The sequence below is a fragment of the Cervus elaphus genome, chromosome 22, assembly GCF_910594005.1.
Source record: "Cervus elaphus chromosome 22, mCerEla1.1, whole genome shotgun sequence".
NCBI lineage: Eukaryota > Metazoa > Chordata > Mammalia > Artiodactyla > Cervidae > Cervus > Cervus elaphus.
The window spans coordinates 63,810,614-63,882,702 of NC_057836.1; positions in this window are offsets into that span (position 1 = coordinate 63,810,614).

Consider the following 72,089-nt stretch of genomic DNA (forward strand, 5'->3'; position numbering starts at 1 on the left):
TGGACACTGCGATGCCCTGACGCGAAATAAGGCCGGATATCCCTGCAGTGACTTGAATGCAGGCTCGTCTTGCATCTCCCAAGACGAAAGGATGTCTGAATCCCCTGTGGAGACCACAGAGAACGACCTAGTTCCCCACCTCATCGCGACCGGAGTCCTCACATCCTTTGAAAACTTCAGAGGTACGTGGAGATCAGTGCCTCCAAAGGAGACGATGTCTGACTCCTCGTGAAACTTCTTAGGAGTCCCAGGATTCCTGTGGCACGTGGAAAGGGACCCTTGGTCTCCCGCCTCAGCTGGAGAGGCATCCCAATTGCCCTGCCAAGCCTCGAGGAGAATCCCGAGTTGTCCCTCGCAACTTGGCAGGAGTCCTGACGTCGCTGAACAAACACGTGGGTGGAAGGGCCATCCCCGTCGTATCTCGAAAATATACCCCAGGTTCCCGCCGCAACTCGAGAAAAACCATGAGACTTCCCCCTCGCCGCGAGATGAGGCCCGATTCCCCTGCACTGCGTGCAGAGCAATTCCGTCTTGCACATCACAGATGAAAGGAGCCTTGATTTCCTTGATGGCACTCCAGAGAAAACCCAAGGACACTGTTTCAAGGCTAGAGGGATCCTGAGGCCAATGTAGCAACACGAAAGAGCTCCGTGGACCAAAAATCAACTCGAGATGAGAAGTTAATCCCTGGCTTCGACTCCAGAGGAATACCACCTTACCACAAGCACCTCAAGAGAAGGCTTCTCTCAGCTCTCAGCTCTAGGTATGTGAGAGGGACCCTGAGTTTGCGGCCTCAAGTGGAATGGACACCGCGATGCCCTGACTCGAAATAAGGCCGGATATCCCTGCAGTGACTTGAATGCAGGCTCGTCTTGCATCTCCCAAGACGAAAGGATGTCTGAATCCCCTGTGGAGACCACAGAGAAAGACCTAGTTCCCCACCTCATCGCGACCGGAGGCCTCACATCCTTTGAAAACTCCAGAGGTACGCGGAGATCAGTGCCTCCAAAGGAGACGATGTCTGACTCCTCGTGAAACTTGATAGGAGTCCCAGGATTCCTGTGGCACTTGGAAAGGGACTCTTGGTCTCCCGCCTCAGCTGGAGAGGCGTCCCAATTGCCCTGCCAAGCCTCGAGGAGAATCCCGAGTTGTCCCTCGCAACTAGGCAGGAGTCCTGACGTCGCTGAACAAACACGTGGGTGGAAGGGCCATCCCCGTCGTAACTCGAGAAGATACCCCAGGTTCCCGCTGCACCTCGAGAAAAACCATGAGACTTCCCCCTCACCGCGAGATGAGGACCGATTCCCCTGCACTGCGTGCAGAGCATTTCCGTGTTGCACATCACACATGAAAGGAGCCTTGATTTCCTTGATGGCACTCCAGAGAAACCCCAAGAACACTGTTTCAAGGCTAGAGGGAAACTGAGTTCACTGTAGCAACACAAAAGAGCTCCGTGGACCAAAAATCAACTCGAGATGAGAGGTTAGTCCCTGGCTTCGACTCCAGAGGAATACCACCTTACCACAAGCACCTCAAGAGGAGGCTTCTCTCAGATCTAGGTATGTGAGAGGGACCCTGAGTTTGCGGCCTCAAGTGGAATGGACACCGCGATGCCCTGACTCGAAATACGGCCGGATATCCCTGCAGTGACTTGAATGCAGGCTCGTCTTGCAGCTCCCAAGACGACAGGATGTCTGAATCCCTTGTGGAGACCACAGAGAAAGACCTAGTTCCCCACCTCATCGCGACCGGAGGCCTCACATTCTTTGAAAACTCCAGAGGTATGCGGAGATCAGTGCCTCCAAAGGAGACGATGCCTGACTCCTCGTGAAACTTGATAGGAGTCCCAGGATTCCTGTGGCACGTGGAAAGGGACCCTTGGTCTCCCGCCTCAGCTGGAGAGGCGTCCCAATTGCTCTGCCAAGCCTCGAGGAGAATCCCGAGTTGTAACTCGCAACTAGGCAGGAGTCCTGACGTCGCTGAACAAACACGTGGGTGGAAGGGCCATCCCCGTCGTAACTCGAGAATATACCCCAGGTTACCGCCGCAACTCGAGAAAAACCATGAGACTTCCCCCTCGCCGCGAGATGAGGCCCGATTCCCCTGCGCTGCGTGCAGAGCAATTCCGTGTTGCACATCACAAATGAAAGGAGCCTTGATTTCCTTGATGGCACTCCAGACAAACCCCAAGAACACTGTTTCAAGGCTAGAGGGATCCTGAGGTCACTGTAGCAACACGAAAGAGCTCCGTGGACCAAGAATCAACTCGAGATGAGAGGTTAGTCCCTGGCTTTGACTCCAGAGGAATACCACCTTACCACAAGCACCTCAAGAGGATGCTTCTCTCAGCTCTAGGTATGTGAGAGGGACCCTGATTTTGCGGCCTTAAGTGGAATTGACACTGCAATGCCCTGACGCGAAATAAGGCCGGATATCCCTGCAGTGACTTGAATGCAGGCTCGTCTTGCATCTCCCAAGAGGAAAGGATGTCTGAATCCCCTGTGGAGACCACAGAGAAAGACCTAGTTCCCCACCTCATCGCGACCGGAGGCCTCACATCCTTTGAAAACTCCAGAGGTACGCGGAGATCAGTGCCTCCAAAGGAGACGATGCCTGACTCCTCGTGAATCTTGATAGGAGTCCCAGGATTCCTGTGGCACGTGGAAAGGGACCCTTGGTCTCCCGCCTCAGCTGGAGAGGCGTCCCAATTGCCCTGCCAAGCCTCGAGGAGAATCCCGAGTTGTCCCTCGCAACTAGGCAGGAGTCCTGAAATCGCTGAACAAACACGTGGGTAGAAGGACATTCCCGTCGTAACTCGAGAATATACCCCAGGTTCCCGCCGCAACTCGAGAGAAACCATGAGACTTCCCCCTCGCCGCGAGATGAGGCCCAATTCCCCTGCACTGCGTGCAGAGCAATTCCGTGTTGCACATCACACATGAAAGGAGCCTTGATTTCCTTGATTGAACTCCAGAGAAACCTCAAGAACACTGTTTCAAGGCTAGAGGGATCCTGAGGTCACTGTAGCCACAAGAAAGAGCTCCGTGGACCAAAAATCAACTCGAGATGAAAGGTTAGTCCCTGGCTTTGACTCCAGAGGAATACCACCTAACCACAAGCACCTTAAGAGGAGCCTTCTCTCAGCTCTAGGTATGTGAGAGGGACCCTGAGTTTGCGGCCTCAAGTGGAATGGACACCGCGATGCCCTGACTCGAAATAAGGCCGGATATCCCTGCAGTGACTTGAATGCAGGCTCGTCTTGCATCTCCCAAGACGAAAGGATGTCTGAATCCCCTGTGGAGACCACAGAGAAAGACCTAGTTCCCCACCTCATCGCGACCGGAGGCCTCACATCCTTTGAAAACTCCAGAGGTACGCGGAGATCAGTGCCTCCAAAGGAGACGATGCCTGACTCCTCGTGAAACTTGATAGGAGTCCCAGGATTCCTGTGACACGTGGAAAGGGACCGTTGGTCTCCCGCCTCAGCTGGAGAGGCGTCCCAATTGCCCTGCCAAGCCTCGAGGAGAATCCCGAGTTGTCCCTCGCAACTAGGCAGGAGTCCTGTCGTCGCTGAACAAACACGTGGGTGGAAGGGACATCCCCGTCGTAACTCGAGAATATACCCCAGGTTTCCGCCGCAACTCGAGAAAAACCATGAGACTTCCCCCTCGCCGCGAGATGAGGCCCGATTCCCCTGCACTGCGTGCAGAGCAATTCCGTGTTGCACATCACACATGAAAGGAGCGTTGATTTCCTTGATGGCACTCCAGAGAAACCCCAAGAGCACTGTTTCAAGGCTAGAGGGATCCTGAGGTCTCTGTAGCAACATGAAAGAGCTCCGTGGACCAAAATTCAACTCGAGATGAGAGGTTAGTCCCTGGCTTCGACTCCAGAGGAATACCAACTTACCACAAGCACCTCAAGAGGAGGCTTCTCTCAGCTCTAGGTATGTGAGAGGGACCCTGATTTTGCGGCCTTAAGTGGAATTGACTCTGCGATGCCCTGACTCGAAATGAGGCCGGATATCCCTGCACTGACTTGAATGCAGGATCGTCTTGCATCTCCCAAGACGAAAGGATGTCTGAATCCCCTGTGGAGACCACAGAGAAAGACCTAGTGCCCCACCTCATCGCAACCGGAGGCCTCACATCCTTTGAAAACTCCAGAGGTACGCGGAGATCAGTGCCTCCAAAGGAGACGATGCCTGACTCCTCGTGAATCTTGATAGGAGTCCCAGGATTCCTGTGGCACGTGGAAAGGGACCCTTGGTCTCCCGCCTCAGCTAGAGAGGCGTCCCAATTGCCCTGCCAAGCCTCGAGGAGAATCCCGAGTTGTCCCTCGCAACTAGGCAGGAGTCCTGAAATCGCTGAACAAACACGTGGGTGGAAGGGACATCCCCGTCGTAACTCGAGAATATACCCCAGGTTCCCGCCGCAACTCGAGAGAAACCATGAGACTTCCCCCTCGCCGCGAGATGAGGCCTGATTCCCCTGCACTGCGTGCAGCGCAATTCCGTGTTGCACGTCACACATGAAAGGAGCCTTGATTTCCTTGATGGCACTCCAGAGAAACCCCAAGAACTCTGTTTCAAGGCTAGAGGGATCCTGAGGTCACTGTAGCAACATGAAAGAGCTCCGTGGACCAAAAATCAACTCGAAATGAGAGGTTAGTCCCTGGCTTCGACTCCAGAGGAATACCACCTTACCACAAGCACCTCAAGAGGAGGCTTCTCTCAGCTCTAGGTATGTGAGAGGGACCCTGAGTTTGCGGCCTCAAGTGGAATGGACACCGCGATGCCCTGACTCGAAATAAGGCCGGATATCCCTGCAGTGACTTGAATGCAGGCTCGTCTTGTATCTCCCAAGATGAAAGGATGTCTGAATCCCCTGTGGAGACCACAGAGAAAGACCTAGTTCCCCACCTCATCCCGACCGGAGGCCTCACATCCTTTGAAAATTCCAGAGGTACGCGGAGATCAGTGCCTCCAAAGGAGACGATGCCTGACTCCTCGTGAAACTTGATAGGAGTCCCAGGATTCCTGTGGCACGTGGAAAGGGACTCTTGGTCTCCCGCCTCAGCTGGAGAGGCATCCCAATTGCCCTGCCAAGCCTCGAGGAGAATCCCGAGTTGTCCCTCGCAACTAGGCAGGAGTCCTGCCATCGCTGAACAAACACGTGTGTAGAAGGGCCATCCCCGTTGTAACTCGAGAATATACCCCAGGTTCCCGCCGCAACTCGAGATAAACCATGAGACTTCCCCCTCGCCGCGAGATGAGGCCTGATTCCCCTGCACTGCGTGCAGAGCAATTCCGTGTTGCACATCACACATGAAAGGAGCCTTGATTTCCTTGATGGCACTCCAGAGAAACCCCAAGAACACTGTTTCATGGCTAGAGGGATCCTGAGGTCACTGTAGCAACACGAAAGAGCTCCGTGGACCAAGAATCAACTCGAGATGAGAGGTTAGTCCCTGGCTTCGACTCCAGAGGAATAGGACCTTACCACAAGCACCTCAAGAGGAGGCTTCTCTCAGCTCTAGGTATGTGAGAGGGACCCTGAGTTTGCGGCCTCAAGTGGAATGGACACCGCGATGCCCTGACTCGAAATAAGGCCGGATATCCCTGCAGTGACTTGAATGCAGGCTCGTCTTGCATCTCCCAAGACGAAAGGGTGTCTGAATTCCCTGTGGAGACCACAGAGAAAGACCTAGTTCCCCACCTCATCGCGACCAGAGGTCTCATATCCTTACAAAACTCCAGAGGTACGCGGAGATCAGTGCCTCCAAAGGAGACGATGCCTGACTCCTCGTGAAACTTCATAGGAGTCCCATGATTCCTGTGGCACGTGGACAGGGACCCTTGGTCTCCCGCCTCAGCTGGAGAGGCGTCCCAATTGCCCTACCAAGCCTCGAGGAGAATCCCGAGTTGTCCCTCGCAACTAGGCAGGAGTCCTGACGTCGCTGAACAAACACGTGTGTGGAAGGGCCATCCCCGTCGTAACTCGTGAATATACAGCAGGTTCCCGTGGCAACTCGAGAAAAACCATGAGACTTCCAACTCGCCGTGAGATGAGGCCCGATTCCCGTGCACTGCATGCAGAGCAATTCCGTGTTGCACATCACACATGAAAGGAGCCTTGATTTCCTTGGTGGCACTCCAGAGAAAGCCCAAGAACACTGCTTCAAGGCTAGAGGGATCCTGAGGTCAATGTAGCAACACAAAAGAGCTCCGTGGACCACAAATCAACTCGAGATGAGAGGTTAGTCCCTGGCTTCGACTCCAGAGGAATACCACGTTACCACAAGCACCTCAAGAGGAGGCTTCTCTCAGCTCTAGGTATGTGAGAGGGACCCTGAGTTTGCGGCCTCAAGTGGAATGGACACCGCGATGCCCTGACTCGAAATAAGGCCGGATATCCCTGCAGTGACTTGAATGCAGGCTCGTCTTGCATCTCCCAAGACGAAAGGATGTCTGAATCCCCTGTGGAGACCACAGAGAAAGACCTAGTTCCCCACCTCATGGCGAACGGAGGCCTCACATCCTTTGAAAACTCCAGAGGTACGCGGAGATCAGTGCCTCCAAAGGAGACGATGCCTGACTCCTCGTGAAACTTGATAGGAGTCCCAGGATTACTTTGGCACGTGGAAAGGGACACTTGATCTCCCGCCTTAGCTGGAGAGGCGTCCCAATTGCCCTGCTAAGCCTCGAGGAGAATCCCGAATTGTCCCTCGCAACTAGGCAGGAGTCCTGACGTCGCTGAACAAACACGTGTGTGGAAGGGCCATCCCCGTCGTAACTCGAGAAGATACCCAGGTTCCCGCCGCAACTCGAGAAAAACCATGAGACTTCCCACTCGCCGTGAGATGAGGCCCGATTCCCCTGCAGTGCATTGAGAGCAATTCCGTCTTGCACATCACACATGAAAGGAGCCTTGATTTCCTTGATGGCACTCCAGAGAAACCGTAAGAACACTGCTTCAATGCTAGAGGGATCCTGAGGTCACTGTAGCAACACGAAAGAACTCCGTGGACCACAAATCAACTCGAGATGAGAGGTTAGTCCCTGGCTTCGACTCCAGAGGAATACCACCTTACCACAAGCACCTCAAGAGGAGGCTTCTCTCAGCTCTAGGTATGTGAGAGGGACCCTGAGTTTGCGGCCTCAAGTGGAATGGACACCGCGATGCCCTGACTCGAAATAAGGCCGGATATCCCTGCAGTGACTTGAATGCAGGCTCGTCTTGCATCTCCCAAGACGAAAGGATGTCTGAATCCCCTGTGGAGACCACAGAGAAAGACCTAGTTCGCCACCTCATCGCGACCGGAGGCCTCACATCCTTTGAAAACTCCAGAGGTACGCGGAGATCAGTGCCTCCAAAGGAGACGATGCCTGACTCCTCGTGAAACTTGATAGGAGTCCCAGGATTCCTGTGGCACATGGAAAGGGACCCTTGGTCTCCCGCCTCAGCTGGAGAGGCGTCCCAATTGCCCTGCCAAGCCTCGTGGAGAATCCCGAGTTGTCCCTCGCAACTAGGCAGGAGTCCTGACGTCGGTGAACAAACAAGTGGGTGGAAGGGCCATCCCCGTCGTAACTCGAGAATATACCCCAGGTTCCCGCCGCAACTCGAGAAAAACCATGAGACTTCCCCCTCGCCGTGAGATGAGGCCCGATTCCCCTGCACTGCGTGCAGAGCAATTCCGTGTTGCACATCACACATGAAAGGAGCCTTGATTTCCTTGATGGCACTCCAGAGAAACCCCAAGAACACTGTTTCAAGGCTAGAGGGATCCTGAGGTCACTGTAGCAACACGAAAGAGCTCCGTGGACCAAAAATCAACTCGAGATGAGAGGTTAGTCCCTGGCTTCGACTCCAGAGGAATACCACCTTACCACAAGCACCTCAAGAGGAGGCTTCTCTCAGCTCTAGCTATATGAGAGGGACCCTGAGTTTGCGGCCTCAAGTGGAATGGACACTGCGATGCCATGACGCGAAATAAGGCCGGATATCCCTGCAGTGACTTGAATGCAGGCTCGTCTTGCATCTCCCAAGATGAAAGGATGTCTGAATTCCCTGTGGAGACCACAGAGAAAGACCTAGTTCCCCACCTCATCGCGACCGGAGGCCTCACATCTTTTGAAAACTCCAGAGGTATGCGGAGATCAGTGCCTCCAAAGGAGACGATGCCTGACTCCTCGTGAAACTTGATAGGAGTCCCAGGATTCCTGTGGCACGTGGAAAGGAACTCTTGGTCTCCCGCCTCAGCTGGAGAGGCATCCCAATTGCCCTGCCAAGCCTCGAGGAGAATCCCGAGTTGTCCCTCGCAACTAGGCAGGAGTCCTGCCATCGCTGAACAAACACTTGTGTAGAAGGGCCATCCCCGTTGTAACTCGAGAATATACCCCAGGTTCCCGCCGCAACTCGAGATAAACCATGAGACTTCCCCCTCGCCGCGAGATGAGGCCTGATTCCCCTGCACTGCGTGCAGAGCAATTCCGTGTTGCACATCACACATGAAAGGAGCCTTGATTTCCTTGATGGCACTCCAGAGAAACCCCAAGAACACTGTTTCATGGCTAGAGGGATCCTGAGGTCACTGTAGCAACACGAAAGAGCTCCGTGGACCAAAAATCAACTCGAGATGAGAGGTTAGTCCCTGGCTTCGACTCCAGAGGAATACCACCTTACCACAAGCACCTCAAGAGGAGGCTTCTCTCAGCTCTAGGTATGTGAGAGGGACCCTGAGTTTGCGGCCTCAAGTGGAATGGACACCGCGATGCCCTGGCTCGAAATCAGGCCGGATATCCCTGCAGTGACTTGAATGCAGACTCGTCTTGCATCTCCCAAGACGAAAGGATGTCTGAATCACCTGTGGAGACCACAGAGAAAGACCTAGTTCCCCACCTCATCGCGACCGGAGGCCTCACATCCTTTGAAAACTCCAGAGGTACGCGGAGATCAGTGCCTCCAAAGGAGACGATGCCTGACTCCTCGTGAAACTTGATAGGAGTCCCAGGATTCCTGTGGCAGGTGGAAAGGGACCCTTGGTCTCCCGCCTCAGCTGGAGAGGCCTCACAATTGCCCTGCCAAGCCTCGAGGAGAATCCCGAGTTTTCCCTCGCAACTAGGCAGGAGTCCTGACGTCGCTGAACAAACACGTGTGTGGAAGGGCCATCCCAGTCGTAACTCGAGAATATACCCCAGGTTCCCGCCGCAACTCGAGAAAAACCATGAGACCTCCCCCTCGCCGCGAGATGAGGCACGATTCCCCTGCACTGCGTGCAGAGCAATTCCGTGTTGCACATCACACATGAAAGGAGCCTTGATTTCCTTGATGGCACTCCAGAGAAACCCCAAGAACACTGTTTCAAGGCTAGAGGAAGCCTGAGGTCACTGGAGCAACACGAAAGAGCTCCGTGTACCAAAAATAACTCGAGATGAGAGGTTAGTCCCTGGCTTCGACTCCAGAGGAATAGGACCTTACCACAAGCACCTCAAGAGGAGGCTTCTCTCAGCTCTAGGTATGTGAGAGGGACCCTGAGTTTGCGGCCTCAAGTGGAATGGACACCGCGAAGCCCTGACTCGAAATAAGGCCGGATATCCCTGCAGTGACTTGAATGCAGGCTCGTCTTGCATCTCCCAAGACGAAAGGGTGTCTGAATTCCCTGTGGAGACCACAGAGAAAGACCTAGTTCCCCACCTCATCGCGACCGGAGGTCTCATATCCTTACAAAACTCCAGAGGTACGCGGAGATCAGTGCCTTCAAAGGAGACGATGCCTGACTCCTCGTGAAACTTGATAGGAGTCCCAGGATTCCTGTGGCACGTTGAAAGGGACCCTTGGTCTCCCGCCTCAGCTGGAGAGGCGTCCCAATTGCCCTGCCAAGCCTCGAGGAGAATCCCGAGTTGTCCCTCGCAACTAGGCAGGAGTCCTGCCATCGCTGAACAAACACGTGTGTGGAAGGGCCATCCCAGTCGTAACTCGAGAATATACCCCAGGTTCCCGCCGCAACTCGAGAAAAACTATGAGACCTCCCCCTCGCCGCGAGATGAGGCCTGATTCCCCTGCACTGCGTGCAGAGCAATTCCGTGTTACACATCACACATGAAAAGAGCCTTGATTTCCTTGGTGGCACTCCAGAGAAACCCCAAGAATACTGCTTCAAGGCTAGAGGGATCCTGAGGTCACTGTAGCAACACGAAAGAGCTCCGTGGACCACAAATCAACTCGAGATGAGAGGTTAGTCCCTGGCTTCGACTCCAGAGGAATACCACGTTACCACAAGCACCTCAAGAGGAGGCTTCTCTCAGCTCTAGGTATGTGAGAGGGACCCTGATTTAGCGGCTTCAAGTGGAATGGACACCGCGATGCCCTGACTCGAAATAAGGCCGGATATCCCTGCAGTGACTTGAATGCAGGCTCGTCTTGCATCTCCCAAGATGAAAGGATGTCTGAATCACCTGTGTAGACCACAGAGAAAGACCTAGTTCCCCACCTCATCGCGACCGGAGGCCTCACATCCTTTGAAAACTCCAGAGGTACGCGGAGATCAGTGCCTCCAAAGGAGACGATGCCTGACTCCTCGTGAAACTTGATAGGAGTCCCAGGATTCCTGTGGCACGTGGAAAGGGACCCTTGGTCTCCCGCCTCAGCTGGAGATTCGTCCCAATTGCCCTGCCAAGCCTCGAGGAGAATCCCGAGTTGTCCCTCGCAACTAGGCAGGAGTCCTGACGTCGCTGAACAAACACGTGGGTGGAAGGGCCATCCCCGTCGTAACTCGAGAATATACACCAGCTTCCCGCCGCAACTCGAGAAAAACAATGAGACTTCCCCCTCGCTGCGAGATGAAGCCCGATTCCCCTGCACTGCGTGCAGAGCAATTCCGTCTTGCACATCACACATGAAAGGAGACTTGATTTCCTTGGTGGCACTCCAGAGAAACCCCAAGAACACTGCTTCAATGCTAGAGGGATCCTGAGGTCACTGTAGCAACACGAAAGAACTCCGTGGACCACAAATCAACTCGAGATGAGAGGTTAGTCCCTGGCTTCCACTCCAGAGGAATACCACCTTACCACAAGCACCTCAAGAGGAGGCTTCTCTCAGCTCTAGGTATGTGAGAGGGACCCTGAGTTTGCGGCCTCAAGTGGAATGGACACCGCGATGCCCTGACTCGAAATAAGGCCGGATATCCCTGCAGTGTCTTGAATGCAGGCTCGTCTTGCATCTCCCAAGACGAAAGGATGTCTGAATCCCCTGTGGAGACCACAGAGAAAGACCTATTTCCCCACTTCATCGCGACCGGAGGCCTCACATCCTTTGAAAACTCCAGAGGTACGCGGAGATCAGTGCCTCCAAAGGAGACGATGCCTGACTCCTCGTGAAACTTGATAGGAGTTCCAGGATTCCTGTGCACGTGGAAAGGGACCCTTGGTCTCACGCCTCAGCTGGAGAGGCGTCCCAATTGCCCTGCCAAGCCTCGAGGAGAATCCCGAGTTGTCCCTCGCAACTAGGAAGGAGTCCTGACGTCGCTGAACAAACACGTGGTTAGAAGGGCCATCCCCGTCGTAACTCGAGAATATACCCCAGGTTCCCGCCGCAACTCGAGAAAAACCATGAGATTTCCCCCTCGCCGCGAAATGAGGCCCGATTCCCCTGCACTGCGTGCAGAGCAATTCCGTGTTGCACGTCACACATGAAAGGAGCCTTGATTTCCTTGGTGGCACTCCAGAGAAACCCCAAGGACACTGTTTCAAGGCTAGAGGGATCCTGAGGTCAATGTAGCAACACGAAAGAGCTCCGTGGACCAAAAATCAACTCGAGATGAGAGGTTAGTCCCTGGCTTCGACTCCAGAGGAATACCACCTTTCCACAAGCACCTCAAGAGGAGGCTTCTCTCAGCTCTAGGTATGTGAGAGGGCCCCTGAGTTTGCGGCCTCAAGTGGAATGGACACCGCGATGCCCTGACTCGAAATAAGGCTGGATATCCCTGCAGTGACTTGAATGCAGGCTCGTCTTGCATCTCCGAAGACGAAAGGATGTCTGAATCCCCTGTGGAGACCACAGAGAAAGACCTAGTTCCCCACCTCATCGCGACCGGAGGCCTCACATCCTTTGAAAATTCCAGAGGTACGCGGAGATCAGTGCCTCCAAAGGAGACGATGCCTGACTCCTCGTGAAACTTGATAGGAGTCCCAGGATTCCTGTGGCACGTGGAAAGGGACCCTTGGTCTTCCGCCTCAGCTGGAGAGGCGTCGCAATTGCCCTGCCAAGCCTCGAGGAGAATCCCGAGTTGTCCCTCGCAACTAGGCAGGAGTCCTGCCGTCGCTGAACAAACACGTGGGTGGAAGGGCCATCCCCGTCGGAACTCGAGAATATACCCCAGGTTCCCGCCGCAACTCGAGAAAAACCATGAGACTTCCCCCTCGCCGCGAGATGAGGCCCGATTCCCCTGCAATGCGTGCAGAGCAATTCCGTGTTGCACATCACACATGAAAGGAGCCTTGATTTCCTTGATGGCACTCCAGAGAAACCCCAAGAACACTGTTTCAAGGCTAGAGGGATCATGAGGTCACTGTAGCAACAAGAAAGAGCTCCATGGACCAAAAATCAACTCGAGATGAGAGGTTAGTCCCTGGCTTCGACTCCAGAGGAATACCACCTTACCACAAGCACCTCAAGAGGAGGCTTCTCTCAGCTCTAGGTATGTGAGAGGGACCCTGAGTTTGGGGCCTCAAGTGGAATGGACACCGCGATGCCCTGACTCGAAATAAGGCTGGATATCCCTGCAGTGACTTGAATGCAGGCTCGTCTTGCATCTCCCAAGACGAAAGGATGTCTGAATCCCCTGTGGAGACCACAGAGAAAGAACTAGTTCCCCACTTCATCGCGACCGGAGGCCTCATATCCTTTGAAAACTCCAGAGGTACGCGGAGGTCAGTGCCTCCAAAGGAGACGATGCCTGACTCCTCGTGAAACTAGATAGGAGTCCCAGGATTCCTGTGGCACGTGGAAAGGGACCCTTGGTCTCCCTCCTCAGCTGGAGAGGCGTCCCAATTGCCCTGCCAAGCCTTGAGGAGAATCCCGAGTTGTCCCTCGCAACTAGGCAGGAGTTGTGACGTCGCTGAACAAACACGTGGGTGGAAGGGCCATCTCCGTCGTAACTCGAGAATATACCCCAGGTTCCCGCCGCAACTCGAGAAAAACCATGAGACTTCCCCCTCGCCGCGATATGAGGTCCGATTCCCCTGCACTGCGTGAAGAGCAATTCCGTGTTGCACATCACACATGAAAGGAGCCTTGATTTCCTTGATGGAACTCCAGAGAAACCCCAAGAACACTGTTTCAATGCTAGAGGGATCCTGAGGTCACTGTAGCAACAAGAAAGAGCTCCATGGACCAAAAATCAACTCGAGATGAGAGGTTAGTCCCTGGCTTCGACTGCAGAGGAATACCACCTTAACACAAGCACCTCAAGAGGAGGCTTCTCTCAGCTCTAGGTATGTGAGAGGGACCCTGAGTTTGCGGCCTAAAGTGGAATGGATACCGCGATGCCCTGACTCGAAATAAGGCCGGATATCCCTGCAGTGACTTGAATGCAGGCTCGTCTTGCATCTCCCAAGACGAAAGGATGTCTGAATCCCCTGTGGAGACCACAGAGAAAGACCTACTTCCCCACCTCATCGCGAACGGAGGCCTCACATCCTTTGAAAACTCCAGAGGTACGCGGAGATCAGTGCCTCCAAAGGAGACGATGCCTGACTCCTTGTGGAACTTGATAGGAGTCCCAGGATTCCTGTGCACGTGGAAAGGGACCCTTGGTCTCCCGCCTCAGCTAGAGAGGCGTCCAAATTGCCCTGCCAAGCCTCGAGGAGAATCCCGAGTTGTCCCTCGCAAATAGGAAGGAGTCCTGACGTCGCTGAACAAACACGTGGTTGGAAGGGCCATCCCCGTTGTAACTCGAGAATATACCCCAGGTTCCCGCCGCAACTCGAGAAAAACCATGAGACTTCCCCCTCGCCGCGAGATGAGGCCCGATTCCCCTGCACTGCGTGCAGAGCAATTCCGTGTTGCACATCACACATGAAAGGAGCCTTGATTTCCTTGATGGCACTCCAGAGAAACCCGAAGAACACTGTTTCAAGGCTAGAGGGATCCTGAGGTCACTGTAGCAACACGAAAGAGCTCCGTGGACCAAAAATCAACTCGAGACGAGAGGATAGTCCCTGGCTTCGACTCCAGAGGAATACCACCTTACCACAAGCACCTCAAGAGGAGGCTTCTCTCAGCTCTAGGTATGTGAGAGGGACCCTGAGTTTGCGGCCTCAAGTGGAATGGACACCGCAATGCCCTGCCTCGAAATAAGGCTGGATATCACTGCAGTGACTTGAATGCAGGCTCGTCTTTCATCTCCCAAGACGAAAGGATGTCTGAATCCCCTGTGGAGACCACAGAGAAAGACCTAGTTCCCCACCTCATCGCGAACGGAGGCCTCACATCCTTTGAAAATTCCAGAGGTACGCGGAGATCAGTGCCTCCAAAGGAGACGATGCCTGACTCCTCGTGAAACTTGATAGGAGTCCCAGGATTCCTGTGGCACGTGGAAAGGGACCCTTGGTCTCCCGCCTCAGCTGGAGAGGCGTCCCAATTGCCCTGCCAAGCCTCGAGGAGAATCCCGAGTTGTCCCTCGCAACTAGGCAGGAGTCCTGACGTCGGTGAACAAACAAGTGGGTGGAAGGGCCATCCCCGTCGTAACTCGAGAATATACCCCACGTTCACGCCGCAACTCGAGAAAAACTATGAGACTTCCCCCTCGCCGCGAGATGATGCCCTATTCCCCTGCACTGCGTGCAGAGCAATACCGTGTTGCACATCACACATGAAAGGAGCCTTGATTTCCTTGATGACACTCCAGAGCAAACCCAAGAACACTGTTTCAAGGCTGGAGGGATCCTGAGGTTACTGTAGCAAAAAGAAAGAGCTCGGTGGACCAAAAATCAACTCGAGATGAGAGGTTAGTCCCTGGCTTCGACTCCAGAGGAATACCACCTTTCCACAAGCACCTCAAGAGGAGGCTTCTCTCAGCTCTAGGTATGTGAGAGGGACCCTGAGTTTGCGGCCTCAAGTGGAATGGACACCGCGATGCCCTGACTCGAAATAAGGCCGGATATCCCTGCAGTGACTGGAATGCAGGCTCGTCTTGCATCTCCCAAGACGAAAGGATGTCTGAATCCCCTGTGGAGACCACAGAGAAAGACCTACTTCCCCACCTCATCGCGAACGGAGGCCTCACATCCTTTGAAAACTCCAGAGGTACGCGGAGATCAGTGCCTCCAAAGGAGACGATGCCTGACTCCTCGTGAAACTTGATAGGAGTCCCAGGATTCCTGTGCACGTGGAAAGGGACCCTTGGTCTCCCGCCTCAGCTAGAGAGGCGTCCAAATTGCCCTGCCAAGCCTCGAGGACAATCCCGAGTTGTCCCTCGCAACTAGGAAGGAGTCCTGACGTCGCTGAACAAACACGTGGTTGGAAGGGCCATCCCCGTTGTAACTCGAGAATATACCCCAGGTTCCCGCCGCAACTCGAGAAAAACCATGAGACTTCCCCATCGCCGCGATATGAGGCCCGATTCCCCTGCACTGCGCGCAGAGCAATTCCGTGTTGCACATCACACATGAAAGGAGCCTTGATTTCCTTGATGGCACTCCAGAGAAACCCCAAGAACACTGTTTCAAGGCTAGAGGGATCCTGAGGTCACTGTAGCAACACGAAAGAGCTCCGAGGACCAAAAATCAACTCGAGATGAGAGGATAGTCAATGGCTTCGACTCCAGAGGAATACCACCTTACCACAAGCACCTCAAGAGGAGGCCTCTCTCAGCTCTAGGTATGTGAGAGGGACCCTGAGTTTGCGGCCTCAAGTGGAATAGACACCGCGATGCCCTGACTCAAAATAAGGCCGGATATCCCTGCAGTGACTTGAATGCAGGCTCGTCTTGCATCTCCCATGACGAAAGGATGTCTGAATCCCCTGTGGAGACCACAGAGAAAGACCTAGTTCCCCACCTCATCGCGACCGGAGGCCTCACATCCTTTGAAAACTCCAGAGGTACGCGGAGATCAGTGCCTCCAAAGGAGACGATGCCTGACTCCTCGTGAAACTTGATAGGAGTCCCAGGATTCCTGTGGCACGTGGAAAGGGACCCTTGGTCTCCCGCCTCAGCTGGAGAGGCGTCCCAATTGCCCTGCCAAGCCTCGAGGAGAATCCCGAGTTGTCCCTCACAACTAGGCAGGAGTCCTGACGTCGCTGAACAAACACGTGGGTGGAAGGGCCATCCCCGTCGTAACTCGAGAATATACCCCAGGTTCCCGCCGCAACTCGAGAAAAACCATGAGACTTCCCCCTCGCCGAGAGATGAGGCCCCATTCCCCTGCACTGCGAGCAGAGCAATTCCGTGTTGCACATCACACATGAAAGGAGCCTTGATTTCCTTCATGGCACTCCAGAGAAACCCCAAGAACACTGTTTCACGGCTAGAGGGATCATGAGGTCACTGTAGCAACACGAAAGAGCTCCATGGACCAAAAATCAACTCGAGATGAGAGGTTAGTCCCTGGCTTCGACTCCAGAGGAATACCACCTTACCACAAGCACCTCAAGAGGAGGCTTCTCTCAGCTCTAGGTATGTGAGAGGGACCCTGAGTTTGGGGCCTCAAGTGGAATGGACACCGCGATGCCCTGACTCGAAATAAGGCCGGATATCCCTGCAGTGACTTGAATGCAGGCTCGTCTTGCATCTCCCAAGACGAAAGGATGTCTGAATCCCCTGTGGAGACCACAGAGAAAGACCTAATTCCCCACCTCATCGCGAACGGAGGCCTCACATCCTTTGAAAACTCCAGAGGTACGCGGAGATCAGTGCCTCCAAAGGAGTCGATGCCTGACTCCTCGTGAAACTTGATAGGAGTCCCAGGATTCCTGTGCACGTGGAAAGGGACCCTTGGTCTCCCGCCTCAGCTAGAGAGGCGTCCAAATTGCCCTGCCAAGCCTCGAGGACAATCCCGAGTTGTCCCTCGCAACTAGGAAGGAGTGCTGACGTCGCTGAACAAACACGTGGTTAGAAGGGCCATCCCCGGTGTAACTCGAGAATATACCCCAGGTTCCCGCCGCAACTCGAGAAAAACCATGAGACTTCCCCATCGCCGCGATATGAGGCCCGATTCCCCTGCACTGCGTGCAGAGCAATGCCGTCTTGCACATCACACATGAAAGGAGCCTTGATTTCCTTGATGGCACTCCAGAGAAACCCCAAGAACACAGTTTCAAGGCTAGAGGGATCCTGAGGTCACTGTAGCAACACGAAAGAGCTCCGAGGACCAAAAATCAACTCGAGATGAGAGGATAGTCCCTGGCTTCGACTCCAGAGGAATACCACCTTACCACAAGCACCTCAAGAGGAGGCTTCTCTCAGCTCTAGGTATGTGAGAGGGACCCTGAGTTTGCGGCCTCAAGTGGAATGGACACCGCGATGCCCTGACTCAAAATAAGGCCGGATATCCCTGCAGTGACTTGAATGCAGGCTCGTCTTGCATCTCCCAAGACGAAAGGATGTCTGAATCCCCTGTGGAGACCACAGAGAAAGACCTACTTCCCCACCTCATTGCGAACGGAGGCCTCACATCCTTTGAAAACTTCAGAGGTACGCGCAGATCAGTGCCTCCAAAGAAAACGATGCCTGACTCCTCGTGAAACTTGATAGGAGTCCCAGGATTCCTGTGCACGTGGAAAGGGACACATATTCTCCCGCCTCAGCTGGAGAGGCGTCCCAATTGCCCTGCCAAGCCTCGAGGAGAATCCCGAGTTGTCCCTCGCAACTAGGAAGGAGTCCTGACGTCGCTAAACAAATACGTGGTTGGAAGGGCCATCCCCGCGTAACTCGAGAATATACCCCAGGTTCCCGCCGCAACTCGAGAAAAACCATGAGACTTCCCCCTCGCCGCGAGATGAGGCCCGATTCCCCTGCACTGCGTGCAGAGCAATTCCGTGTTGCACATCACACATGAAAGGAGCCTTGATTTCCTTGATGGCACACCAGAGAAACCCCAAGAACACTGTTTCACGGCTAGAGGGATCCTGAGGTCACTGTAGCAACACGAAAGAGCTCCGTGGACCAAAAATCAACTCGAGATGAGAGGTTAGTCCCATGCTTCGACTCCAGAGGAATACCACCTTACCACAAGCACCTCAAGAGGAGGCTTCTCTCAGCTCTAGGTATGTGAGAGGGACCCTGAGTTTGAGGCCTCAAGTGGAATGAACACCGCGATGCCCTGACTCGAAATAAGGCCGGATATCCCTGCAGTGACTTGAATGCAGGCTCGTCTTGCATCTCCCAAGACGAAAGAATGTCTGAATCCCCTGTGGAGACCACAGAGAAAGACCTAGTTCCCGACCTCATCGCGACCGGAGGCCTCACATCCTTTGAAAACTCCAGAGGAACGCGAAGATCAGTACCTCCAAAGGAGACGATGCCTGACTCCTCGTGAAACTTGATAGGAGTCCCAGGATTCCTGTGGCACGTGGAAAGGGACCCATGGTCTCCCGCCTCAGCTGGAGAGGCGTCCCAATTGCCCTGCCAAGCCTCGAGGAGAATCCCGAGTTGTCCCTCGCAACTAGGCAGGAGTCCTGACGTCGCTGAACAAACACGTGTGTGGAAGGGCCATCCCAGTCGTAACTCGAGAAAATACCCCAGGTTCCCGCCGCAACTCGAGAAAAACCATGAGACTTCCCCCTCGCCGCGAGATGAGGCCCGATTCCCCTGCACTGCGTGCAGAGCAATTCCGTGTTGTACATCACACATGAAAGGAGCCTTGATTTCCTTGATGGCACTCCAGAGAAACCCCAAGAACACTGTTTCAAGGCTAGAGGGATCCTGAGGTCACTGTAGCAACACGAAAGAGCTCCGTGGACCAAAAATCAACTCGAGATGAGAGGTTAGTCCCTGGCTTCGACTCCAGAGGAATACCACCTTACCACAAGCACCTCAAGAGGAGGTTTCTCTCAGCTCTAGGTATGTGAGAGGGACCCTGATTTTGGGCATCAAGTGGAATGGACACCGCGATGACCTGACTCCAAATAAGGCCGGATTTCCCTGCAGTGACTTGAATGTAGGCTCGTCTTGCATCTCCCAAGACGAAAGGATGTCTGAATCCCCTGTGGAGACCACAGAGAAAGACCTAATTCCCCACCTCATCGCGACCAGAGGCCTCACATCCTTTGAAAACTCCAGAGGTACGCGGAGATCAGTGCCTCCAAAGGAGACGATGCCTGACTCCTCGTGAAACTTGATAGGAGTCCCAGGATTCCTGTGGCACGTGGAAAGGGACCCTTGGTCTCCCGCCTCAGCTGGAGAGGCGTCCCAATTGCCCTGCCAAGCCTCGAGGAGAATCCCGAGTTGTCCCTCACAACTAGGCAGGAGTCCTGACGTCGCTGAACAAACACGTGTGCGGAAGGGCCATCCCCGTCTTAACTCGAGGATATACCCCAGGTTCCCTCCGCAACTTGAGAAAAACAAGGAGACTTCCCCCTCGCCGCGAGATGAGGCCCGATTACCCTGCACTGCGTGAAAAGCAATTTCGTGTTGCACATCACACATGAAAGGAGCCTTGATTTTCTTGATGGCACTCCAGAGAAACCCCAAGAACACTATTTCAAGTGTAGAGGGATCCTGAGGTCACTGTAGCAACACGAAAGAGCTCCGTGGACCAAGAATCAACTCGAGATGAGAGGTTAGTTCCTGGCTTCGACTCCAGAGGAATAACACCTTACCACAAGCACCTCAAGAGGAGGCTTCTATCAGCTCTAGGTATGTCTGAGGGACCCTGATTTTGGGCATCAAGTGGAATGGACACTGCAATGCCCTGACGCGAAATAAGGCCGGATATCCCTGCAGTGACTTGAATGCAGGCTCGTCTTGCATCTCTCAAGACGAAAGGATGTCTGAATCCCCTGTGGAGACCACAGAGAAAGACCTAGTTCCCCACCTCATCGCGACCGGAGGCCTCATATCCTTTGAAAACTCCAGAGGTACGCGGAGATCAGTGCCTCCAAAGGAGACGATGCCTGACTCCTCGTGAAACTTGATAGGAGTCCCAGGATTCCTGTGGCACGTGGAAAGGGACCCTTGGTCTCCCGCCTCAGCTGGAGAGGCGTCCCAATTGCCCTGCCAAGCCTCGAGGAGAATCCCGAGTTGTCCCTCGCAACTAGGCAGGAGTCCTGCCGTCGCTGAACAAACACGTGGGTGGAAGGGCCATCCCCGTCGTAACTCGAGAATATACCCCAGGTTCCCGCCTCAACTCGAGAAAAACCATGAGACTTCCCCCTCGCCGCGAGATGAGGCCCGATTCCCCTGCACTGCGTGAAGAGCAATTCCGTGTTGCACGTCACACATGAAAGGAGCCTTGATTTCCTTGGTGGCACTCCAGAGAAACCCCAAGAACACTGTTTCAAGGCTAGAGGGATCCTGAGGTCAATGTAGCAACACGAAAGAGCTCCGTGGACCAAAAATCAACTCGAGATGAGAGGTTAGTCCCTGGCTTCGACTCCAGAGGAATACCACTTTTCCACAAGCACCTCAAGAGGAGGCTTCTCTCAGCTCTAGGTATGTGAGAGGGCCCCTGATTTTGCGGCCTCAAGTGGAATGGACACCGCGATGCCCTGACTCGAAATAAGGCCGGATATCCCTGCAGTGACTTGAATGCAGGCTCGTCATGCATCTCCCAAGACGAAAGGATGTCTGAATCCCCTGTGGAGACCACAGAGAAAGACCTAGTTCCCCACCTCATCGCGACCGGAGGCCTCACATCCTTTGAAAACTCCAGAGGTACGCGGAGATCAGTGCCTCCAAAGGAGACGATGCCTGACTCCTCGTGAAACTTGATAGGCGTCCCAGGATTCCTGTCGCACGTGGAAAGGGACCCTTGGTCTCCCGGCTCAGATGGAGAGGCGTCCCAATTGCCCTGCCAAGCTTCGAGGAGAATCCCGAGTTGTCCCTCGCAACTAGGCAGGAGTCCTGACGTCGCTGAACAAACACGTGTGTGGAAGGGCCATCCCCGTTGTAACTCAAGAATATACGCCAGGTTCCCGCCGCAACTCGAGAAAAACCATGAGACTTCCCCCTCGCCGCGAGATGAGGCCCGATTCCCCTGCACTGCGTGCAGAGCAATTCCGTGTTGCACATTACACATGAAAGGAGCCTTGATTTCCTTGATGGCACTCCAGAGAAACCCGAAGAACACTGTTTCAAGGCTAGAGGGATCCTGAGGTCACTGTAGCAACACGAAAGAGCTCCATGGACCAAAAATCAACTCGAGATTAGAGGTTAGTCCCTGGCTTCGACTCCAGAGGAATACCACCTTACCACAAGCACCTCAAGAGGAGGCTTCTCTCAGCTCTAGGTATGTGAGAGGGACCCTGAGTTTGCGGCCTCAAGTGGAATGGACACCGCGATGCCCTGACTCGAAATAAGGCCGGATATCCCTGCAGTGACTTGAATGCAGGCTCGTCTTGCAACTCCCAAGACGAAAGGATGTCTGAATCCCCTGTGGAGACCACAGAGAAAGACCTACTTCCCCACCTCTTCGCGAACGGAGGCCTCACATCCTTTGAAAACTCCAGAGGTACGCGGAGATCAGTGCCTCCACAGGAGACGATGCCTGACTCCTTGTGAAACTTGATAGGAGTCCCAGGATTCCTGTGCACGTGGAAAGGGACCCTTGGTCTCCCGCCTCAGCTAGAGAGGCGTCCAAATTGCCCTGCCAAGCCTCGAGGAGAATCCCGAGTTGTCCCTCGCAACTAGGAAGGAGTCCTGACGTCGCTGAACAAACACGTGGTTGGAAGGGCCATCCCCGTCGTAACTCGAGAATATACCCCAGGTTCCGGCCGCAACTCGAGAAAAACCATGAGACTTCCCCCTCGCCGCGATATGAGGCGCGATTCCCCTGCACTGCGCGCAGAGCAATACCGTGTTGCACATCACACATGAAAGGAGCCTTGATTTCCTTGATGGCACTCCAGAGAAACCCCAAGAACACTGTTTCAAGGCTAGAGGGATCCTGAGGTCACTGTAGCAACACGAAAGAGCTCCGTGGACCAAAAATCAACTCCAGATGAGAGGATAGTCCCTGGCTTCGACTCCAGAGGAATACCACCTTACCACAAGCACCTCAAGAGGAGGCTTCTCTCAGCTCTAGGTATGTGAGAGGGACCCTGAGTTTGCGGCCTCAAGTGGAATGGACACCGCGATGCCCTGCCTCGAAATAAGGGTGGATATCCCTGCAGTGACTTGAATGCAGGCTCGTCTTGCATCTCCCAAGACGAAAGGATGTCTGAATCCCCTGTGGAGACCACAGAGAAAGACCTATTTCCCCACCTCATCGCGACCGGAGGCCTCACATCCTTTGAAAATTCCAGAGTTACGCGGAGATCAGTGCCTCCAAAGGAGACGATGCCTGACTCCTCGTGAAACTTGATAGGAGTCCCAGGATTCCTGTGGCACGTGGAAAGGGACCCTTGGTCTCCCGCCTCAGCTGGAGAGGCGTCCCAATTGCCCTGCCAAGCCTCGAGGAGAATCCTGAGTTTTCCCTCGCAACTAGGCAGGAGTCCTGCCGTCGCTGAACAAACACGTGGGTGGAAGGGCCATCCCCGTCGTAACTCGAGAATATACCCCAGGTTCCCGCCGCAACTCGAGAAAAACCATGAGACTTCCCCCTCGCCGCGAGATGAGGCCCGATTCCCCTGCACTGCGTGCAGAGCAATTCCGTGTTGCACATCACACATGGAAGGAGCCTTGATTTCCTTGATGGCACTCCAGAGAAACCCCAAGAACACTGTTTCAAGGCTAGAGGGATCATGAGGTCACTGTAGCAACACGAAAGAGCTCCATGGACCAAAAATCAACTCGAGATGACAGGTTAGTCCCTGGCTTCGACTCCAGAGGAATACCACCTTACCACAAGCACCTCAAGAGGAGGCTTCTCTCAGCTCTATGTATGTGAGAGGGACCCTGAGTTTGGGGCCTCAAGTGGAATGGACACCGCGATGCCCTGACTCTAAATAAGGCCGGATATCCCTGCAGTGACTTGAATGCAGGCTCGTCTTGCATCTCCCAAGATGAAAGAATGTCTGAATCCCCTGTGGAGACCACAGAGAAAGACCTAGTTTACTACCTCATGGCGACCGGAGGCCTCACATCCTTTGAAAACTCCAGAGGTACGCGGAGATCAGTGCCTCCAAAGTCGACGATGCCTGACTCCTCGTGAAACTTGATAGGAGTCCCAGGATTCCTGTGGACGTGGAAAGGGACCCTTGGTCTCCCGCCTCAGCTGGAGAGGCGTCCCAACTGCCCTGCCAAAACTCGAGGAGAATCCCGAGTTGTCCCTCGCAACTAGGCAGGAGTCCTGACGTCGCTGAACAAACACGTGTGTGGAAGGGCCATCCCCGTCGTAACTCGAGAATATACCACAGCTTCCCGCCTCAACTCGAGAAAAACCATGAGACTTCCCCCTCGCCGCGAGATGAGGCCCGATTCCCCTGCACTGCGTGAAGGGCAATTCCGTGTTGCACGTCACACATGAAAGGAGCCTTGATTTCCTTGGTGGCACTCCAGAGAATCCCCAAGAACACTGTTTCAAGGCTAGAGGGATCCTGAGGTCACTGTAGCCACACGAAAGAGCTCCGTGGACCAAAAATCAACTCGAGATGAGAGGTTAGTCCGTGGCTTCGACTCCAGAGGAATGCCACCTCACCAAATGCACCTCAAGAGGAGGCTTCTCTCAGCTCTAGGTATGTGAGAGAGACACTGAGTTTGCGGCCTCAAGTGGAATGGACACCGCGATGCCCTGCCTCGAAATAAGGCTGGATATCCCTGCAGTGACTTGAATGCAGGCTCGTCTTGCATCTCCCAAGACAAAAGGATGTCTGAATCCCCTGTGGAGACGACAGAGAAAGACCTAGTTCCCCACCTCATCGCGACCGGAGGCCTCACATCCTTTGAAAACTTCAGAGGTACGCGGAGATCAGAGCCTCCAAAGGAGACGATGCCTGACTCCTTGTGAAACTTGATAGGAGTCCCAGGATTCCTGTGGCACGTGGAAAGGGACCCTTGGTCTCCCGCCTCAGATAGAGAGGCGTCCAAATTGCCCTGCCAAGCCTCGAGGACAATCCCGAGTTGTCCCTCGCAACTAGCAAGGAGTCCTGACGTCGCTGAACAAACACGTGGTTGGAAGGGCCATCCCCGTCGTAACTCGAGAATATACCCCAGGTTCCCGCCGCAACTCGAGAAAAACCATGAGACTTCCCCCTCGCCGCGATATGAGGCCCGATTCCCCTGCACTGCGCGCAGAGCAATTCCGTGTTGCACATCACACATGAAAGGAGCCTTGATTTCCTTGATGGCACTCCAGAGAAACCCCAAGAACACTGTTTCAAGGCTAGAGGGATCCTGAGGTCACTGTAGCAACACGAAAGAGCTCCGTGGACCAAAAATCAACTCGAGATGAGAGGTTAGTACCTGGCTTCCACTCCAGAGGAATACCACCTTACCACAAGCACCTCAAGAGGAGGCTTCTCTCAGCTCTAGGTATGTGAGAGGGACCCTGAGTTTGCGGCCTCAAGTGGAATGGACACCGCGATGCCCTGCCTCGAAATAAGGCTGGATATCCCTGCAGTGACTTGAATGCAGGCTCGTCTTGCATCTCCCAAGACGAAAGGATGTCTGAATCCCCTGTGGAGACCACAGAGAAAGACCTAATTCCCCACCTCATCGCGACCGGAGGCCTCACATCCTTTGAAAATTCCAGAGGTACGCGGAGATCAGTGCCTCCAAAGGAGACGATGCCTGACTCCTCGTGAAACTTGATAGGAGTCCCAGGATTCCTTTGGCACGTGGAAAGGGACTCTTGGTCTCCCGCCTCAGCTGGAGAGGCGTCCCAATTGCCCTGCCAAGCCTCGAGGAGAATCCCGAGTTGTCCCTCGCAACTAGGCAGGAGTCCTGCCATCGCTGAACAAACACGTGTGTGGAAGGGCCATCCCCGTCGTAACTCGAGAATATACCCCAGGTTCCCGCCGCAACTCGAGAAAAACCATGAGACTTCCCCCTCGCCGCGAGATGAGGCCCGATTCCCCTACACTGCGTGCAGAGCAATTCCGTGTTGCACATCACACATGAAAGGAGCCTTGATTTCCTTGATGGCACTCCAGAGAAACCCCAAGAACACTGTTTCAAGGCTAGAGGGATCATGAGGTCACTGTAGCAACACGAAAGAGCTCCATGGACCAAAAATCAACTCGAGATGAGAGGTTAGTCCCTGGCTTCGACTCCAGAGGAATACCACCTTACCACAAGCACCTCAAGAGGAGGCTTCTCTCAGCTCTAGCTATGTGAGAGGGACCCGAAGTTTGGGGCCTCAAGTGGAAAGGACACCGCGATGCCCTGACTCGAAATAAAGCCGGATATCCCTGCAGTGACTTGAATGCAGGCTCGTCCTGCATCTCCCAAGACGAAAGGATGTCTGAATCCCCTGTGGAGACCACAGAGAAAGACCTACTTCCCCACCTCATCGCGAACGGAGGCCTCACATCCTTTGAAAACTCCAGAGGTACGCGGAGATCAGTGCCTCCAAAGGAGACGATGCCTGACTCCTCGTGAAACTTGATAGGAGTCCCAGGATTCCTGTGCACGTGAAAAGGGACACTTGGTCTCCCGCCTCAGCTAGAGAGGCGTCCCAATTGCCCTGCCAAACCTCGAGGACAATCCCGAGTTGTCCCTCGCAACTAGGCAGGAGTCCTGACGTGGCTGAACAAACACGTGGGTGGAAGGGCCATCCCAGTCGTAACTCGAGAATATACCACAGGTTCCCGCCGCAACTCGAGAAAAACCATGAGACTTCCCCCTCGCCGCGAGATGAGGCCCGATTCCCCTGCACTGCGTGCAGAGCAATTCCGTGTTGCACATCACACATGAAAGGAGCCTTGATTTCCTTGATGGCACTCCAGAGAAACCCCAAGAACACTCTTTCAAGGCTAGAGGGATCCTGAGGTCACTGTAGCCACAAGAAAGAGCTCCGTGGACCAAAAATCAACTCGAGATGAGAGGTTAGTCCCTGGCTTCGACTCCAGAGGAATACCACCTAACCACAAGCACCTCAAGAGGAGGCTTCTCTCAGCTCTTGGTATGTGAGAGGGACCCTGAGTTTGCGGCCTCAAGTGGAATGGACACCGCGATGCCCTGACTCGAAATAAGGCCGGATATCCCTGCAGTGACTTGAATGCAGGCTCGTCTTGCAACTCCCAAGACGAAAGGATGTCTGAATCCCCTGTGGAGACCACAGAGAAAGACCTAGTTCCCCACCTCATCGCGACCGGAGGCCTCATATCCTTTGAAAACTCTAGAGGTACACGGAGGTCAGTGCCTCCAAAGGAGACGATGCCTGACTCCTCGTGAAACTAGATAGGAGTCGCAGGATTCCTGTGGCACGTGGAAAGGGACCCTTGGTCTCCCTCCTAGGCTGGAGAGGCGTCCCAATTGCCCTGCCAAGCCTTGAGGAGAATCCCGAGTTGTCCCTCGCAACTAGGCAGGAGTCCTGACGTCGCTGAACAACCACGTGGGTCGAAGGGCCATCCCCGTCGTAACTCGAGAATATACCCCAGGTTCCCGCCGCAACTCGAGAAAAACCATGAGACTTCCCCCTCGCCGCGAGATGAGGCCCGATTCCCCTGCACTGCGTGCAGAGCAATTCCGTGTTGCACATTACACATGAAAGGAGCCTTGATTTCCTTGATGGCACTCCAGAGAAACCCGAAGAACACTGTTTCAAGGCTAGAGGGATCCTGAGGTCACTGTAGCAACACGAAAGAGCTCCATGGACCAAAAATCAACTCGAGATTAGAGGTTAGTCCCTGGCTTCGACTCCAGAGGAATACCACCTTACCACAAGCACCTCAAGAGGAGGCTTCTCTCAGCTCTAGGTATGTGAGAGGGACCCTGAGTTTGCGGCCTCAAGTGGAATGGACACCGCGATGCCCTGACTCGAAATAAGGCCGGATATCCCTGCAGTGACTTGAATGCAGGCTCGTCTTGCAACTCCCAAGACGAAAGGATGTCTGAATCCCCTGTGGAGACCACAGAGAAAGACCTACTTCCCCACCTCTTCGCGAACGGAGGCCTCACATCCTTTGAAAACTCCAGAGGTACGCGGAGATCAGTGCCTCCACAGGAGACGATGCCTGACTCCTTGTGAAACTTGATAGGAGTCCCAGGATTCCTGTGCACGTGGAAAGGGACCCTTGGTCTCCCGCCTCAGCTAGAGAGGCGTCCAAATTGCCCTGCCAAGCCTCGAGGAGAATCCCGAGTTGTCCCTCGCAACTAGGAAGGAGTCCTGACGTCGCTGAACAAACACGTGGTTGGAAGGGCCATCCCCGTCGTAACTCGAGAATATACCCCAGGTTCCGGCCGCAACTCGAGAAAAACCATGAGACTTCCCCCTCGCCGCGATATGAGGCGCGATTCCCCTGCACTGCGCGCAGAGCAATTCCGTGTTGCACATCACACATGAAAGGAGCCTTGATTTCCTTGATGGCACTCCAGAGAAACCCCAAGAACACTGTTTCAAGGCTAGAGGGATCCTGAGGTCACTGTAGCAACACGAAAGAGCTCCGTGGACCAAAAATCAACTCCAGATGAGAGGATAGTCCCTGGCTTCGACTCCAGAGGAATACCACCTTACCACAAGCACCTCAAGAGGAGGCTTCTCTCAGCTCTAGGTATGTGAGAGGGACCCTGAGTTTGCGGCCTCAAGTGGAATGGACACCGCGATGCCCTGCCTCGAAATAAGGGTGGATATCCCTGCAGTGACTTGAATGCAGGCTCGTCTTGCATCTCCCAAGACGAAAGGATGTCTGAATCCCCTGTGGAGACCACAGAGAAAGACCTAGTTCCCCACCTCATCGCGACCGGAGGCCTCACATCCTTTGAAAATTCCAGAGTTACGCGGAGATCAGTGCCTCCAAAGGAGACGATGCCTGACTCCTCGTGAAACTTGATAGGAGTCCCAGGATTCCTGTGGCACGTGGAAAGGGACCCTTGGTCTCCCGCCTCAGCTGGAGAGGCGTCCCAATTGCCCTGCCAAGCCTCGAGGAGAATCCTGAGTTTTCCCTCGCAACTAGGCAGGAGTCCTGCCGTCGCTGAACAAACACGTGGGTGGAAGGGCCATCCCCGTCGTAACTCGAGAATATACCCCAGGTTCCCGCCGCAACTCGAGAAAAACCATGAGACTTCCCCCTCGCCGCGAGATGAGGCCCGATTCCCCTGCACTGCGTGCAGAGCAATTCCGTGTTGCACATCACACATGGAAGGAGCCTTGATTTCCTTGATGGCACTCCAGAGAAACCCCAAGAACACTGTTTCAAGGCTAGAGGGATCATGAGGTCACTGTAGCAACACGAAAGAGCTCCATGGACCAAAAATCAACTCGAGATGACAGGTTAGTCCCTGGCTTCGACTCCAGAGGAATACCACCTTACCACAAGCACCTCAAGAGGAGGCTTCTCTCAGCTCTATGTATGTGAGAGGGACCCTGAGTTTGGGGCCTCAAGTGGAATGGACACCGCGATGCCCTGACTCTAAATAAGGCCGGATATCCCTGCAGTGACTTGAATGCAGGCTCGTCTTGCATCTCCCAAGATGAAAGAATGTCTGAATCCCCTGTGGAGACCACAGAGAAAGACCTAGTTTACTACCTCATGGCGACCGGAGGCCTCACATCCTTTGAAAACTCCAGAGGTACGCGGAGATCAGTGCCTCCAAAGTCGACGATGCCTGACTCCTCGTGAAACTTGATAGGAGTCCCAGGATTCCTGTGGACGTGGAAAGGGACCCTTGGTCTCCCGCCTCAGCTGGAGAGGCGTCCCAACTGCCCTGCCAAAACTCGAGGAGAATCCCGAGTTGTCCCTCGCAACTAGGCAGGAGTCCTGACGTCGCTGAACAAACACGTGTGTGGAAGGGCCATCCCCGTCGTAACTCGAGAATATACCACAGCTTCCCGCCTCAACTCGAGAAAAACCATGAGACTTCCCCCTCGCCGCGAGATGAGGCCCGATTCCCCTGCACTGCGTGAAGGGCAATTCCGTGTTGCACGTCACACATGAAAGGAGCCTTGATTTCCTTGGTGGCACTCCAGAGAATCCCCAAGAACACTGTTTCAAGGCTAGAGGGATCCTGAGGTCACTGTAGCCACACGAAAGAGCTCCGTGGACCAAAAATCAACTCGAGATGAGAGGTTAGTCCGTGGCTTCGACTCCAGAGGAATGCCACCTCACCAAATGCACCTCAAGAGGAGGCTTCTCTCAGCTCTAGGTATGTGAGAGAGACACTGAGTTTGCGGCCTCAAGTGGAATGGACACCGCGATGCCCTGCCTCGAAATAAGGCTGGATATCCCTGCAGTGACTTGAATGCAGGCTCGTCTTGCATCTCCCAAGACAAAAGGATGTCTGAATCCCCTGTGGAGACGACAGAGAAAGACCTAGTTCCCCACCTCATCGCGACCGGAGGCCTCACATCCTTTGAAAACTTCAGAGGTACGCGGAGATCAGTGCCTCCAAAGGAGACGATGCCTGACTCCTTGTGAAACTTGATAGGAGTCCCAGGATTCCTGTGGCACGTGGAAAGGGACCCTTGGTCTCCCGCCTCAGATAGAGAGGCGTCCAAATTGCCCTGCCAAGCCTCGAGGACAATCCCGAGTTGTCCCTCGCAACTAGCAAGGAGTCCTGACGTCGCTGAACAAACACGTGGTTGGAAGGGCCATCCCCGTCGTAACTCGAGAATATACCCCAGGTTCCCGCCGCAACTCGAGAAAAACCATGAGACTTCCCCCTCGCCGCGATATGAGGCCCGATTCCCCTGCACTGCGCGCAGAGCAATTCCGTGTTGCACATCACACATGAAAGGAGCCTTGATTTCCTTGATGGCACTCCAGAGAAACCCCAAGAACACTGTTTCAAGGCTAGAGGGATCCTGAGGTCACTGTAGCAACACGAAAGAGCTCCGTGGACCAAAAATCAACTCGAGATGAGAGGTTAGTACCTGGCTTCCACTCCAGAGGAATACCACCTTACCACAAGCACCTCAAGAGGAGGCTTCTCTCAGCTCTAGGTATGTGAGAGGGACCCTGAGTTTGCGGCCTCAAGTGGAATGGACACCGCGATGCCCTGCCTCGAAATAAGGCTGGATATCCCTGCAGTGACTTGAATGCAGGCTCGTCTTGCATCTCCCAAGACGAAAGGATGTCTGAATCCCCTGTGGAGACCACAGAGAAAGACCTAATTCCCCACCTCATCGCGACCGGAGGCCTCACATCCTTTGAAAATTCCAGAGGTACGCGGAGATCAGTGCCTCCAAAGGAGACGATGCCTGACTCCTCGTGAAACTTGATAGGAGTCCCAGGATTCCTTTGGCACGTGGAAAGGGACTCTTGGTCTCCCGCCTCAGCTGGAGAGGCGTCCCAATTGCCCTGCCAAGCCTCGAGGAGAATCCCGAGTTGTCCCTCGCAACTAGGCAGGAGTCCTGCCATCGCTGAACAAACACGTGTGTGGAAGGGCCATCCCCGTCGTAACTCGAGAATATACCCCAGGTTCCCGCCGCAACTCGAGAAAAACCATGAGACTTCCCCCTCGCCGCGAGATGAGGCCCGATTCCCCTACACTGCGTGCAGAGCAATTCCGTGTTGCACATCACACATGAAAGGAGCCTTGATTTCCTTGATGGCACTCCAGAGAAACCCCAAGAACACTGTTTCAAGGCTAGAGGGATCATGAGGTCACTGTAGCAACACGAAAGAGCTCCATGGACCAAAAATCAACTCGAGATGAGAGGTTAGTCCCTGGCTTCGACTCCAGAGGAATACCACCTTACCACAAGCACCTCAAGAGGAGGCTTCTCTCAGCTCTAGCTATGTGAGAGGGACCCGAAGTTTGGGGCCTCAAGTGGAAAGGACACCGCGATGCCCTGACTCGAAATAAAGCCGGATATCCCTGCAGTGACTTGAATGCAGGCTCGTCCTGCATCTCCCAAGACGAAAGGATGTCTGAATCCCCTGTGGAGACCACAGAGAAAGACCTACTTCCCCACCTCATCGCGAACGGAGGCCTCACATCCTTTGAAAACTCCAGAGGTACGCGGAGATCAGTGCCTCCAAAGGAGACGATGCCTGACTCCTCGTGAAACTTGATAGGAGTCCCAGGATTCCTGTGCACGTGAAAAGGGACACTTGGTCTCCCGCCTCAGCTAGAGAGGCGTCCCAATTGCCCTGCCAAACCTCGAGGACAATCCCGAGTTGTCCCTCGCAACTAGGCAGGAGTCCTGACGTGGCTGAACAAACACGTGGGTGGAAGGGCCATCCCAGTCGTAACTCGAGAATATACCACAGGTTCCCGCCGCAACTCGAGAAAAACCATGAGACTTCCCCCTCGCCGCGAGATGAGGCCCGATTCCCCTGCACTGCGTGCAGAGCAATTCCGTGTTGCACATCACACATGAAAGGAGCCTTGATTTCCTTGATGGCACTCCAGAGAAACCCCAAGAACACTCTTTCAAGGCTAGAGGGATCCTGAGGTCACTGTAGCCACAAGAAAGAGCTCCGTGGACCAAAAATCAACTCGAGATGAGAGGTTAGTCCCTGGCTTCGACTCCAGAGGAATACCACCTAACCACAAGCACCTCAAGAGGAGGCTTCTCTCAGCTCTTGGTATGTGAGAGGGACCCTGAGTTTGCGGCCTCAAGTGGAATGGACACCGCGATGCCCTGACTCGAAATAAGGCCGGATATCCCTGCAGTGACTTGAATGCAGGCTCGTCTTGCATCTCCCAAGACGAAAGGATGTCTGAATCCCCTGTGGAGACCACAGAGAAAGACCTAGTTCCCCACCTCATCGCGACCGGAGGCCTCACATCCTTTGAAAACTCCAGAGGTACGCGGAGATCAGTGCCTCCAAAGGAGACGATGCCTGACGCCTCGTGAAACTTGATAGGAGTCCCAGGATTCCTGTGGCTCGTGGAAAGAGACCCTTGGTCTCCCGCCTCAGCTGGAGAGGCGTCCCAATTGCCCTGCCAAGCCTCGAGGAGAATCCCGAATTGTCCCTCGCAACTAGGCAGGAGTCCTGACGTCGCTGAACAAACACGTGTGCGGAAGGGCCATCCCCGTCTTAACTCGAGAATATACCCCAGGTTCCCTCCGCAACTCGGGAGAAACCATGAGACTTCCCCCTAGCCGCGAGATGAGGCCTGATTCCCCTGCACTGCGTGCAGAGCAATTCCGTGTTGCACATCGCACATGAAAGGAGCCTTGATTTCCTTTATGGCACTCCAGAGAAACCCCAAGAACACTGTTTCAAGGCTAGAGGGATCCTGAGGTCACTGTAGCAACATGAAAGAGCTCCGTGGACCAAAAATCAACTCGAGATGAGAGGTTAGTCCCTGGCTTCGACTCCAGAGGAATACCACCTTACCACAAGCACCTCAAGAGGAGGCTTCTCTCAGCTCTAGGTATGTGAGAGGGACCCTGAGTTTGCGGCCTCAAGTGGAATGGACACCGCGATGCCCTGACTCGAAATAAGGCCGGATATCCCTGCAGTGACTTGAATGCAGGCTCGTCTTGCATCTCCCAAGACGAAAGGATGTCTGAATCCCCTGTGGAGACCACAGAGAAAGACCTAGTTCCCCACCTCATCGCGACCGGAGGCCTCACATCCTTTGAAAACTCCAGAGGTACGCGGAGATCAGTGCCTCCAAAGGAGACGATGCCTGACTCCTCGTGAAACTTGATAGGAGTCCCAGGATTCCTGTGCACGTGGAAAGGGACACATATTCTCCCGCCTCAGCTGGAGAGGCGTCCCAATTGCCCTGCCAAGCCTCGAGGAGAATCCCGAGTTGTCCCTCGCGACTAGGAAGGAGTCCTGACGTCGCTAAACAAACACGTGGTTGGAAGGGCCATCCCCGTCGTAACTCGAGAATATAACCCAGGTTCCCGCCGCAACTCGAGAAAAACCATGAGACTTCCCCCTCGCCGCGAGATGAGGCCCGATTCCCCTGCACTGCGTGCAGAGCAATTCCGTGTTACACATCACACATGAAAGGAGCCTTGATTTCCTTGATGGCACACGAGAGAAACTCCAAGAACACTGTTTCAAGGCTAGAGGGATCCTGAGGTCACTGTAGCAACACGAAAGAGCTCCGTGGACCAAAAATCAACTCGAGATGAGAGGTTAGTCCCTGGCTTCGACTCCAGAGGAATACCACGTTACCACAAGCACCTCAAGAGGAGGCTTCTCTCAGCTCTAGGTATGTGAGAGGGACCCTGAGTTTGCGGCCTCAAGTGGAATGAACACCGCGATGCCCTGACTCGAAATAAGGCCGGATATCCCTGCAGTGACTTGAATGCAGGCTCGTCTTGCATCTCCCAAGACGAAAGGATGTCTGAATCCCCTGTGGAGACCACAGAGAAAGACCTAGTTCCCCACCTCATCGCGACCGGAGGCCTCACATCCTTTGAAAACTCCAGAGGTACGCGGAGATCAGTGCCTCCAAAGGAGACGATGCCTGACTCCTCGTGAAACTTGATAGGAGTCCCAGGATTCCTGTGCACGTGGAAAGGGACACATATTCTCCCGCCTCAGCTGGAGAGGCGTCCCAATTGCCCTGCCAAGCCTCGAGGAGAATCCCGAGTTGTCCCTCGCGACTAGGAAGGAGTCCTGACGTCGCTAAACAAACACGTGCATGGAAGGGCCATCCCCGTCGTAACTCGAGAATATAACCCAGGTTCCCGCCGCAACTCGAGAAAAACCATGAGACTTCCCCCTCGCCGCGAGATGAGGCCCGATTCCCCTGCACTGCGTGCAGAGCAATTCCGTGTTACACATCACACATGAAAGGAGCCTTGATTTCCTTGATGGCACACGAGAGAAACTCCAAGAACACTGTTTCAAGGCTAGAGGGATCCTGAGGTCACTGTAGCAACACGAAAGAGCTCCGTGGACCAAAAATCAACTCGAGATGAGAGGTTAGTCCCTGGCTTCGACTCCAGAGGAATACCACGTTACCACAAGCACCTCAAGAGGAGGCTTCTCTCAGCTCTAGGTATGTGAGAGGGACCCTGAGTTTGCGGCCTCAAGTGGAATGAACACCGCGATGCCCTGACTCGAAATAAGGCCGGATATCCCTGCAGTGACTTGAATGCAGGCTCGTCTTGCATCTCCCAAGACGAAAGAATGTCTGAATCCCCTGTGGAGACCACAGAGAAAGACCTAGTTCCCCACCTCATCGCGACCGGAGGCCTCACATCCTTTGAAAACTCCAGAGGAACGCGAAGATCAGTACCTCCAAAGGAGACGATGCCTGACTCCTCGTGAAACTTGATAGGAGTCCCAGGATTCCTGTGACACGTGGAAAGGGACCCATGATCTCCCGCCTCAGCTGGAGAGGCGTCCCAATTGCCCTGCCAAGCCTCGAGGAGAATCCCGAGTTGTCCCTCACAACTAGGCAGGAGTCCTGACGTGGCTGAACAAACTCGTGGGTGGAAGGGCCATCCCAGTCGTAACTCGAGAATATACCACAGGTTCCCGCCGCAACTCGAGAAAAACCATGAGACTTCCCCCTCGCCGCGAGATGAGGCCCGATTCCCCTGCACTGCGTGCAGAGCAATTCCGTGTTGCACATCACACATGAAAGGAGCCTTGATTTCCTTGATGGCACTCCAGAGAAACCCCAAGAAAACTCTTTCAAGGCTAGAGGGATCCTGAGGTCACTGTAGCCACAAGAAAGAGCTCCGTGGACCAAAAATCAACTCGAGATGAGAGGTTAGTCCCTGGCTTCGACTCCAGAGGAATACCACCTAACCACAAGCACCTCAAGAGGAGGCTTCTCTCAGCTCTAGGTATGTGAGAGGGACCCTGAGTTTGCGGCCTCAAGTGGAATGGACACCGCGATGCCCTGACTCGAAATAAGGCCGGATATCCCTGCAGTGACTTGAATGCAGGCTCGTCTTGCATCTCCCAAGACGAAAGGATGTCTGAATCCCCTGTGGAGACCACAGAGAAAGACCTAGTTCCCCACCTCATCGCGAACGGAGGCCTCACATCCTTTGAAAACTGCAGAGGTACGCGGAGATCAGTGCCTCCAAAGGAGACGATGCCTGACTCCTCGTGAAATTTGATAGGAGACCCAGGTTTCCTGTGACACGTGGAAAGGGACCCTTGGTCTCCCGCCTCAGCTGGAGAGGCATCCCAATTGCCCTGCCAAGCCTCGAGGAGAATCCCGAGTTGTCCCTCGCAACTAGGCAGGAGTCCTGACGTCGCTGAACAAACACGTGTGTGGAAGGGCGATCCCCGTCGCAACTCGAGAATATAACGCAGGTTCCCGCCGTAACTCGAGAAAAACCATGAGACTTCCCCCTCGCAGCGAGATGAGGCCCGATTCCCCTGAACTGCGTGCAGAGCAATTCCGTGTTGCACATCACACATAAAAGGAGCCTTGATTTCCTTGATGGCACTCCAGAGAAACCCCAAGAACACTGTTTCAAGGCTAGAGGGATCCTGAGGTCACTGTAGCAACACGAAAGAGCTCCGTGGACCAAAAATCAACTCGAGATGAGAGGTTAGTCCCTGGCTTCGACTCCAGAGGAATACCACCTTACCATAAGCACCTCAAGAGGAGGCTTCTCTCAGCTCTAGGTATGTGAGAGGGACCCTGAGTTTGCGGCCTCAAGTGGAATGGACACCGCGATGCCCTGACTCGAAATAAGGCCGGATATCCCTGCAGTGACTTGAATGCAGGCTCGTCTTGCATCTCCCAAGACGAAAGGATGTCTGAATCCCCTGTGGAGACCACAGAGAAAGACCTAATTCCCCACCTCATCGCGACCGGAGGCCTCACATCCTTTGAAAACTCCAGAGGTACGCGGAGATCAGTGCCTCCAAAGGAGACGATGCCTGACGCCTCGTGAAACTTGATAGGAGTCCCAGGATTCCTGTGGCTCGTGGAAAGAGACCCTTGGTCTCCCGCCTCAGCTGGAGAGGCCTCACAATTGCCCTGCCAAGCCTCGAGGAGAATCCCGAGTTGTCCCTCGCAACTAGGCAGGAGTCCTTACGTCGCTGAACAAACACGTGTGTGGAAGGGCCATCCCAGTCGTAACTCGAGAATATACCCCAGGTTCCCGCCGCAACTCGAGAAAAACCATGAGATCTCCCCCTCGCCGCGAGATGAGGCCTGATTCCCCTGCACTGCGTGCAGAGCAATTCCGTGTTGCACGTCACACATGAAAGGAGCCTTGATTTCCTTGATGGAACTCCAGAGAAACCCCAAGAACACTGTTTCAAGGCTAGAGGGATCCTGAGGTCACTGTAGCAACACGAAAGAGCTCCGTGGACCAAAAATCAACTCGAGATGAGAGGTTAGTCCCTGGCTTCGACTCCAGAGGAATACCACCTTACCACAAGCACCTCAAGGGGAGGCTTCTCCCAGCTCTAGGTATGTGAGAGGGACCCTGAGTTTGCGGCCTCAAGTGGAATGGACACCGCGATGCCCTGACTTGAAATAAGGCCGGATATCCCTGCAGTGACTTGAATGCAGGCTCGTCTTGCATCTCCCAAGACGAAAGGATGTCTGAATCCCCTATGGAGACCACAGAGAAAGACCTAGTTCCCCACCTCATGGCGACCGGAGGCCTCACATCTTTTGCAAACTCCAGAGGTACGCGGAGATCAGTGCCTCCAAAGGAGACGATGCCTGACTCCTCGTGAAACTAGATAGGAGTCCCAGGATTCCTGTGGCACGTGGAAAGGGACCCTTGGTCTCCCGCCTCAGCTGGAGAGGCGTCCCAATTGCCCTGCCAAGCCTCGATTAGAATACCGAGTTGTCCCTCGCAACTAGGCAGGAGTCCTGACGTCGCTGAACAAACACGTGGGTGGAAGGGCCATCCCCGTCTTAACTCGAGAATATACCCCAGGTTCCCGCCGCAACTCGAGAAAAACCATGAGACTTCCCCCTCGCCGCGAGATGAGGCCCGATTCCCCTGCAATGCGTGCAGAGCAATTCCGTGTTGCACATCACACATGAAAGGAGCCTTGATTTCCTTGATGGCACTCCAGAGAAACCCGAAGAACACTGTTTCAAGGCTAGAGGGATCCTGAGGTCACTGTAGCAACACGAAAGAGCTCCGTGGACCAAAAATCAACTCGAGATGAGAGGTTAGTCCCTGGCTTCGACTCCAGAGGAATAGCACCTTACCACAAGCACCTCAAGAGGAGGCTTCTCTCAGCTCTAGGTATGTGAGAGGGACCCTGAGTTTGCGGCCTCAAGTGGAATGGACACCGCGATGCCCTGACTCGAAATAATGCCGGATATCCCTGCAGTGACTTGTTTGCAGGCTCGTCTTGCATCTCCCAAGATGAAAGGATGTCTGAATCCCCTGTGTAGACCACAGAGAAAGACCTAGTTCCCCACCTCATGGCGACCGGAGGCCTCACATCTTTTGAAAACTCCAGAGGTACGCGGAGATCAGTGCCTCCAAAGGAGACGATACCCGACTCCAGATGAAACTTGATAGGAGTCCCAGGATTCCTGTGGCAGGTGGAAAGGGACGCTTGGTTTCCCACCTCAGATGGAGAGGCGTCCCAATTGCCCTGCCACGCCTCGAGGAGAATCTCGAGTTGTCCCTCGCAACTAGGCAGGAGTCCTGACGTCGCTGAACAAACACGTGGGTGGAAGGGCCATCCCCGTCGTAACTCGAGAATATACCCCAGGTTCCCGCCGCAACTCGAGAAAAACTATGAGACTTCCCCCTCGCCGCGAGATGATGCCCTATTTCCCTGCACTGCGTGCAGAGCAATACCGTGTTGCACATCACACATGAAAGGAGCCTTGATTTCCTTGATGACACCCCAGAGCAACCCCAAGAACACTGTTTCAAGGCTGGAGGGATCCTGAGGTCACTGTAGCAACAAGAAAGAGCTCCGTGGACCAAGAATGAACTCGAGACGAGAGGTTAGTCCCTGGCTTCGCCTCCAGAGGACTACTACCTTACCACAAGCACCTCAAGAGGAGGCTTCTCTCAGCTCTAGGTATGTGAGAGGGACCCTGAGATTGCGGCCTCAAGTGGAAAGGACACCGCGATGCCCTGACTCGAAATAAGGCCGGATATCCCTGCAGTGACTTGAATGCAGGCTCATCTTGCATCTCCCAAGACGAAAGGATGTCTGAATCCCCTGTGGAGACCACAGAGAAAGACCTATTTCCCCACCTCATCGCGAACGGAGGCCTCACATCCTTTGAAAACTCCAGAGGTACGCGGAGATCAGTGGCTCCAAAGGAGACGAAGCCTGACTCCTCGTGAAACTTGATAGGAGTCCCAGGATTCCTGTGGCACGTGGAAAGGGACCCTTGGTATCCCGCCTCAGCTGGAGAAGCGTCCCAATTGCCCTGCCAAGCCTCGAGGAGAATCCCGAGTTGTCCCTCACAACTAGGCAGGAGTCCTGACGTCGCTGAACAAACACGTGGGTGGAAGGGCCATCCCCGTCTAACTCGAGAATATACCCCAGCTTCCCGCCGCAACTCGAGAAAAACCATGAGACTTCCCCCTCGCCGCGAGATGAGGCCCGATTCCCCTGCATTGAGTGCAGAGCAATTCCGTGTTGCACATCACACATGAAAGGAGCCTTGATTTCCTTGATGGCACTCCAGAGAAACCCCAAGAACACTGTTTCAAGGCTAGAGGGATCCTGAGGTCACTGTAGCCACAAGAAAGAGCTCCGTGGACCAAAAATCAACTCGAGATGAGAGGTTAGTCCGTGGCTTCGACTCCAGAGGAATGCCACCACACCACATGCACCTCAAGAGGAGGATTCTCTCAGCTCTAGGTATGTGAGAGAGACACTGAGTTTGCGGCCTCAAGTGGAATGGACACCGCGATGCCCTGCCTCGAAATAAGGCTGGATATCCCTGCAGTGACTTGAATGCAGGCTCGTCTTGCATCTCCCAAGACGAAAGGATGTCTGAATCCCCTGTGGAGACCACAGAGAAAGACCTAGTTCCCCACCTCATCGCGACCGGAGGCCTCACATCCTTTGAAAATTCCAGAGGTACGCGGAGATCAGTGCCTCCAAAGGAGACGATGCCTGACTCCTCGTGAAACTTGATAGGAGTCCCAGGATTCCTGTGGCACGTGGAAAGGGACCCTTGGTCTTCCGCCTCAGCTGGAGAGGCGTCCCAATTGCCCTGCCAAGCCTCGAGTAGAATCCCAAGTTGTCCCTCGCAACTAGGCAGGAGTCCTGCCGTCGCTGCACAAACACGTGGGTGGAAGGGCCATCCCCGTCGTAACTCGAGAATATCCCCCAGGTTCCGCCGCAACTCGAGAAAAACCATGAGACTTCCCCCTCGCCGCGAGATGAGGCCCGATTCCCCTGCACTGCGTGCAGAGCAATTCCGTGTTGCACATCACACATGAAAGGAGCCTTGATTTCCTTGATGGCACTCCAGAGAAACCCCAAGAACACTGTTTCAAGGCTAGAGGGATCATGAGGTCACTGTAGCAACACGAAAGAGCTACATGGACCAAAAATCAACTCGAGATGAGAGGTTAGTCCCTGGCTTCGACTCCAGAGGAATACCACCTTACCACAAGCACCTCAAGAGGAGGCTTCTCTCAGCTCTAGGTATGTGAGAGGGACCCTGAGTTTGGGGCCTCAAGTGGAATGGACACCGCGATGCCCTGACTCGAAATAAGGCCGGATATCCCTGCAGTGACTTGAATGCAGGCTCGTCTTGCATCTCCCAAGACGAAAGGATGTCTGAATCCCCTGTGGAGACCACAGAAAAGACCTAGTTCCCCACCTCATCGCGACCGGAGGCCTCACATCCTTTGAAAACTCCAGAGGTACGCGGAGGTCAGTGCCTCCAAAGGAGACGATGCCTGACTCCTTCTGAAACTTGATAGGAGTCCCAGGATACCTGTGCACGTGGAAAGGGACCCTTGGTCTCCCGCCTCAGCTAGAGAGGCGTCCAAATTGCCCTGCCAAGCCTCGAGGACAATCCCGAGTTGTCCCTCGCAACTAGGAAGGAGTCCTGACGTTGCTGAACAAACACGTGGTTGGAAGGGCCATCCCCGTCGTAACTCGAGAATATACCCCAGGTTCCCGCCGCAACTCGAGAAAAACCATGAGACTTCCCCATCGCCGCGATATGAGGCCCGATTCCCCTGCACTACGCGCAGAGCAATTCCGTGTTGCACATCACACATGAAAGGAGCCTTGATTTCCTTGATGGCACTCCAGAGAAACCCCAAGAACACTGTTCCAAGGCTAGATGGATCCTGAGGTCACTGTAGCAACACGAAAGAGCTCCGTGGACCAAAAATCAACTCGAGATGAGAGGATAGTCCCTGGCTTCGACTAAAGAGGAATACCACCTTACCACAAGCACCTCAAGAGGAGGCTTCTCTCAGCTCTAGGTATGTGAGAGGGACCCTGAGTTTGCGGCCTCAAGTGGAATGGACACCGCGATGCCCTGCCTCGAAATAAGGCTGGATATCCCTGCAGTGACTTGAATGCAGGCTCATCTTGCATCTCCCAAGACGAAAGGATGTCTGAATCCCCTGTGGAGACCACAGAGAAAGACCTAGTTCCCCACCTCATCGCGACCGGAGGCCTCACATCCTTTGAAAACTCCAGAGGTACGCGGAGATCAGTGCCTCCAAAGGAGACGATGCCTGACTCCTCGTGAAACTTGATAGGAGTCCCAGGATTCCTGTGCACGTGGAAAGGGACACATGTTCTCCCGCCTCAGCTGGAGAGGCGTCCCAATTGCCCTGCCAAGCCTTGAGGAGAATCCCGAGTTGTCCCTCGCAACTAGGAAGGAGTCCTGACGTCGCTAAACAAACACGTGGTTGGAAGGGCCATCCCCGTCGTAACTCGAGAATATACCCCAGGTTCCCGCCGCAACTCGAAAAAAACCATGAGACTTCCCCCTCGCCGCGAAATGAGGCCCGATTCCCCTGCACTGCGTGCAGAGCAATTCCTTGTTGCACATCACACATGAAAGGAGCCTTGATTTCCTTGATGGCACACCAGAGAATCTCCAAGAACACTGTTTCAAGGCTAGAGGGATCCTGAGGTCACTGTAGCAACACGAAAGAGCTCCGTGGACCAAAAATCAACTCGAGATGAGAGGTTAGTCCCTGGCTTCGACTCCAGAGGAATACCACCTTACCACAAGCACCTCAAGAGGAGGCTTCTCTCAGCTCTAGGTATGTGAGAGGGACCCTGAGTTTGCGGCCTCAAGTGGAATGAACACCGCGATGCCCTGACTCGAAATAAGGCCGGATATCCCTGCAGTGACTTGAATGTAGGCTCGTCTTGCATCTCCCAAGACGAAAGAAAGTCTGAATCCCCTGTGGAGACCACAGAGAAAGATCTAGTTCCCCACCTCATCGCGACCGGAGGCCTCACATCCTTCGAAAACTCCAGAGGAACGCGAAGATCAGTACCTCCAAAGGAGACGATGCCTGACTCCTCGTGAAACTTGATAGGAGTCCCAGGATTCCTGTGGCACGTGGAAAGGGACACTTGGTCTCCCGCCTCAGCTGGAGAGGCGTCCCAATTGCCCTGCCAAGCCTCGAGGAGAATCCCGAATTGTCCCTCGCAACTAGGCAGGAGTCCTGACGTGGCTGAACAAACACGTGGGTGGAAGGGCCATCCCAGTCGTAACTCGAGAATATACCCCAGGGTCCCGCCGCAACTCGAGAAAAACCATGAGACTTCCCCCTCGCCGCGAGATGAGGCTCGATTCTCCTGCACTGCATGCAGAGCAATTCCGTGTTGCACATCAAGCATGAAAGGAGCCTTAATTTCCTTGATGGCACTCCAGAGAAACCCCAAGAACACTGTTTCAAGGCTAGCGGGATCCTGAGGTCACTGTAGCAACACGAAAGAGCTCCGTGGACCAAAAATCAACTCGAGATGAGAGGTTAGTCCCTGGCTTCAACTCCAGAGGAATACCACCTTACCACAAGCACCTCAAGAGGAGGCTTCTCTCAGCTCTAGGTATGTGAGAGGGACCCTGATTTTGCGGACTCAAGTGGAATGGACACTGCGATGCCCTGACGCGAAATAAGGCCGGATATCCCTGCATTGACTTGAATGCAGGCTCGTCTTGCATCTCCTAAGATGAAAGAATGTCTGAATCCCCTGTGGAGACCACAGAGAAAGACCTAGTTCCCCACCTCATCGTGACCGGAGGCCTCACATCCTTTGAAAACTCCAGAGGTACGCGGAAATCAGTGCCTCCAAAGGAGACGATGCCTGACTCCTCGTGAAACTTGATAGGAGTCCCAGGATTCCTGTGGCACGTGGAAAGGGACCCTTGGTCTCCCGCCTCAGCTGGAGAGGCGTCCCAATTGCCCTGCCAAGCCTCGAGGAGAATCCCGAGTTGTCCCTCGCAACTAAGCAGGAGTCCTGACGTCGCTGAACAAACACGTGGGTGGAAGGGCCATCCCAGTCGTAACTCGAGAATATACCCCAGGTTCCCACCGCAACTCGAGAAAAACCATGAGACTTCCCCCTCGCCGCGAGATGAGGCCCGATTCCCCTGCACTGCGTGCAGAGCAATTCCGTGTTGCACATCACACATGAAAGGAGCCTTGATTTCCTTGATGGCACTCTGGAGAAACCCCAAGAACACTGTTTCAAGGCTAGAGGGATCGTGACGTCACTGAAGCCACACTAAAGAGCTCCGTGGCCCAAAAATCAACTCGAGATGAGAGGTTAGTCCCTGGCTTCGACTCCAGAGGATACTACCTTAACACAAGCACCTCAAGAGGAGGCTTCTCTTAGCTCTAGGTATGTGAGAGGGACCCTGAGTTTGCGGCCTCAAGTGGAATGGACACCGCGATGCCCTGACTCGAAATAAGGCCGGATATCCCTGCAGTGACTTGAATGCAGGCTCGTCTTGCATCTCCCAAGACGAAAGGATGTCTGAATCCCCTGTGTAGACCTCAGAGAAAGATCTAGTTCCCCACCTCATCGCGAACGGAGGCCTCACATCCTTTGAAAACTCCAGAGGTACGCGGAGATCAGTGCCTCCAAAGGAGACGATGCCTGACTCCTCGTGAAACTTGATAGGAGTCCCCGGATACCTGTGGCACGTGGAAAGGGACCCTTGGTCTCCCGCCTCAGCTGGAGAGGCGTCCCAATTACCCTGCCAAGCCTCGAGGAGCATCCCGAGTTGTCCCTTGCTACTAGGCAGGAGTCCTGACGTCGCTGAACAAACACGTGGCTGGAAGTGCCATCCCCGTCATAACTCGAAAATATACCCCAGGGTCCCGCCGCAACTCGAGAAAAACCATGAGACTTCCCCCTCGCCGCGAGATGAGGCTCGATTCTCCTGCACTGCATGCAGAGCAATTCCGTGTTGCACATCAAACATGAAAGGAGCCTTGATTTCCTTGATGGCACTCCAGAGAAACCCCAAGAACACTGTTTCAAGGCTAGAGGGATCCTGAGGTCACTGTAGCAACACGAAAGAGCTCCGTGGACCAAAAATCAACTCGAGATGAGAGGTTAGTCTCTGGCTTCGACTCCAGAGGAATACCACAATACCACAAGCACCTCAAGAGGAGGCTTCTCTCAGCTCTAGGTATGTGAGAGGGCCACTGAGTTTGCAGCGTCAAGTGGATAAGACACCGCGATGCCCTGACTCAAAATAAGGCCGGATATCCCTGCAGTGACTTGAATGCAGGCTCGTCATGCATCTCCCAAGACGAAAGGATGTCTGAATCACCTGAGGAGACCACAGAGAAAGACCTAGTTCCCCACCTCATCGCGACCGGAGGCCTCACATCTTTTGAAAACTCCAGAGGTACGTGGAGATCAGTGCCTCCAAAGGAGACGATGCCTGACTCCTCGTGAAACTTGATAGGCGTACCAGGATTCCTGTGGCACGTGGAAAGGGACCCTTGGTCTCCCGGCTCAGCTGGAGAGGCGTCCCAATTGCCCTGCCAAGCCTCGAGGAGAATCCCGAGTTGTCCCTCGCAACTAGGCAGGAGTCCTGATGTCGCTGAACAAACACGTGTGTGGAAGGGCCATCCCCGTTTTACTCGAGAATATACCCCAGGTTCCCGCCGCAACTCGAGAAAAACCATGAGACTTCCCCCTCGCCACGAAATGAGGCCTGATTCCCCTGCACTGCGTGCAGAGCAATTCCGTGTTGCACATCACACATGAAAGGAGCCTTGATTTCCTTGATGGCACTCCAGAGAAACCCCAAGAACACTGTTTCAAGGCTAGAGGGATCATGAGGTCACTGTAGCAACACGAAAGAGCTCCGTGGACCAAAAATCAACTCGAGATGAGAGGTTAGTCCCTGGCTTCGACTCCAGAGGAATACCACCTTACCACAAGCACCTCAAGAGGAGGCTTCTCTCAGCTCTAGGTATGTGAGAGGGACCCTGAGTTTGCGGCCTCAAGTAAAATGGACACCGCAATGCCCTGACTCGAAATAAGGCCGGATATCCCTGCAGTGACTTGAATGCAGGCTCGTCTTGCATCTCCCAAGACGAAAGGATGTCTGAATCCCCTGTGGAGACCACAGAGAAAGACCTAGTTCCCCACCTCATCGCGACCGGAGGCCTCACATCCTTTGAAAACTCCAGAGGTACGCGGAGATCAGTGCCTCCAAAGGAGACGATGCCTGACTCCTCGTGAAACTTGATAGGAGTCCCAGGATTCCTGTGGCACGTGGAAAGGGACCCTTGGTATCCCGCCTCAGCTGGAGAGGCGTCCCAATTGCCCTGCCAAGCCTCGAGGAGAATCCCGAGTTGTCCCTCGCAACTAGGCAGGAGTCCTGACGTCGCTGAACAAACACGTGGCTGGAAGGGCCATCCCCGTCATAACTTGAGAATATACCCCAGGGTCCCGCCGCAACTCGAGAAAAACCATGAGACTTCCCCCTCGCCGCGAGATGAGGCCCGATTCCCCTGCACTGCATGCAGAGCAATTCCGTGTTGCACATCACACATGAAAGGAGCCTTGATTTCCTTGATGGCACTCCAGAGAAACCCCAAGAACACTCTTTCAGGCTAGAGGGATCCTGAGGTCACTGTAGCTACACGAAAGAGCAACGTGGACCAAGAATCAACTCGAAATGAGAGGTTAGTCCCTGGCTTCGACTCCAGAGGAATACCACCTTACCACAAGCACCTCAAGAGGAGGCTTCTCTCAGCTCTAGGTATGTGAGAGGGACCCTGAGTTTGCGGCCTCAAGTGGAATGGACACTGCGATTCCCTGACGCGAAATAAGGCCGGATATCCCTGCAGTGACTTGAATGCAGGCTCGACTTGCATCTCCCAAGACGAAAGGATGTCTGAATCCCCTGTGGAGACCACAGAGAAAGACCTAGTTCCCCACCTCATCGCGACCGGAGGCCTCACATCCTCTGAAAACTCCAGAGGTACGCGGAGATCAGTGCCTCCAAAGGAGACGATGCCTGACTCCTCGTGAAACTTGATAGGAGTCCCAGGATTCCTGTGGCACGTGGAAAGGGACACTTGGTCTCCCGCCTCAGCTGGAGAGGCGTCCCAATTGCCCTGCCAAGCCTCGAGGAGAATCCCGAGTTGTCCCTCGCAACTAGGCAGGAGTCCTGACGTCGCTGAACAAACACGTGTGTGGAGGGACCATCCCCGTCTTAAACTCGAGAATATACCCCAGGTTCCCGCCGCAACTCGAGAAAAACCATGAGACTTCCCCCTCGCCGCGAGATGAGGCCCGATTCCCCTGCACTGCGTGCAGAGAAATTCCGTGTTGCACATCACACATGAAAGGAGCCTTGATTTCCTTGGTGGCACTCCAGAGAAACCCCAAGAACACTGTTTCAAGTCTAGAGGGATCCTGAAGTCAATGTATCAACACGAAAGAGCTCCGTGGACCAAAAATCAACTCGAGATGAGAGGTTAGTCCCTGGCTTCGACTCCAGAGGAATACCACCTTACCACAAGCACCTCAAGAGGAGGCTTCTCTCAGCTCTTGGTATGGAGAGGGACCCTGAGTTTGCGGCCTCAAGTGGAATGGTCACCGAGATGCCCTGACTCGAAGTAAGGTCGGATATCCCTGCAGTGACTTGAATGCAGGCTCGTCTTGCATCTCCCAAGACGAAAGGATGTCTGAATCCCCTGTGGAGACCACAGAGAATGACCTAGTTCCCCACCTCATGGCGATCGGAGGCCTCACATCCTATGAAAACTCCAGAGGCACGCGGAGATCAGTGCCTCCAAAGGAGACGATGCCTGACTCCTCGTGAAACTTGATAGGAGTCCCAGGATTCCTGTGGCACATGGAAAGGGACCCTTGGTCTCCCGCCTCAGCTGGAGAGGCATCCCAATTGCCCTGCCACGCCTCGAGGAGAATCCCGAGTTGTCCCTCGCAACTAGGCATGAGTCCTGACGTCGCTGAACAAACACGTGGGTGGAAGGGCCATCCCCGTCGTAACTCGAGAATATACCCCAGGTTCCCGCCGAAACTCGAGAAAAACCATGAGACTTCCCCCTCCCGGCGACATGAGGCCCGATTCCCCTGCACTGCGTGCAGAGCAATTCCGTGTTGCACATCACACATGAAAGGAGCCTTGATTTCCTTGATGGCACTCCAGAGAAACCCCAAGAACACTGTTTCAAGGCTAGAGGGATCCTGAGGTCACTGTAGCAACACGAAAGAGCTCCGTGGACCAAAAATCAACTCGAGATGAAAGGTTAGTCCCTGGCTTCGACTCCAGAGGAATACCACCTTACCACAAGCACCTCAAGAGGAGGCTTCTCTCAGCTCTAGGTATGTGAGAGGGACCCTGAGTTTGCGGCCTCAAGTGCAATGGACACCGCGATGCCCTGACTCGAAATAAGGCCGGATATCCCTGCAGTGACTTGAATGCAGGCTCGTCTTGCATCTCCCAAGATGAAAGGATGTCTGAATCACCTGAGGAGACCACAGAGAAAGACCTAGTTCCCCACCTCATCGCGACCGGAGGCCTCACATCCTTTGAAAACTCCAGAGGTACGCGGAGATCAGTGCCTCCAAAGGAGACGATGCCTGACTCCTCGTGAAACTTGATAGGAGTCCCAGGATTCCTGTGGCACATGGAAAGGGACCCTTGGTCTCCCGCCTCAGCTGGAGAGGCGTCCGAATTGCCCTGCCAAGCCTCGAGGAGAATCCCGAGTTGTCCCTCGCAACTAGGCAGGAGTTCTGACGTCGCTGAAGAAACACGTGTGTGGAAGGGCCATCCCAGTCGTAACTCGAGAATATACCCCAGGTTCCCGCCGCAACTCGAGAAAAACCATGAGACTTCCCCCTCGCCGCGAGATGAGGCCCGAATCCCCTGCACTGCGTGCAGAGCAATTCCGTGTTGCACATCACACATGAAAGGAGCCTTGATTTCCTTGTTGGCACTCCAGAGAAACCCCAAGAACACTGTTTCAAGTCTAGAGGGATCCTGAAGTCACTGTAGCAACACGAAAGTGCTCCGTGGCCCAAAAATCAACTCGAGATGAGAGGTTAGTCCCTGGCTTCGACTCCAGAGGAATACCACCTTACCACAAGCATCTCAAGAGGAGGCTTCTCTCAGCTCTAGGTATGTGAGAGGGACCCTGATTTTGCTGCCTCAAGTGGAATGGACACCGCGATGCCCTGACTTGAAATAAGGCCGGATATCCCTGCAGTGACTTGAATGCAGGCTCGTCTTGCATCTCCCAAGACGAAAGGATGTCTGAATCCCCTGTGGAGACCACAGAGAAAGACCTAGTTCCCCACCTCATCGCGACCGGAGGCCTCACATCCTTTGAAAACTCCAGAGGTACGCGGAGATCAGTGCCTCCAAAGGAGACGATGCCTGACTCCTCGTGAAACTTTATAGGAGTCCCAGGATTCCTGTGGCACGTGGAAAGGGACCCTTGGTCTCCCGCCTCAGCTGGAGAGGCGTCCCAATTGCCCTGCCAAGCCTCGAGGAGAATCCCGAGTTGTCCCTCGCAACTAGGCAGGAGTCCTGACGTCGCTGAACAAACACCTGGGTGGAAGGGCCATCGCAGTCGTAACTCGAGAATATACCCCAGGTTCCCGCCGCAACTCGAGAAAAACCATGAGACTTCCCCCTCGCCGCGAGATGAGGCCCGATTCCCCAGCACTGCGTGCAGAGCAATTCCGTGTTGCACATCACACATGAAAAGAGCCTTGATTTCCTAGATGGCACTCCAGAGAAACCCCAAGAACACTGTTTCAAGGCTGGAGGGATCCTGAGGTCACTGTAGCAACACGAAAGACCTCCGTGTACCAAAAATCAACTCGAGATGAGAGGTTAGTCCCTGGCTTCGACTCCAGAGGAATACCACCTTACCACAAGCACCTCAAGAGGAGGCTTCTCTCAGCTCTAGGTATGTGAGAGGGACCCTGAGTTTGCGGCCTCAAGTGGAATGGACACCGCGATGCCCTGACTCAAAATAAGGCCGGATATCCCTGCAGTGACTTGAATGCAGGCTCGTCTTGCATCTCCCAAGATGAAAGGATGTCTGAATCCCCTGTGGAGACCACAGAGAAAGACCTAGTTCCCCACTTCCTCGCGACCGGAGGCCTCACATCCTTTGAAAACTCCAGAGGTACGCGGAGATCAGTGCCTTCAAACGAGACGATGCCTGACTCCTCGTGAAACTTGATAGGAGTCCCAGGATTCCTGTGGCACGTGGAAAGGGACCCTTGGTCTCACGCCTCAGCTGGAGAGGCGTCCCAATTGCCCTGCCAAGCCTCGAGGAGAATCCCGAGTTGTCCCTCGCAACTAGGCAGGAGTCCTGACGTCGCTGAACAAACACGTGTGTGGAAGGGCCATCCACGTCGTAACTCGAGAATATACCCCAGGTTCCCGCCGCAACTCGAGAATAACCATGAAACTTCCCCCTCGCCGCAAAATGAGGCCCGATTCCCCTGCACTGGGTGCAGAGAAATTTCGTGTTGCACATCACACATGAAAGGAGCCTTGATTTCCTTGATGGCACTCCAGAGAAACCCCAAGAACACTGTTTCAAGGCTAGAGGGATCCTGAGGTCACTGTAGCCACAAGAAAGAGCTCCGTGGACCAAGAATCAACTCGAGATGAGAGGTTAGTCCCTGGCTTCGACTCCAGAGGATTACCACCTTACCACAAGCACCTCAAGGGGAGGCTTCTCTCAGCTCTAGGTATGTGAGAGGGACCCTGAGTTTGCGGCCTCAAGTGGAATGGACACCGCGATGCCCTGACTCGAAATAAGGCCGGATATCCCTGCAGTGACTTGAATGCAGGCTCGTCTTGCATCTCCCAAAACGACAGAATGTCTGAATCCCCTGTGGAAACCACAGAGAAAGACCTAGTTCCCCATCTCATCGCGACCGGAGTCCTCACATCCTTTGAAAACCCCAGAGGAACGCGGAGATCAGTGCCTCCAAAGGAGACGATGCCTGACTCCTCGTTAAACTTGATAGGAGTCCCAGGATTCCTGTGGCACGTGGAAAGGGACCCTTGGTCTCCCGCCTCAGCTGGAGAGGTGTCCCAATTGCCCTGCCAAGCCTCGAGGAGACCCCCGAGTTGTCCCTCGCAACTAGGCAGGAGTCCTGACGTCGCTGAACAAACACGTGTGTGGAAGGGCCATCCCCGTCGTAACTCGAGAATATACCCCAGGTTCCCGCCGCAACTCGAGAAAAACCATGAGACTTCCCCCTCGCCGCGAGATGAGGCCCGATTCCCCTGCACTGCGTGCAGAGCAATTCTGTGTTGCACATCACACATGAAAGGAGCCTTGATTTCCTTGATGGCACTCCAGAGAAACCCCAAGAACACTGTTTCAAGGCTAAAGGGAACCTGAGGTCAATGTAGCAACACGAAAGAGCTCCGTGAACCAAGAATCAACTCGAGATGAGAGGTTAGTCCCTGGCTTTGACTCCAGAGGAATACCACCTTACCACAAGCACCTCAAGAGGAGGCTTCTCTCAGCTCTAGCTATGTGAGAGGGACCCTGAGTTTTCGGCCTCAAGTGGAATGGACACCGCGATGCCCTGACTCAAAATAAGGCCGGATATCCCTGCAGTGACTTGAATGCAGGCTCGTCTTGCATCTCCCAAGACGAAAGGATGTCTGAATCCCCTGTGGAGACCACAGAGAAAGACCTAGTTCCCCACCTCATCGCGACCGGAGGCCTCACATCCTTTGAAAACTCCAGAGGTACGCGGAGATCAGTGCCTCCAAAGGAGACGATGCCTGACTCCTCGTGAAACTTGATAGGAGTCCCAGGATTCCTGTGGCACGTGGAAAGGGACCCTTGGTCTCCCGCCTCAGCTGGAGAGGCGTCCCAATTGCCCTGCCAAGCCTCGAGGAGAATCCCGAGTTGTCACTCGCAACTAGGCAGGAGTCCTGACGTCGGTGAACAAACACGTGTGTGGAAGGGCCATCCCCGTCGTAACTCGAGAATATACCCCAGGTTCCCGCCGCAACTCGAGAAAAACCATGATACTTCCCCCTCGCCGCGAGATGAGGCCCGATTTCCCTGCACTGCGTGCAGAGCAATTCCGTGTTGCACATCACACATGAAAGGAGCCTTGATTTCCTTGATGGCACTCCAGAGAAACCCCAAGAACACTGTTTCAAGGCTAGAGGGATCCTGAGGTCACTGTAGCAACACGAAAGAGCTCCGTGGACCATAAATCAACTCGAGATGAGAGGTTAGTCCCTAACTTCGACTCCAGAGGAATACCACCTTATTCAAACACCTCAAGAGGAGGCTTCTCTCAGCTCTAGGTACGTGAGACGGACCCTGAGTTTGCAGCCTCAAGTGGAATGGACACCGCGATGCACTGACATGAAATAAGGCCGGATATCCCTGCAGTGACTTGAATGCAGGCTCGTCTTGCATCTCCCAAGACGAAAGCATGTCTGAATCCCCTGTGGAGACCACAGAGAAAGAACTAGTTCCCCACTTCATCGCGACCTGAGGCTTCACATCCTTTGAAAACTCCAGAGGTACGCGGAGATCAGTGCCTTCAAAGGAGACGATTCCTGACTCTTCGTGAAACTTGATAGGAGTCCCAGGATTCCTGTGCACGTGGAAAGGGACCCTTGGTCTCCCGCCTCAGCTGGAGAGGCGTCCCAATTGCCCTGCCAAGCCTCGAGGAGAATCCCGAGTTGTCCCTCGCAACTAGGCAGGAGTCCTGACGTCGCTGATCAAACACGTGGGTGGAAGGGCCATCCCCGTCGTAACTCGAGAATATACCCCAGGTTCCCGCCGCAACTCGAGAAAAACCATGAGACTTCCCCCTCTCCCCGAGATGAGGACCGATTACCCTGCACTGCGTGCAGGGCAATTCCGTGTTGCACATCACACATGAAAGGAGACTTGATTTCCTTGGTGGCACTCCAGAGAAACCCCAAGAACACTGTTTCAAGGCTAGAGGGATCCTGAGGTCACTGTAGCAACACGAAAGAGCTCCGTGGACCACAAATCAACTCGAGATGAGAGGTTAGTACCTGGCTTTGACTCCAGAGGAACATCACCTTACCACAAGCACCTCAAGAGGAGGCTTCTCTCAGCTCTAGCTATGTGAGAGGGACTCTGAGTTTGCGGCCTCAAGTGGAATGGACACCACGATGCCCTGACTCGAAATAAGGCCGGATATCCCTTCAGTGACTTGAATGCAGGCTCGTCTTGCATCTCCAAGACGAAAGCATGTCTGAATCACCTGTGTAGACCACAGAGAAAGACCTAGTTCCCCACCTCATCGCGAACGGAGGCCTCATATCCTTTGACAACTCCAGAGGTACGCGGAGATCAGTGCCTCCAAAGGAGACGATGCCTGACTCCTCGTGAAACTTGATAGGAGTCCCAGGATTCCTGTGGCACATGGAAAGGGATCCTTGGTCTCCCGCCTCAGCTTGAGAGGCGTCCCAATTGCCCGGCCAAGCCTCGAGGAGAATCCCGAGTTGTCCCTCACTACTAGGCAGCAGTCCTGACGTCGCTGAACAAACACGTGTGTGGAAGGGCCATCCCCGTCGTAACTCGAGAATATACCCCAGGTTCCTGCCGCAACTCGAGAAAAACCATCAGACTTCCCCCTCGCGAGAGAGGAGGCCTGATTCCCCTGCACTGCGTGCAGAGCAACTCCGTGTTGCACATCACACCTGAAAGGAGCCTTGATTTCCTTGATGACACTCCAGAGAAAACCCAAGAACACTGTTTCAAGGCTAGAGGGATCCTGAGGTCACTGTAGCAACACGAAAGAGCTCCGTGGACCAAAAATCAACTCGAGATGAGAGGTTAGTCCCTGGCTTCGACTCCAGAGGAATACCACCTTACCACAAGCACCTCAAGAGGAGGCTTCTCTCAGCTCTAGGTATGTGAGAGGGACCCTGAGTTTGCGGCCTCAAGTGGAATGGACACCGCGATGCCCTGACTCGAAATAAGGCCGGATATCCCTGCAGTGACTTGAATGCAGGCTCGTCTTGCATCTCCCAAGATGAAAGGTTATCTGAATCCCCTGTGGAGACCACAGAGAAAGACCTAGTTCCCCACCTCATCGCGACCGGAGGCCTCACATCCTTTGAAAACTCCAGAGGTACGCGGAGATCACTGCCTCCAAAGGAGACGATGCCTGACTCCTCGTGAAACTTGATAGGAATCCCAGGATTCCTGTGGCACGTTGAAAGGGACCCTTGGTCTCCCGCCTCAGCTGGAGAGGCGTCCCAATTGCCCTGCCAAGCCTCGAGGAGAATCCCGAGTTGTCCCTCACAACTAGGCAGGAGTCCTGACGTCGCTGAACAAACACGTGGGAGGAAGGGCCATCCCCGTCGTAACACGAGAATATACCCCAGGTTCCCGCCGCAACTCGAGAAAAACCATGACACTTCCCCTTCGCCACGAGATGAGGCCCGATTCCCCTGCACTGCGTGCAGAGCAATTCCGTGTTGCACATCACACATGAAAGGAGCCTGGATTTCCTTGATGGCACTCCAGAGAAACCCCAAGAACACTGTTTCAATGTTAGAGGGAAACTGAGGTCACTGTAGCAACACGAAAGAACTCCGTGGACCAAAAATCAACTCGAGATGAGAGGTTAGTCCCTGGCTTCGACTCCAGAGGAATACCACCTTACCACAAGCACCTCAAGAGGAGGCTTCTCTCAGCTCTAGGTATGCGAGAGGGACCCTGAGTTTGCGGCCTCAAGTGGAATGGACACCGTGATGCCCTGACTCGAAATAAGGCCGGATATCCCTGCAGTGACTTGAATGCAGGCTCGTCTTCCACTCCCAAGACTAAAGGATGTCTGAATCCCCTGTGGAGACCACAGAGAAAGATCTAGTTCACCACCTCATCACGACCGGAGGCCTCACATCCTTTGAAAACTTCAGAGGTACGCGGAGATCAGTGCCTCCAAAGGAGACGATGCCTGACTCGTCGTTAAACTTGATAGGAGTCCCAGGATTCCTGTGGCACGTGGAAAGGGACCCTTGGTCTCCCGCCTCACCTGGAGAGGCGTCCCAATTGCCCTGCCAAGCCTCGAGGAGAATCCCGAGTTGTCCCTCGAAACTAGGCAGGAGACCTGACGTCGCTGAACAAACACGTGTGTGAAAGGGCGATTCCCGTCGTAACTTGAGAATATACCCCGCGGTCCCGCCGCAACTCGAGAAAAACCATGAGACTTCCCCCTCGCCGCGAGATGAGGCCCGATTCTCCTGCACTGCATGCAGTGCAATTCCTTATTGCACATCTAACAAGAAAGGAGCCTTGATTTCCTTGATGGCACTCCAGAGAAACCCCAAGAACACTGTTTCAAGGCTAGAGGGATCCTGAGGTCACTGTAGCAACACGAAAGAGGTCCGTGAACCAAAAATCAACTCGAGATGAGAGGTTTGTCCCTGGCGTCGAGTCCAGAGGAATACCACCTTACCACAAGCACCTCAAGAGGAGGCTTCTCTCAGCTCTAGGTATGTGAGAGGGACCCTGATTTTGCGGATTCAAGTGGAATGGACACTGCGATGCCCTGACGCGAAATAAGGCAGGATATCCCTGCAGTGAATTGAATGCAGGCTCGTCTTGCATCTCCCAAGACGAAAGGATGTCTGAATCCCCTGTGGAGACCACAGAGAAAGACCTAGTTCCCCACCTCTTCACGACCGGAGGCCTCACATCCTTTCTAAACTCCAGAGGTATGCGGAGATCAGTGCCTCCAAAGGAGACGATGCCTGACTCCTCATGAAACTTGATAGGAATCCCAGGATTCCTGTGGCACGTGGAAAGGGACCCTTGGTCTCCCGCCTCAGCTGGAGAGGCGTCCCAATTGCCCTGCCAAGCCTCGAGGAAAATCCCGAGTTGTCCCTCGCAACTAGGCAGGAGTCCTGCCATCCCTGAACAAACACGTGTGTAGAAGGGCCATCCCCGTTGTAACTCGAGAATATACCCCAGGTTCCCGACGCAACTCGAGAAAAACCATGAGACTTCCCCCTCGCCGCGAGATGAGGCCCGATTCCCCTGCACTGCGTGCAGAGCAATTCCGTGTTGCACATCACACATGAAAGTAGCCTTGATTTCCTTGATGGCACTCCAGAGAAACCCCAAGAACACTGTTTCAAGGCTAGAGGCATCCAGAGGTCACTGTAGCAACATGAAAGAGCTCCGGGGACCAAAAATCAACTCAAGATGAGAGGTTAGTCCCTGGCTTCGACTCCAGAGGAATACCACCTTACCACAAGCACCTCAAGAGGAGGCTTCTCGCAGCTTTAGGTATGTGAGAGGGACCCTGAGTTTGCGGCCTCAAGTGGAATGGACACCGCGATGCCCTGACTCGAAATAAGGCCGGATATCCCTGCAGTGACTTGAATGCAGGCTCGTCTTGCATCTCCCAAGACGAAAGGATGTCTGAATCCCCTGTGGAGACCACAGAGAAAGACCTAGTTCCCCACCTCATCACCACCGGAGGCCTCACATCCTTTCAAAACTCCAGAGGTACGCGGAGATCACTCCCTCCAAAGGAGACGATTCCTGACTCCTCGTGAAACTTGATAGGAGTCCCAGGATTCCTGTTGCACGTGGAAAGGGACCCTTGGTCTCCCGCCTCAGCTGGAGAGGCGTCCCAATTGCCCTGCCAAGCCTCGAGGAGAATCCCGAGTTGTCCCTCGCAACTAGGCAGGAGTCCTGACGTCGCTGAACAAACACCTGGGTGGAAGGGCCATCCCCGTCATAACTCGAGAATATACCCCAGGTTCCCGCCGCAACTCGAGAAAAACCATGAGACTTCCCCCTCGCCGCGAGATGAGGCCCGATTCCCCTGCACTGCGTGCAGACAAATTCCGTGTTGTACATCACACATGAAAGGAGCCTTGATTTCCTTTATGGCACTCCAGAGAAACCCCAAGAACACTGTTTCAAGGCTAGAGGGATCCTGAGGTCACTGTAGCAACACGAAAGAGCTCCGTGGACTAAAAATCAACTCGAGATGAGGGGTTAGTCCCTGGCTTCGACTCCAGAGGAATACCACCTTACCACAAGCACCTCAAGAGGAGGCTTCTCTCAGCTCTAGGTATGTGAGAGCGACCCTGAGTTTGCGGACTCAAGTGGAATGGACACCGCGATGCCTTGACTCGAAATAAGGCCGGATATCCCTGCAGTGACTTGAATGCAGGCTCGTCTTGCATCTCTCAAGACGAAAGGATGTCTGAATCCCCTGTGGAGACCACTGAGAAAGACCTAGTTCCCCACCTCATCGCGACCGGAGGCCTCACATCCTTTGAAAACTCCAGAGGTACGCGGAGATCAGTGCCTCCAAAGTAGACGATGCCTGTCTCCTCGTGAAACTTGAAAGGAGTCCCAGGATTCCTGTGGCACGTGGAAAGGGACTCTTGGTCTCCCGCCTCAGCTGGAGAGGCGTCCCAATTGCCCTGCCAAGCCTCGAGGAGAATCCCGAGTTGTCCCTCGCAACTAGGCAGGAGTCCTGCCATCCCTGAACAAACACGTGTGTAGAAGGGCCATCCCCGTTGTAACTCGAGAATATACCCCAGGTTCCCGCCGCAACTCGAGATAAACCATGAGACTTCCCCCTCGCCGCGAGATGAGGCCTGATTCCCCTGCACTGCGTGCAGAGCAATTCCGGGTTGCACATCACACATGAAAGGAGCCTTGATTTCCTTGATGGCACTCCAGAGAAACCCCAAGAACACTGTTTCATGGCTAGAGGGATCCTGAGGTCACTGTAGCAACACGAAAGAGCTCCGTGGACCAAAAATCAACTCGAGATGAGAGGTTAGTCCCTGGCTTCGACTCCAGAGGAATACCACCTTACTACATGCACCTCAAGAGGAGGCTTCTCTCAGCTCTAGGTATGTGAGAGGGACCCTGAGTTTGCGGCCTCAAGTGGAATGGACACTGCGATGCCCTGGCTCGAAATAAGGCCGGATATCCCTGCAGTGACTTGAATGCAGGCTCGTCTTGCATCTGCCAAGACGAAAGGATGTCTGAATCTCCTGTGGAGACCACAGAGAAAGACCTAGTTCCCCAACTCATCGCGACCGGAGGCCTCACATCCTTTGAAAACTGCAGAGGTACGCGGAGATCAGTGCCTCCAAAGGAGACGATGCCTGACTCCTCGTGAAACTTGATAGGAGTCCCAGGATTCCTGTGGCAGGTGGAAAGGGACCCTTGGTCTCCCGCCTCAGCTGGAGAGGCCTCACAATTGCCCTGCCAAGCCTCGAGGAGAATCCCGAATTGTCCCTCGCAACTAGGCAGGAGTCCTGCCGTCGCTGAACAAACACGTGGGTGGAAGGGCCATCCCCGGCGTAACTCGAGAATATACCCCAGGTTCCCGCCGCAACTGGAGAAAAACCATGAGACTTCCCCCTTGCCGCGAGATGAGGCCCGATTCCCCTACACTGCGTGCAGAGCAATTCCGTGTTGCACATCACACATGAAAGGAGCCTTGATTTCCTTGATGGCACTCCAGAGAAACCCAAGAACACTGTTTCAAGGCTAGAGGGATCCTGAAGTCACTGTAGCAACACAAAAGAGCTCCGTGGACCAAAAATCAACACGAGATGAGAGGTTAGTCCCTGGCTTCGACTCCAGAGGAATACCACCTTACCACAAGCACCTCAAGAGGAGGCTTCTCTCAGCTCTAGGTATGTGAGAGGCACCCTGAGTTTGCGGCCTCAAGTGGAATGGACACCGCGATGCCCTGACTCAAAATAAGGCCGGATATCCCTGCAGTGACTTGAATGCAGGCTCGTCTTGCATCTCCCAAGACGAAAGGATGTCTGAATCCCCTGTGGAGACCACAGAGAAAGACCTACTTCCCCACCTCATCGCGACCGGAGGCCTCACATCCTTTGAAAATTCCAGAGGTACGAGGAGATCAGTGCCTCCAAAGGAGACGATGCCTGACTCCTCGTGAAACTTGATAGGAGTCCCAGGATTCCTGTGGCACGTGGAAAGGGACCCTTGGTCTCCCGCCTCAGCTGGAGAGGCGTCCCAATTACCCTGCCAAGCCTCGAGGACAATCCCGAGTTGTCCCTCGCAACTAGGCAGGAGTCCTGCCGTCGCTGAACAAACACGTGGGTGGAAGGGCCATCCCCGTCGTAACTCGAGAATATACCCCAGGTTCCCGCCGCAACTTGAGAAAAACCATGAGACTTCCCCCTCGCCGCGAGATGAGGCCCGATTCCCCTGCACTGCGTGCAGAGCAATTCCGTGTTGCACATCACACATGAATGGAGCCTTGATTTCCTTGATGGCACTCCAGAGAAACCCCAAGAACACTGTTTCAAGGCTAGAGGGATCATGAGGTCACTGTAGCAACACGAAAGAGCTCCATGGACCAAAAATCAACTCGAGATGAGAGGTTAGTCCCTGGCTTCGACTCCAGAGGAATACCACCTTACCACAAGCACCTCAAGAGGAGGCTTCTCTCAGCTCTAGGTATGTGAGAGGGACCCTGAGTTTGGGGCCTAAGGGGAATGGACACCGCGATGCGCTGACTCGAAATAAGGCCGGATATCCCTGCAGTGACTTGAATGCAGGCTCGTCTTGCATCTCCCAAGACGAAAGGATGTCTGAATCCCCTGTGGAGACCACAGAGAAAGACCTAGTTCCCCACCTCATCACGACCGGAGGCCTCATATCCTTTGAAAACTCCAAAGGTACGCGGAGGTCAGTGCCTCCAAAGGAGACGATGCCTGACTCCTCGTGAAACTAGATAGGAGTCCCAGGATTCCTTTGGCACGTGGAAAGGGACCCTTGGTCTCCCTCCTCAGCGGGAGAGGCGTCCCAATTGCCCTGCCAAGCCTTGAGGAGAATCCCGAGTTGTCCCTCGCAACTAGGAAGGAGTCCTGACGTCGCTGAACAAACACGTGGTTGGAAGGGCCATCCCCGTCGTAACTCGAGAATATACCCCAGGTTCCCGCCGCAACTCGAGAAAAACCATGAGACTTCCCCCTCGCCGCGAGATGAGGCCCGATTCCCCTGCACTGCGTGCAGAGCAATTCCGTGTTGCACATCACACATGAAAGGAGCCTTGATTTCCTTGATGGCACTCCAGAGAAACCCCAAGAACACTGTTTCAAGGCTAGAGGGATCCTGAGGTCACTGTAGCAACACGAAATAGCTCCGTGGACCAAAAATCAACTCGAGATGAGAGGTTAGTCCCTGGCTTCGACTCCAGAGGAATACCACCTTACCACAAGCACCTCAAGAGGAGGCTTCTCTCAGCTCTAGGTATGTGAGAGGGACCAAGAGTTTGCGGCCTCAAGTGGAATGAACATCGCGATGCCCTGACTCGAAATAAGGCCGGATATCCCTGGAGTGACTTGAATGCTGGCTCGTCTTGCATCTCCCAAGACGAAAGGATGTCTGAATCACCTGTGGAGACCACAGAGAAAGACTTACTTCCCCACCTCATCGCGACCGGAGGCCTCACATCCTTTGAAAACTCCAGAGGTACGCGGAGAACAGTGCCTCCAAAGGAGACGATGCCTTTCTCCTCGTGAAACTTGATAGGAGTCCCAGGATTCCTGTGGCACGTGGAAAGGGACCCTTGGTTTCCCGCCTCAGATGGAGAGGCGTCCCAATTGCCCTGCCACGCCTTGAGGAGAATCTCGAGTTGTCCCTCGCAACTAGGCAGGAGTCCTGCCGTCGCTGAACAAACACGTGGGTGGAAGGGCCATCCCCGTCGTAACTCGAGAATATACCCCAGGTTCCCGCCGCAACTTGAGAAAAACCATGAGACTTCCCCCTCGAAGCAAAATGAGGCTCGATTCCCCTGCACTGCGTGCAGAGCAATTCCGTGTTGCACATCACACATGAAAGGAGCCTTGATTTCCTTGATGGCACTCCAGAGAAACCCCAAGAACACTGTTTCAAGGCTAGAGGGATCGTGACGTCACTGAAGCCACACGAAAGAGCTCCGTGGCCCAAAAATCAACTCGAGATGAGAGGTTAGTCCCTGGCTTCGACTCCAGAGGAATACCACCTTAACACAAGCACCTCAAGAGGAGGCTTCTCTTAGCTCTAGGTATGTGAGAGGGACCCTGAATTTGCGGCCTCTAGTGGAATGGACACCGCGATGCCCTGACTCGAAATAAGGCCGGATATCCCTGCAGTGACTTGAATGCAGGCTCGTCTTGCATCTCCCAAGACGAAAGGATGTCTGAATCCCCTGTGGAGACCACAGAGAAAGAACTAGTTTCCACCTCATCGCGACCGGAGGCCTCACATCCTTTGAAAACTCCAGAGGTACGCGGAGATCAGTGCCTCCAAAGGAGACGATGCCTGACTCCTCGTGAAAATTGATAGGAGTCCCAGGATTCCTGTGGCACATGGAAATGGACCCTTGGTCTCCCGCCTCAGCTGGAGAGGCGTCCCAATTGCCCTGCCAAGCCTTGAGGAGAATCCCGAGTTTTCCCTCGCAACTAGGCAGGAGTCCTGACGTTGCTGAACAAACACGTGGCTGGAAGGGCCATCCCCGTCATAGCTCGAGAATATACCCCAGGGTCAAGCCGCAACTCGAGAAAAACCATGAGACTTCCCCCTCGCCGCGAGATGAGGCTCGATTCTCCTGCACTGCATGCAGAGCAATTCCGTGTTGCACATCAAGCATAAAAGGAGCCTTGATTTCCTTGATGGCACTCCAGAGAAACCCCAAGAACACTGTTTCAAGGCTAGACGGATCCTGAGGTCACTGTAGCAACATGAAAGAGCTCCGAGGACCAAAAATCAACTCGAGATGAGAGGTTAGTCCCTGGCTTCAACTCCAGAGGAATACCACCTTACCACAAGCATCTCAAGAGGAGGCTTCTCTCAGCTCTTGGTATGTGAGAGGGACCCTGATTTTGCGGACTCAAGTGGAATGGACACTGCGATGCCCTGACTCGAAATAAGGCCGGATATCCCTGCATTGACTTGAATGCAGGCTCGTCTTGCATCTCCTAAGATGAAAGAATGTCTGAATCCCCTGTGGAGACCACAGAGAAAAACCTAGTTCCCCACCTCATCGTGACCGGAGGCCTCACATCCTTTGAAAACTACAGAGGTACGCGGAAATCAGTGCCTCCAAAGGAGACGATGCCTGACTTCTCGTGAAACTTGATAGGAGTCCCAGGATTCCTGTGGCACGTGGAAAGGGACCCTTGGTCTCCCGCCTCAGCTGGAGAGGCGTCCCAATTGCCCTGCCAAGCCTCGAGGAGAATCCCGAGTTGTCCCTCGCAACTAAGCAGGAGTCCTGACGTCGCTGAACAAACACGTGGGTGGAAGGGCCATCCCAGTCGTAACTCGAAAATATACCCCAGGTTCCCGCCGCAACTCGAGAAAAACCATGAGACTTCCCCCTCGCCGCGAGATGAGGCCCGATTCCCCTGCACTGCGTGCAGAGCAATTCCGTGTTGCACATCACACATGAAAGGAGCCTTGATTTCCTTGATGGCACTCTGGAGAAAACCCAAGAACACTGTTTCAAGGCTAGAGGGATCGTGACGTCACTGAAGCCACACTAAAGAGCTCCGTGGCCCAAAAATCAACTCGAGATGAGAGGTTAGTCCCTGGTTTCGACTCCAGAGGATACCACCTTAACACAAGCACCTCAAGAGGAGGCTTCTCTTAGCTCTAGGAATGTGAGAGGGACCCTGAGTTTGCGGCCTCAAGTGGAATGGACACCGCGATGCCCTGACTCGAAATAAGGCCGGATATCCCTGCAGTGAATTGAATGCAGGCTCGTCTTGCATCTCCCAAGACGAAAGGATGTCTGAATCCCCTGTGGAGACCTCAGAGAAAGATCTAGTTCCCCACCTCATCGCGACCGGAGGCCTCACATCCTTTGAAAACTCCAGAGGTACGCGGAGATCAGTGCCTCCAAAGGAGACGATGCCTGACTCCTCGTGAAACTTGATAGGAGTCCCCGGATTCTTGTGGCACGTGGAAAGGGACACTTGGTCTCCCGCCTCAGCTGGAGAGGCGTCCCAATTGCCCTGCCAAGCCTCGAGGAGCATCCCGAGTTGTCCCTTGCTACTAGGCAGGAGTCCTGACGTCGCTGAACAAACACGTGGCTGGAAGGGCCATCCCCGTCATAACTCGAAAATATACCCCAGTGTCCCGCCGCAACTCGAGAAAAACCATGAGACTTCCCCCTCGCCGCGAGATGAGGCTCGATTCTCCTGCACTGCATGCAGAGCAATTCCGTGTTGCACATCAAACATGACAGGAGCCTTGATTTCCTTGATGGCACTCCAGAGAAACCCCAAGAACACTGTTTCAAGGCTAGAGGGATCCTGAGGTCACTGTAGCAACACGAAAGAGCTCCGTGGATGAAAAATCAACTCGAGATGAGAGGTTAGTCCCTGGCTTCGACTCCAGAGGAATACCACCTTACCACAAGCACCTCAAGAGGAGGCTTCTCTCAGCTCTAGGTATGTGAGAGGGACCCTGAGTTTGCGGCCTCAAGTGGAATGAACACCGCGATGCCCTGACTCGAAATAAGGCCGGATATCCCTGCAGTGACTTGAATGCAGGCTCGTCTTGCATCTCCCAAGACGAAAGGATGTCTGAATCCCCTGTGTAGACCACAGAGAAAGATCTAGTTCCCCACCTCATGGCGACCGGAGGCCTCACATCTTTTGAAAACTCCAGAGGTACTCGGAGATCAGTGCCTCCCAAGGAGACGATGCCTGACTCCTCGTGAAACTTGATAGGAGTCCCAGCATTCCTGTGCACGTGGAAAGGGACCCTTGGTCTCCAGCCTCAGCTGGAGAGGTGTCCCAATTGCCCTGCCAAGCCTCGAGGAGAATCCCGAGTTGTCCCACGCAACTAGGCAGGAGTCCTGATGTCGCTGAACAAACACGTGTGTGGAAGGGCCATCCCCGTTTAAACTCTGGAATATACCCCAGATTCCCACCGCAACTCGAGAAAAACCATGAGACTTTCCCCTCGCCGCGAGATGAGGCCCGATTCCCCTGCACTGCGTGCAGAGCAATTCCGTGTTGCACATCACACATGAAAGGAGCCTTGATTTCCTTGATGGCACTCCAGAGAAACCCCAAGAACACTGTTTCAAGGCTAGAGGGATCCTGAGGTCACTGTAGCAACACGAAAGATCTCCGTGGACCAGAAATCAACTCGAGATGAGAGGTTAGTCCGTGACTTTGACTCCAGAGGAATGCCACCTCACCACATGCACCTCAAGAGGAGGGTTCTCTCAGCTCTTGGTATGTGAGAGAGACCCTGAATTTGCGGACTCAAGTGGAATGGACACCGCGATGCCCTGCCTCGAAATAAGGCCGGATATCCCTGCAGTGACTTGAATGCAGGCTCGTCTTGCATCTCCCAAGACGAAAGGATGTCTGAATCCCCTGTGGAGACCACAGAGAAAGACCTAGTTCCCCACCTCATCACGACCTGAGGCCTCTCATCCTTTGAAAATTCCAGAGGTACGCGGAGATCAGTGCCTCCAAAGGAGACGATGCCTGACTCCTCGTGAAACTTGTTAGGAGTCCCAGGATTCCTGTGGAACGTGGAAAGGGACACTTGGTCTCCCGCCTCAGCTGGAGAGGCGTCCCAATTGCCCTGCCAAGCCTCGAGGAGAATCCCGAGTTGTCCCTCGCAACTAGGCAGGAGTCCTGACGTCGCTGAACAAACACGTGGCTGGAAGGGCCATCCCAGTCGTAACTCGAGAATATACCCCAGGTTCCCGCCGCAACTCGAGAAAAACCATGAGACTTCCCCTCGCCGCGAGATGAGGCTCGATTCCCCTGCACTGCATGCAGAGCAATTCCGTGTTGCACATCAAGCATGAAAGGAGCCTTGATTTCCTTGATGGCACTCCAGAGAAACCCCAAGAACACTGTTTCAAGGCTAGAGGGATCCTAAGGTCACTGTAGCAAAACGAAAGAGCTCCGTGTACCAAAAATCAACTCGAGATGAGAGGTTAGTCCCTGGCTTCGACTCCAGAGGAATACAACCTTACAACAAGCACCTCAAGAGGAGGCTTCTCTCAGCTTTAGGTATGTGAGAGGTACCCTGATTTTGCGACCTTAAGTGGAATGGACACCGCGATGCCCTGACGTGAAATAAGGCCGGATATCCCTGCAGTGACTTGAATGCAGGCTCGTCTTGCATCTCCCAATATGAAAGGATGTCTGAATCCCCTGTGGAGACCACAGAGAAAGACCTAGTTCCCCACCTCATCGCGACCGGAGGCCTCACATCCTCTGAAAACTCCAGAGGTACGCGGAGATCAGTGCCTCCAAATGAGACGATGCCTGACTCCTCGTGAAACTTGATAGGAGTCCCAGGATTCCTGTGGCACATGGAAAGGGACCCTTGGTCTCCCGCCTCAGCTGGAGAGGCGTCCCAATTGCCCTGCCAAGCCTCGAGGAGAATCTCGAGATGTCCCTCGCAACTAGGCAGGAGTCCTGATGTCGCTGAAGAAGCACGTGTGTGGAAGGGCCATTCCAGTCGTAACTCGAGAATATACCCCAGGTTCCCACCGCAACTCGAGAAAAACCATGAGACTTCCCCCTCGCCACGAGATGAGGCCCGATTCCCCTGCACTACGTGCAGAGCAATTCCGTGTTGCACATCACACAAGAAAGGAGCATTGATTTCCTTGATGGCACTCCAGAGAAACCACAAGAACACTGTTTCAAGGCTAGAGGGATCCTGAGGTCACTGTAGCAACACGAAAGAGCTCCGTGGACCACAAATCAACTCGAGATGAGAGGTTAGTCCCTGCCTCGACTCCAGAGGAATACCACCTTACCACAAGCACCTCAAGAGGAGGCTTCTCTCAGCTCTAGGTATGTGAGAGGGACCCTGAGTTTGCGGCCTCAAGTGGAATGGACACTGCGATTCCCTGACGCGAAATAAGGCCGGATATCCCTGCAGTGACTTGAATGCAGGCTCGACTTGCATCTCCCAAACGAAAGGATGTCTGAATCCCCTGTGGAGACCACAGAGAAAGACCTAGTTCCCCACCTCATGGCGACCGGAGGCCTCACATCCTTTGAAAACTCCAGAGGTACGCGGAGATCAGTGCCTCCAAAGGAGACGATGCCTGACTCCTCGGGAAACTTGATAGGAGTCCCAGGATTCCTGTGGCACGTGGAAAGGGACCCTTGGTCTTCCGCCTCAGCTGGAGAGGCGTCCCAATTGCCCTGCCAAGCCTCGAGGAGAATCCCGAGTTGTCCCTCGCAACTAAGCAGGAGTCCTGACGTCGCTGAACAAACACGTGGGTGGAAGGGCCATCCCAGTCGTAACTCGAGAATATACCCCAGGTTCCCGCCGCAACTCGAGAAAAACCATGAGACTTCCCCCTCGCCGCGAGATGAGGCCTGATTCCCCTGCACTGCGTGCAGAGCAATTCCGTCTTGCACATCACACATGACAGGAGCCTTGAATTCCTTGATGGCACTCCAGAGAAACCCCAAGAACACTGTTTCAAGGCTAGAGGGATCCTGAGGTCACTGTAGCAACACGAAAGAGCTCCGTGTACCAAAAATCAACTCGAGATGAGAGGTTAGTCCCTGGCTTCGATTCCAGAGGAATACCACCTTACAACAAGCACCTCAAGAGGAGGCTTCTCTCAGCTCTAGGTATGTGAGAGGTACCCTGATTTTGCGGCCTTAAGTGGAATGGACACCGCGATGCCCTGACGTGAAATAAGGCCGGATATCCCTGCAGTGACTTGAATGCAGGCTCGTCTTGCATCTCCCAAGATGAAAGGATGTCTGAATCCCCTGTGGAGACCACAGAGAAAGACCTAGTTCCTCACCTCATCGCGACCGGAGGCCTCACATCCTCTGAAAACTCCAGAGGTACGCGGAGATCAGTGCCTCCAAATGAGACGATGCCTGACTCCTCGTGAAACTTCATAGGAGTCCCAGGATTCCTGTGGCACATGGAAAGGGACCCTTGGTCTCCCGCCTCAGCTGGAGAGGCGTCCCAATTGCCCTGCCAAGCCTCGAGGAGAATCCCGAGTTGTCCCTCGCAACTAGGCAGGAGTCCTGATGTCGCTGAAGAAGCACGTGTGTGGAAGGGCCATTCCAGTCGTAACTCGAGAATATACCCCAGGTTCCCGCCGCAACTTGAGAAAAACAATGAGACTTCCCCCTCGCCACGAGATGAGGCCCGATTCCCCTGCACTGCGTGCAGAGCAATTCCATGTTGCACATCACACATGAAAGGAGCCTTGATTTCCTTGATGGCACTCCAGAGAAACCACAAGAATACTGTTTCAAGGCTAGAGGGATCCTGAGGTCACTGTAGCAACACGAAAGAGCTCCGTGGACCACAAATCAACTCGAGATGAGAGGTTAGTCCCGGGCTTCGACTCCAGAGGAATACCACCTTACCACAAGCACCTCAAGAGGAGGCTTCTCTCAGCTCTAGGTATGTGAGAGGGACCCTGAGTTTGCGGCCTCAAGTGGAATGGACACTGCGATTCCCTGACGCGAAATAAGGCCGGATATCCCTGCAGTGACTTGAATGCAGGCTCGACTTGCATCTCCCAAACGAAAGGATGTCTGAATCCCCTGTGGAGACCACAGAGAAAGACCTAGTTCCCCACCCCATCGCGACCGGAGGCCTCACATCCTTTGAAAACTCCAGAGGTACGCGGAGATCAGTGCCTCCAAAGGAGACGATGCCTGACTCCTCGTGAAACTTGATAGGAGTCCCAGGATTCCTGTGGCACGTGGAAAGGGACACTTGGTCTCCCGCCTCAGCTGGAGAGGCGTCCCAATTGCCCTGTCAAGCCTCGAGGAGAATCCCGAGTTGTCCCTCGCAACTAGGCAGGAGTCCTGACGTCGCTGAACAAACACGTGGGTGGAGGGACCATCCCCGTCTTAAACTCGAGAATATACCCCAGGTTCCCGCCGCAACTCGAGAAAAACCATGAGACTTCCCCCTCGCCGCGAGATGAGGCCCGATTCCCCTGCACTGCGTGCAGAGAAATTCCGTGTTGCACATCACACATGAAAGGAGCCTTGATTTCCTTGGTGGCACTCCAGAGAAACCCCAAGAACACTGTTTCAAGTCTAGAGGGATCCTGAAGTCACTGTAGCAACACGAAAGAGCTCCGTGGACCAAAAATCAACTAGAGATGAGAGGTTAGTCCCTGGCTTCGACTCCAGAGGAATACCACCTTACCACAAGCACCTCAAGAGGAGGCTTCTCTCAGCTCTAGGTATGTGAGAGGGCCCCTGAGTTTGCAGCCTCAAGTGGAAAAGACACCGCGATGCCCTGACTCAAAATAAGGCCGGATATCCCTGCAGTGACTTGAATGCAGGCTCGTCATGCATCTCCCAAGACGAAAGGATGTCTGAATCCCCTGTGGAGACCACAGAGAAAGACCTAGTTCCCCACCTCATCGCGACCGGAGGCCTCACATCCTTTGAAAACTCCAGAGGTACGCGGAGATCAGTGCCTCCAAAGGAGACGATGCCTGACTCCTCGTGAAACTTGATAGGCGTACCAGGATTCCTGTGGCACGTGGAAAGGGACCCTTGGTCTCCCGCCTCAGCTGGAGAGGCGTCCCAATTGCCCTGCCAAGCCTCGAGGAGAATCACGAGTTGTCCCTCACAACTAGGCAGGAGTCCTGATGTCGCTGAACAAACACGTGTGTGGAAGGGCCATTCCCGTTTTAACTCGGGAATATACCTCAGGTTTCCGCCGCAACTCGAGAAAAACCATGAGACTTTCCCCTCGCCGCGAGATGAGGCCTGATTCCCCTGCACTGTGTGCAGAGCAATTCCGTGTTGCACATCACACATGAAAGGAGCCTTGATTTCCTTGATGGCACTCCAGAGAAACCCCAAGAACACTGTTTCAAGTCTAGAGGGATCATGAGGTCACTGTAGCAACACGAAAGAGCTCCATGGACCAAAAATCAACTCGAGATGAGAGGTTAGTCCCTGGCTTCGACTCCAGAGGAATACCACCTTACCACAAGCACCTCAAGAGGAGGCTTCTCTCAGCTCTAGCTATGTGCTGAGTTTGCGGCCTCAAGTGGAATGGACACCGCGATGCCCTGACTCGAAATAAGGCCGGATATCCCTGCAGTGACTAGAATGCAGGCTCGTCTTGCATCTCCCAAGACAAAAGCATGTCTGAATCCCCTGTGGAGACCACAGAGAAAGACCTAGTTCCCCACCTCATCGCGACCGGAGGCCTCACATCCTTTGAAAATTCCAGAGGTATGCGGAGATCAGTGCCTCCAAAGGAGACGATGCCTGACTCCTTGTGAAACTTGATAGGAGTCCCAGGATTCCTGTGCACGTGGAAAGGGACACTTGGTCTCCTGCCTCAGCTGGAGAGGCGTCCCAATTGCCCTGCAAAGCCGCGAGGAGGATCCCGAGTTGTCCCTCGCAACTAGGCATGAGGATTGACGTCGCTGAACAAACACGTGGGTGGAAGGGCCATCCCCGTCTTAAACTCGAGAATATACCCCAGGTTCCCGCCGCAACTCGAGAAAAACCATGAGACTTCCCCCTCGCCGCGAGATGAGGCCCGATTCCCCTGCACTGCGTGCAGAGCAATTCCGTGTTGCACATCACACATGAAAGGAGCCTTGATTTCCTTGGTGGCACTCCAGAGAAACCCCAAGAACACTGTTTCAAGTCTAGAGGGATCCTGAAGTCACTGTAGCAACACGAAAGAGCTCCGTGGACCAAAAATCAACTCGAGATGAGAGGTTAGTCCCTGGCTTCGACTCCAGAGGAATACCACCTTACCACAAGCACCTCAAGAGGAGGCTTCTCTCAGCTCTTGGAATGGAGAGGGACCCTGAGTTTGCGGCCTCAAGTGGAATGGTCACCGCGATGCCCTGACTCGAAGTAAGGCCGGATATCCCTGCAGTGACTTGAATGCAGGCTCGTCTTGCATCTCCCAAGATGAAAGGATGTCTGAATCCCCTGTGGAGACCACAGAGAAAGAACTAGTTTCCACCTAATCACGACCGGAGGCCTCACATTCTTTGAAAACTCCAGAGGTACGCGGAGATCAGTGCCTCCAAAGGAGACGATGCCTGACTCCTCGTGAAAATTGATAGGAGTCCCAGGATTCCTGTGGCACATGGAAAGGGACCCTTGGTCTTCCGCCTCAGCTGGAGAGGCGTCCCAATTGCCCTGCCAAGCCTCGAGGAGAATCCCGAGTTGTCCCTCGCAACTAGGCAGGAGTCCTGACGTCGCTGAACAAACACTTGGCTGGAAGGGCCATCCCCGTCATAACTCGAGAATATACCCCAGGGTCCCGCCGCAACTCGAGAAAAACCATGAGACTTCCCCCTCGCCGCGAGATGAGGCTCGATTCTCCTGCACTGCATGCAGAGCAATTCCGTGTTGCACATCAAGCATGAAAGGAGCCTTGATTTCCTTGATGGCACTCCAGAGAAACCCCAAGAACACTGTTTCAAGGCTAGAGGGATCCTGAGGTCACTGTAGCAACATGAAAGAGCTCCGTGGACCAAATCTCAACTCGAGATGAGAGGTTAGTCCCTGGCTTCAACTCCAGAGGAATACCACCTTACCACAAGCACCTCAAGAGGAGGCTTCTCTCAGCTCTAGGTATGTGAGAGGGACCCTGATTTTGCGGACTCAAGTGGAATGGACACTGCGATGCCCTGATGCGAAATAAGGCCGGATATCCCTGCATTGACTTGAATGCAGGCTCGTCTTGTATCTCCTAAGATGAAAGAATGTCTGAATCCACTGTGGAGACCACAGAGAAAGACCTAGTTCCCCACCTCATCGTGACCGGAGGCCTCACATCCTTTGAAAACTCCAGAGGTACGCGGAAATCAGTGCCTCCAAAGGAGACGATGCCTGACTCCTCGTGAAACTTGATAGGAGTCCCAGGATTCCTGTGGCACGTGGAAAGGGACCCTTGGTCTCCCGCCTCAGCTGGAGAGGCGTCCCAATTGCCCTGCCAAGCCTCGAGGAGAATCCCGAGTTGTCCCTCGCAACTAAGCAGGAGTCCTGACGTCGCTGAACAAACACGTGGGTGGAAGGGCCATCCCAGTCGTAACTCGAGAATATACCCCAGGTTCCGGCCGCAACTCGAGAAAAACCATGAGACTTCCCCCTCGCCGCGAGATGAGGCCTGATTCCCCTGCACTGCGTGCAGAGCAATTCCGTCTTGCACATCACACATGACAGGAGCCTTGAATTCCTTGATGGCACTCCAGAGAAACCCCAAGAACACTGTTTCAAGGCTAGAGGGATCCTGAGGTCACTGTAGCAACACGAAAGAGCTCCGTGTACCAAAAATCAACTCGAGATGAGAGGTTAGTCCCTGGCTTCGATTCCAGAGGAATACCACCTTACAACAAGCACCTCAAGAGGAGGCTTCTCTCAGCTCTAGGTATGTGAGAGGTACCCTGATTTTGCCGCCTTAAGTGGAATGGACACCGCGATGCCCTGACGTGAAATAAGGCCGGATATCCCTGCAGTGACTTGAATGCAGGCTCGTCTTGCATCTCCCAAGATGAAAGGATGTCTGAATCCCCTGTGGAGACCACAGAGAAAGACCTAGTTCCCCACCTCATTGCGACCGGAGGCCTCACATCCTCTGAAAACTCCAGAGGTATGCGGAGATCAGTGCCTCCAAATGAGACGATGCCTGACTCCTCGTGAAACTTCATAGGAGTCCCAGGATTCCTGTGGCACATGGAAAGGGACCCTTGGTCTCCCGCCTCAGCTGGAGAGGCGTCCCAATTGCCCTGCCAAGCCTCGAGGAGAATCCCGAGTTGTCCCTCGCAACTAGGCAGGAGTCCTGATGTCGCTGAAGAAGCACGTGTGTGGAAGGGCCATTCCAGTCGTAACTCGAGAATATACCCCAGGTTCCCGCCGCAACTCGAGAAAAACCATGAGACTTCCCCCTCGCCACGAGATGAGGCCCGATTCCCCTGCACTGCGTGCAGAGCAATTCCGTGTTGCACATCACACATGAAAGGAGCCTTGATTTCCTTGATGGCACTCCAGAGAAACCACAAGAATACTGTTTCAAGGCTAGAGGGATCCTGAGGTCACTGTAGCAACACGAAAGAGCTCCGTGGACCACAAATCAACTCGAGATGAGAGGTTAGTCCCTGGCTTCGACTCCAGAGGAATACCACCTTACCACAAGCACCTCAAGAGGAGGCTTCTCTCAGCTCTAGGTATGTGAGAGGGACCCTGAGTTTGCGGCCTCAAGTGGAATGGACACCGCGATGCCCTGACGCGAAATAAGGCCGGATATCCCTGCAGTGACTTGAATGCAGGCTCGACTTGCATCTCCCAAACGAAAGAATGTCTGAATCCCCTGTGGAGACCACAGAGAAAGACCTAGTTCCCCACCTCATCGCGACCGGAGGCCTCACATCCTTTGAAAACTCCAGAGGTACGCGGAGATCAGTGCCTCCAAAGGAGACGATGCCTGACTCCTCGTGAAACTTGATAGGAGTCCCAGGATTCCTGTGGCACGTGGAAAGGGACACTTGGTCTCCCGCCTCAGCTGGAGAGGCGTCCCAATTGCCCTGTCAAGCCTCGAGGAGAATCCCGAGTTGTCCCTCGCAACTAGGCAGGAGTCCTGACGTCGATGAACAAACACGTGGGTGGAGGGACCATCCCCGTCTTAAACTCGAGAATATACCCCAGGTTCCCGCCGCAACTCGAGAAAAACCATGAGAATTCCCCCTCGCCGCGAGATGAGGCCCGATTCCCCTGCACTGCGTGCAGAGAAATTCCGTGTTGCACATCACACATGAAAGGAGCCATGATTTCCTTGGTGGCACTCCAGAGAAACCCCAAGAACACTGTTTCAAGTCTAGAGGGATCCTGAAGTCACTGTAGCAACACGAAAGAGCTCCGTGGACCAAAAATCAACTCGAGATGAGAGGTTAGTCCCTGGCTTCGACTCCAGAGGAATACCACCTTACCACAAGCACCTCAAGAGGAGGCTTCTCTCAGCTCTAGGTATGTGAGAGGGCCCCTGAGTTTGCAGCCTCAAGTGGAAAAGACACCGCGATGCCCTGACTCAAAATAAGGCCGGATATCCCTGCAGTGACTTGAATGCAGGCTCGTCATGCATCTCCCAAGACGAAAGGATGTCTGAATCCCCTGTGGAGACCACAGAGAAAGACCTAGTTCCCCACCTCATCGCGACCGGAGGCCTCACATCCTTTGAAAACTCCAGAGGTACGCGGAGATCAGTGCCTCCAAAGGAGACGATGCCTGACTCCTCGTGAAACTTGTTAGGAGTCCCAGGATTCCTGTGGAACGTGGAAAGGGACCCTTGGTCTCCCGCCTCAGCTGGAGAGGCGTCCCAATTGCCCTGCCAAGCCTCGAGGAGAATCCCGAGTTGTCCCTCACAACTAGGCAGGAGTCCTGATGTCGCTGAACAAACACGTGTGTGGAAGGGCCATTCCCGTTTTAACTCGGGAATATACCTCAGGTTTCCGCCGCAACTCGAGAAAAACCATGAGACTTTCCCCTCGCCGCGAGATGAG